The 60948-nt window shown below is 47.0% G+C and overlaps 1 protein-coding gene across 2 annotated transcripts; it reads left to right on the top strand.

Moving 5' to 3' along the window:
• The first annotated feature begins 18163 nt into the window (after positions 1 to 18163).
• Positions 18164 to 36878, top strand: ACKR3 (atypical chemokine receptor 3). 2 transcript variants are annotated; one of them, XM_083154555.1, is made up of 2 exons: positions 18164 to 18248; positions 34219 to 36878. In XM_083154555.1, the coding sequence occupies exon 2, from the start codon at positions 34248 to 34250 to the stop codon at positions 35370 to 35372; it is 1125 nt and encodes a 374-aa protein (XP_083010681.1). In that variant the 5' UTR covers positions 18164 to 18248; positions 34219 to 34247; the 3' UTR covers positions 35373 to 36878. The 2 variants fall into 2 exon arrangements, with proteins under 2 accessions (XP_083010681.1, XP_083010682.1); XM_083154556.1 differs by having other exon boundaries at positions 18178 to 18248; positions 34222 to 36878.
• The last annotated feature ends 24070 nt before the right edge of the window (positions 36879 to 60948 follow it).

Here is a 60948-nt window from a genome sequence, read left to right as displayed (position 1 = left end):
TCCGGGGATGCTGGACACATTGCCGGAGTGATGAAAACAGGGTCCCTGTGAGTCCACGCCCCCTTTTGATTAGGCTACACCCTGTTTTTGGGCAGTCATGCCATTGGCAGGGTTGAGGGTTCAGGTGTCAGTGCAGAGTGCGCACTGGGTGTCATCACCACTGCTTATACTTTTACCTTCATATCGATCAATGATGCCTTTTCCTGGCACTTTAAGTAAAACCAGGGTCCTACTGTATGTTTCAAAAGGTTCAGATATCGGTGAGGTCGCTCATTGATAGTCAGCTTTGGGGGCAATACGGTACAGATGTACATGTAAAAGGTCACTACAGCATCTCTAAAGGCCCCCATACATTAGGCCGACTTGTCCTACCGTAGGGACAAGTCGGACCCAATTTACCTGCGAGCCGCCCGGCAGCTCCCCGGGAGGCTCACATACAATTTGGCACTTGATGTGCCATTTTTTACATGGGATAAATCGCATGCGATTTATCCCATGTAAAAAAAAACCCGGGGAGCTGCAGGGCGGTGAGGAGTAGTGGGGGCGGGCAGCGGCGGCGGTGGTGGGGGCGGGCAGCGGCGGCCAGCGGTGGTGGGGGCGGGTGGCGGGTGCGGTGAGCGCTGCTGACCTGGCCGGGCAGTGTACTTACACATAGCAGCAGCGGGGACGGGACGCGTAGTGGCGGCTATTAGATTTTAAAAATATTTGTCAAATGACCGGCCGCTCTCTGATTGGCCGGAGAGCTCTCAGCCAATCAGAGAGCGGCCGGTCATTTGACAAGTATTTTAAAAATATAATAGCCGCCACTGCGCTGCCCGTCCCCGCTGCTGCTATGTATGAATGGGCAGCCTGTGATTGGCTGAGCGCTCTCTCAGCCAATTGCTGACTGGCTGAGAGAGCGCTCAGCCAATCACAGGCCGCCCATTCATTGTATGGGCTTTTTTTTTTTATTCCGTACTGACAGCTCCCGCCGGCTCCCCCTGCCCGGCTCTATGCCGCCTGTTTCCCCCGCAGCGCCCCCAGCCCCCCCTGCTCCCTCTACCGCTGCGCCGCCCCACTAGGTCCCAAGTCGGGTGGTCGGACGTGCAGCAGGTCCGACCACCCGACGCAGATCCGATGCGCACGGGACCATGCATCGGATCTGAGGGGACATCAAAACTAGCCGATTTTGGTCCGATTTCGGCCAGATCCGACTGATCTGGCTGAAATCTGACCAAAATCGGCTAGTGTATGGGGGCCTTAAGTTAGTGTCCACTCAGTGGCGTAACAACACCACCGCAGGGCAAGCTTTGGGAGAAGATTCCATGTGGTCTGGCCGTTCACATTGATTGTGCAGAACACGGCCCTGCAGAAATGGCCACCATCTTGGATTAGACAGATGCTAGAGGACCTACTGCACCTCCAGTGTCTGTCAGGGGAGTGACTCCTCGTGCACAGCCCTACAGGATTCTGGGAGCACTGGCGAGTTGTGAAAACCTACCCCCTGGCAACAAGCATGTAACCACTGGCAATGGGCAAGAAACCTCTGGCAATGAGCATGAAACCCCTGGCAATGAGCATGAAACCCCTGGCAACAAGCATGTAACCCCCTGGCAACAAGAACATTAGTCTACCTGGCAATGAGCACATAACACCTCTGGCAATGAGCACAACCCCCCTCCACGGCAAGGAGAACATAAACCCACCTGGCAATTAGCAGGTAACCCCCCCTGGCAATGAGCAGGTAAACTCCTTGCAGGCAACAAGCAGGTAAACCCTCCTGGCAATGAGCAGGTAAACCCCCTGCAGGCAACAAGCAGGTAAACCCTCCTGGCAAATGAGCAGGTAAACCCCCTGGCAACGAGCAGGTAAATTCCCCTGGCAATGAGCACGCAACCCATTGGTAATGAGCACTTAAACCTCCTGAATGTAACCTCTGGCAAGGCACAGAAAACCCCTGGCAATGAGCAGGAAACCATTGGCAGCGAAAAAGTAACCCCCTGGCAAAGAGGGAAAGCAGCACTTAAGGGGGTATTATATGTGTAAGAGGCAATACAGGGGGCATTATGTGTGTAAGCGGCACTACAGGGGGCATTATATGAGTAAGTGCTAATACAGGGGGGGCATTATATGTGTAAGCAGCACTTCAGGGGGCATATGTAAAAAAAGCACTAGTGGAGGCATTAAAGTGTGTGACATAAAGTGAATTAAGCATTATGGTGTGTGACTTGTGCAATAAACATTACGTTGTGCGGCATAATGTGCAATGGTTATTACGGTGTGGCATAATGTGTAATGGGCATTCCATTTTCTTGTGGCACAATGTGTTAAAGGCATTACTATAAGAAGGATAAATTACTGGGGAAGGGGGGCAAAACATACCCATGCTCCGGGCACCATGTCACCTAGCTACTCCTTTGGGGGCAGCCAGCTCAGAGCACAGGCAAGCGGTAACACAGGTCTAAAGATCAATGGAAATATAACCCATAACGTTTGCTGCTAATCAGAAACAGGCGCCATGTGCTCACCGTTGCATACTGATAGAGCCAGTGTGTGTTATGTAATGACAGAGTAGGATGTACTGTAATATAGACAAGCTGAACATGAGGCTTAGTAAAATATTAACACATTTGAATTTTTTTTTTTCAAGTACGTTTGTTATAATGATTTCTGCCTTATATATGCAAACCCTTCCTGGTGTAAAAATACGCCATCTCCACCCAGGATCTCCATGCAATTATGTTCTATCTCCGCCGGTACTGAGACACCAAAGACATAATTGTGAATCACCCCCAAGTCTTGATTTTTAAAATTGAGGAAGAAGGAATAACCCCTGGAAATATGTTGGGTAAACCTTGCTGCTCCATCTCCTCCTGCTGGACCAATTGTGGCAGAGAGGTGACCTACAGTCCTTCTGTGATATTTGTTTGTACCTATATTTGGAGCATAAGGGCCTGACGCTGCTCCTTATACATTGGGAACTAGCAGGATTTATCATGCCGTGCTCGCACACAAGCCAATGGGCGCATTTTAGTGTGTTTCCGGATGGATCTAGGCCAGATCTCTCTATGTGCCATGTATAAGTGTATCCAATTAGCCGAGGATGACCCGCATGGGGCTACACTATTAGTCCTGATGCCAGCACTCGGACAGCCGAAATTAAATCCCAGATAGTAAGCAATGTTTCAGCAATCGCAGCAGTGAAAACGAATTCAGTATTGAATCCCGGCGGTCGGGATCCCGGCGTTCAGAATCCCGACGCCGGAATCCCGACAGCCGAAATGCCGACAAGGTGGGGACGTGGATCGCCCCCCCTTGCGGGCTCGCTGCGCTCGCCACGCAGCGGGCCCGGTGCCTCGCTACGCTCGGCACACTAATTTATTCTCCCTCCAGGGGTGTCGTGGACACCCACGGAGGGAGAATGTGTCGGCATTTCGGCGGTCGGGATTCCGGCGTCGGGATTCTGAACGCCGGGATCCCGACCGCCGGGATTGTAACTGCATCCCGTGAAAACACATAGGTACGTGGCTTGTTGCAGATCCAATGTGATTTTACCTAAAAATGGGGAACAATTTCTCGATAAAAAAGACTATAATAAGATAAAGACCATCAGGAAAAAATCTTTTTATTTCGAAAAATGACCATGGCTAAGAAACATAACAGTGGCAGTTATCCCAGTCATACCTGTCATATGTGACATTGGAACACAGGCATCAACAAAACCACAGAAGCCTCACAATCATTTTTTATGTAAAGCTGACTTATGGCCATGACCCACACTAGTGGTGGCCACCTTGCTGGACCATTTGTGGTCAGAGGTTACCTACAGTCCTTATTAGAGCAAGTCCAGCAACAGTCTGGCAAAAGTTCAGCAGAGCTCACTGGAAAGGAGGACTGGCTCTAAAGCCTAATCAGTGTGTTCAGTTTCACCAATGTACTAATATATTTATTCTTCCCTTTTATAGTTTACAGTGATTCAATTGATTACCATGCTAAAGCCATCAAGAACTAACAAGTCACTAATCTCATCAGGAAGTGTGGTCTCCAGGCCGGCTCACCTGCAGGGATAAGCTGGAGTCGTGGCCAGTATTGGTCTCTTCTGTGTGCAAATATTCTGCTTTCAGTGGGATATTAAAACGTACTCACAATAGACAGATACCCAGTCAGAGAGATACAGTCACTGATAACCCATCAGACAGGTATGATGTTGTCCTTGTTTCTGGATAAATAGAATGCACCACTCCTCATACACTACACTGGTTCCCCACTTCTACATCCAATGCACCGCTCCTCATACTCTACACTGGTTCCCCACATCTACATCCGATGCACCGCTCCTCATTCTCTACACTGGTTCCCTACTTCTACATCCGATGCACCGCTCCTCATACTCTACACTGGTTCCCTACTTCTACATCCGATGCACCGCTCCTCATACTCTACACTGGTTCCCTACTTCTACATCCGATGCACCACTCCTCATACCCTATACTGGCTCACCACATCTACATCCGATGCACCGCTCCTCATACCCTACACTGGTTCACCACATCTACATCCGATGCACCACTCCTCATACCCTATACTGGCTCACCACATCTACATCCGATGCACCGCTCCTCATACCCTACACTGGCTCACCACTTCTACATCCGATGCACTGCTCCTCATACCCTACACTGGTTCCCCACATCTACATCCGATGCACCACTCCTCATACCCTACACTGGTTCACCACATCTACATCCGATGCACCACTCCTCATACCCTACACTGGTTCCCCACTTCTACATCCGATGCACCACTCCTCATACCCTATACTGGCTCACCACATCTACACCCGATGCACCGCTCCTCATACCCTACACTGGTTCACCACATCTACATCCGATGCACTGCTCCTCATACCCTACACTAGCTCACTACATCTACATCCGATGCACTGCTCCTCATACCCTACACTGGCTCACCACATCTACATCCGATGCACTGCTCCTCATACCCTACACTGGCTCACCACATCTACATCCGATGCACTGCTCCTCATACCCTACACTGGCTCACTACATCTACATCCGATGCACCGCTGCTCATACCCTATACTGGCTCACCACTTCTACATCCGATGCACCACTCCTCATACACTACACTGGCTCACCACATCTACATCCGATGCCCCGCTCTTCATACCCTACATTTGCTCACCACTTCTTCATCCGATGCACCATTCCTCATAACCTACTCTTGTTCACCACTTAAAGCTTTGCCCACAAAGACTTTATACACTCTTCCCACTCATACATGTTTGGCCTTCTCATGTGATACACCACATTAGCACTATGGATTCTGACCTATGCCTCTCCTCCAGTTTTCAACATTTTTCCAATGCTGCTCCCTACTTAGTACTTTCTATCTTCGCCTGATCAGACCTCTCTAACCACCAACCTTAATGTACTGTCTTAAAACCCAATTCTGCTCAATGGCCTAACCTACTCCCAATCTGATACTACCTCTGCACATTCTTTCATCTCCAGTCCCATGTCCCATCCCTGTACCACTTGACTGTCAGCTCACCCGTGTAGCTACACTTACCCTCAGTCTTTGTCTTGAGTCTGAACCTCCTTTGTCAACCTCATCTGTACTTGTTTCATGTCTGATTGTTTATGGATGATATCTAACACTGCAGAATTGTATGATGCCTTATACATATATATATATACATTTATGGTGATATGTGCTGTGTGCAGGAGAGGGTAATTGAAGGATTAGCTCTGTAGCTCCATGTACCTGCTCCTCTAAGCACATACCCATAAAGATAAGTCACAAATTTTCAGTAGAACATACTGTAAGTAGATAATGATATGGAAAAAAATATTATAATCACATAATGTCCCATTGAGATACTAGCTGAGGACCTTAAAACAGAGGAAAAGCCAAAAGTTTTTTTTCCTTGAACTGAAGTCTCCCTTTGTTTTGAGGGAGAGTCAACACCTTCTCAAAAATGACATAACTGCATCTACATGTGTGTGATGAAAGCTTAAAGGTCTTGGCTTTGGACCATGGAGGTTCAGCAAAAGGGCTTTGGGTTTCTACCGGCATGAAGTCACTAAATATTTCCAGAGCACCAAACATGATGTCAGTAATTCATTAGGCTGAAGGTCTCAGCCCAAACCATACAGAAAGGGGTGATGAAAGGGACTCACTGAGGTGTAATAGGACTTGAGGACTTACAGATGACTTTAAAGATAACATTTCCCTTAGACTGATGAAAACTATGATGATCAATAAGACCTTAAATGGGATTTAGCTTATCATGGAAAAATACACATGTTACTAATTGGTTTATAACTTTCCATTAACCCCTTTCCAAACTCTTAAATACTAAATTAAGCACTTTATAGTAACGCGCTGTAATAGTATATAATCCAATTCATATTGGGGAGGATCATCTCAGCCTATCATAAATCTAAACTGAGGCACTATAATATCGTTACCAAGAGTATAATCATCATAACAAATAAATATGAGGCATAAACAACACAGAAAAAAGTCCCAATGAACAGGACTACGGTATCCGGAAGGCCTTATAGACCACGGTTGCCTACTTTACATGTCTCCTCTCTGGGAGGAGCCAGGAGAGGAGACTCTCTGCAATGTTTCCGGGGGCAGGGCTTGATGTCATCAAGCCCTGCCCTCAGCACAGTAATTGGTGCCATTCTCGGCTCTTCTGGGAGGGCTAAAATTATGCAATTTGCATAATGTTGGCCCCTCCCCCTTTCCGAACAGCCGAGAATACCAGTATTTCACCGTTGGAGGAGGGGACCTGAATAGGAACCGATTTTCTGGAGCCTCCGGGCCATTCCAGGAAGGTAGTCAACCCTGTTATAGACAATGTCTAGGTCGACAGTCATTAGATTCACACCATATGGCCGACATGGTCACCTTATGAAAACAAGCATGGCTATGGTCAACACATGAAAAAGTTGACATGAGTTTTTTTGGGAGGTATTTTTTTTTCTTTTTGAACTTTTTCTTTTTTTACCATTCGCTCAAACTCAGATTGGGTACGGTAAAATGGGAACACCGTAGACTAATTGGGGTCCATGTGTTTAGGTGTTGACATTGACACCAAAAAATGTCAAACTTTTCATGTGTTGATCTTTTATGCGTTGACCTTTTGCTTGTGTTGGTGTTTTTCCAGTGTGGACCTAGCCCATGTAGACCTTTTGGTGTTGATGTAGACATTGTCGATCTAAAGAATGACACCCCAGGACTACTATCCCAACCAGGGCCTGATTAATAGTTCCAACCACCGTAGGCTGATACAGAACTCCCCTCCTCCCCCCACCCCCTCTTCCCCACCACAAATTTTTTTGATCATATTCAGCGAAAAATCTGTAACATTGCCACTTTCCGCCCTAGCAGTGGTGCGCCAATCACAGCACAGCCCCCGCGGCTCTCACCGGATCTCCTCTTCCTGGCGTCTCTGCCTCTGTGACGCGGCCAATCCCAGCAGGCGCCACTGCTCCCACAGCTCACAGATCTCACAAGACCTTGTTAGGCCCAAACTCCAGCAGCACCCGGAAGCGCTACCATCTGAGCTCAATCTATTGTGCCAGCGTTGTGCCTCCCAGAATCCAACTCTCCAGGCTGCAGAATAATCAGCCTATTGGTTAATCCCTGATCCCAACATTGAGTTGATGAAAATAAAAACCAACTTTTCCTTCCTGACACCGGAGAGGAGTGTTACTCAATTTAGGCTGTGGAAGTGCTTCTAGTGGACCTGCCACTTCTGTTATTACTTTTGTATGACTGTAACATCCTGCCCTGTGCGGTCAGCACTTGTATCATTCGGGAAGGCTTAGTAGAGAAGAGCTGACATAATGATGGATAGATGGAACTATTATGTCTTGTTTGGTCCTTATAAAACTGGAAATGTTACACCATGTTTGACCCATCGGAGAACATATAACCTGGGATAGGAGAACCCTCTCTGGGCGAATGGTTTTTTTTTCTGGCGCTGTATAAGGAAACGACTTCCGTTGGGCTTGCAGCCAGCGAGTAGAGATGGGTCGTTCGCGAACGAAGCAGTTCTTTTGGACGGATCCCATAAAAGACTGAGGGAGCCGCCGATCCCAAAAAAGGTGACCCGTCGTTCTTTTACTTTCAGTTTAGTTTTTAATTACAATGCATTTGCCTGAGCTCAGCACTGCCACCTGTGGCAGCTGAGATGTACTAATTCTGGAGACTGAGTACAGTGCTGTGACTGCAAGTAAAAGAAAGAATAACAAGGCTGCTGCTGCCAGGGATGGCCATCGGTGCAGACGCCATCGATGGTTGCCATCGATGGCGATTCTGCACACAGCCGTCGATCAGTTTTATTCGTTTTATTATGTTCTTATTTGTTCAGCTCACTGTTTAAAAAAAAAAAAAAAAAAGTTAAAAATAATGGCAAAAAATGATTGTAAAACAAATTATGCTTCTTTATTATCAATTACCCCTTCTTTCAAAGTGAGTCCAAGATCCGTGCAAAAGATATGTCTCTTTTCACGGACTGATCTACTGGATCCCAGCTCTCGTTAGTGACCCGTTTTGCCTATCTCTACCAGCGAGTGCTACTACTGTACGTGGCTAAGTAGGTGGCTGTGTAGCCTCCTGCTCATCAGAATCTGCCACTGCTTCACAACAGCCTATTATTATAAGGATGTGATGATGGTGTTGACAGTCAGACAGATCTTTTTGTACACGCCACTCATCCACAGACAGGGCCGCTATCAGGGACGCTGGGGCTTATCTGAGAGCCCAGTATGAAAGGAACAAATTACTGCCTGACTATGACTAAACCATCTGTCTGCTAGAGCAGTGGTTCCCAACCGCGGTCTACAAGTACCCCCAACAGTTCCCGTTTTCCAAGGGTCCACACGGAATCACAGGAGAAATAATTAGCTCCACCTGTGGGTCTTTTAAAATGTATCAGAGAATAATGAGTGCACCTGTGCACCCGCCGGATGACTTGGAAAACATGAACTTTCGGAGTGCTTGAGGACCAAGGTTGGGAACCACTGTGCTAGATGCTAATGTCAGATCCTAGGCGGCTATAGTACTGTACCTGTCAGCCTTAAGAAATGTCGACCTGTCATGTCAACTACATAGCGTTGACCTATTGACTGTTGACCTTAACTAGACATTGTCATCATCCTGAACCACTGCTCAGGCGTGACTTGGCATTGGCGGGTCATGCGGGGGCACAGGAAGTGGAAGCTTGGTCTTGGGAGCAGATTCATTGAAAAATATTTAAATACAATAAATTGCTTTATTTGAGCAATGAAGGTTTTTATTTTTTTTACTGCATCCCCCCCCCCCCCCCCCCACGAAATGGCAATAGCATAGGAATTTACTAGTATGGTGTTCTATTTCACAAGGGATGTTGCTATGGGAAACCAATCAGAATCTACTTCTAGAAGATAATAGGTTGTATCTGATTGGTTGCCCCATAGCAACATCTCATCCACACCCCCAGCACAGCTTGGGCAGAGAGGGGCGTGGGGTGGCACCATTAGCATATGGGAATGTCCAGCGTTTTATGGGTGTTCCCATGTTAATGAGGCCGTGACACGGGGGCAGCATCTGCCCGCCCACTTCCTTCAGAATGTGCCCGCCCACTTCCTTCAGAGCGTGCATGCATATGTAAGGTTGCTCTGAGCAACCTTACATATGCGTGCACATTCCCCATCATTGCGAATGGATGTTACTGTGTAACATTCATTTGCACACCCTGAGAGCGAGCCGCGCTTGCGAATGGGTGACGGCAGCGGACCATTCGCAAGGCGGGGTTTCGTTGACTCGCAAGGGTGCGAATTCGCATCCGAGCGAATCAACGAGAATAACCCCCCTAAAATAGAACTCCAACCAGAATAACCCCCCTAAAATAGAACTCCAACCAGAATAACCCCCCTAAAATAGAACTCTACTAAATTTCCCCCAACGCCTCTACCCTTCATAACAAAAACAATCAATTTGATAAATAGTAACATTAGTGCGGCATTAATAAAAAAAAAAAAACTAATCCCGTTTTCACGGTTATAACATTTATACCAGATAAACAAGACAAACGAAATACTCTTATAACAATACCAGAGTTTTTGGTTTATTTAATTGGGAAGGGATAGTGATATTTGTATTTCATTCACATTTGGGGGGTTTAGCATTTGGAATGCAGGCGTGAAAACTAATTGGCTATTTAAAACATTAAAAGAATGTGTTGCCGTACAACGAATAGAATCATAAACCTCATCATAAAATTATATTTCTTTGAAACAGGCTGTGATTTATTGACTTTTCCAAAATGCAAAAAGGCCAATTTGCTATAAAGATATCATATCTGCACAATGCAAGTTCACAAGGAATGTAATCGTTTTGTGAAAGGCAGAGATGACCCCCCCCACCCCCACCCCTTCCGAAATCCTGCAGTCGCCAATGCTCAGCTATTTCTGCCCCCCTCTGTGCTAATTGAAATTTGTCACAGTGCAGTTAATTCCTGAAACTAGAGGGACTGTAATTACCTTGCTTTTTAAAGGACACTAATTGGCTCTTGACTCCTGAAGTCTGCACACAAGTGGCATTGAGTGGCGCACATGTTCTGTTCCGCATTCAGCGCACCAAACACCCGCGTACTGCATTTACCGTCCTGCAAAGAAGTTTTAGTTTGTAGGGTCAATATAATAAAGCTTCTAAAAATGAAAATAGGTTAAGTTGCCCCTAGCAACCAATTGTATTCTGTCTATTATTTTCTAAAATGCAATAGAGAAAGGATAGACAGAATCTGATTGGTTGATGTAAAAAAAAGGGTGTGGTCAGCAGGAGGGGTGTGGCCAAGGAGAGGGGGCATGGCCACACCGCTGTAAAACAAACTGCAGGGAGTGTCGGCTGTGTGCCGGAGGACAGGCTGCTGCAGTCTCTCTCCCCTGCGCAGCACGCGGCACCAAGCAGCCTGTGCTGAGCGGGGGAGAGAGGCTGTGCTGCTGCGGCAGCCTGTCCTCTCTACTCCCACTGCCCGGTCTCTGCAAGGAGGGATGGGGGCGCGGGCCCCTCCATCAGACCCGGGCCTGGGTAAAAAAATACCCCCCACATCAGAACACATCCCCTTGCATGAACATATCCCCCACCATCGAAAACAGGGCTGAATTCGGACCCGTATGAACGGGTCCGAATCGGTCCCCAAGTATTGTAATTCAGTAGAACAGTGAAGATATTGTGCAAAAATGTAAATCTACTCTAAATATCTGGGTTTTCTTTCTGAAGTGACAGGAAAGATTATTATAGTTGCTATCACAGTGTTTAACTCATACTGCTTAGTGCCCAATACCTCTGACATCATATCAAAGCTTTTTCTGGTTTTAATGTTTTGCCCCATGTTAGTGCCCTATTTTATTTTCTGAACCATAATAGTGCCTTAGTTCCCTATGCTGCAGTATATATTATGCCATATACAGTGTCCCCAGTTTATATTATTTCAAACTATAGTGCCTCCACTTCATATTATGCCACATTGTAGGGCCTCCACTCAGGGGCTGGCTGGCAACTTTTAGCCTGGGGGGCAAGTCCAGAGCACTGGCCCATAAGTAACAGCGCATCATTAAAATGGAGGTTTTTCGGTAAAAAAATATGTATTAATAAAAAAAAAGATAACAACAACACCACAGGCTGCTCCCCCTGTATAATAACAGGACACCACAGGCAGTGTTCCCTCTAAGCTGTGCGCGTGTGCGCGCGCACACAACTCGCCGAGCATGCGCACAGACATTACAACAAAGCGCTGTGTTTCACCCATTAACTACATTGTGTGCTGTGTTTTGAATGTTTAATATCATTTTGAAGAAAAGTTAACACAAATGCTGAACGTAATTTTCCAGTTATATATAGAAGTGACGCACAAAAATAAAAATTTCCTTCCAAAGTTGCACAGCCAAAATCTTTTGCCGCACACAGTCTTCATAAAATTAGAGGGAACATTGACCACAGGCTGCTCCCTCTGTATAATAACAGGACACCACAGACTGATGCCCTGTATAATAACAGGACACAACAGGATGCTCCCCTGTACAATATCAGGACACCGCAGGCTGCTCCTCAGTATAATAACAATAACAGGACACCACAGGCTGCCCCCTTGTATTAAAATAACAGAATAGGACACCACAGGCTGCTCCCTCTGTATAATTATACCAGGACACCACAGGCTGCTCCCCCTGTATAATTATACCTTACGCCACAGGGTGCTCCCCCGCATAACAACAAGAAGACACCACAGGCTGCTCCCCTGCATAAAATGAACAGACACCACAGGCTGCCCCCTATCCCCCTATATTAAGAGAACAGGACACCACAGGCTGCTCCCTCTGTATAATTATGTCAGGACACCACAGGATGCTCCCTCTGCATAATTATACCAGGAGACCACAGGCTGCTCCCCGTGTATAATTATGTCAGGACACCACAGGCTGCTCCTCCTGTATAATTACACCAGGACACCACAGGCTGCTCCCTCTGTATAATTATGCCAGGACACCACAGGCTGCTCCCCCTGTATAATTGTAACAAGACTGTCCTGGTATAATTATACAGGGGGAGCAGCCTGTGGGGTCTTGGCAGGACCCCACAGGCTGCTCCCCATGTATAATTACACCAGGACACCACAGGCTGCTACCTCTGTATAATTATGCCAGGACACCACAGGCTGCTCCCCTTGTATAACTGTACCAAGACTGTCCTGGTATAATTATACAGGGGGAGCAGCCTGTGGGGTCTTGGCAGGACACCACAGGCTGCTCCCCATGTATAATTACACCAGGACACCACAGGCTGCTCCCTCTGTATAATTATGTCAGGACTCCACAGGCTGCTCCCCCTGTATAACTCTACCAAGACTGTCCTGGTATAATTATACAGGGAAAGCAGCCTGTGGGGTCTTGGCTGGACACCACAGGCTGCTCCCCCTGTATAACTGTACCAAGACCGTCCTGGTATAATTATACAGGGGGAGCAGCCTGTGGGGTCTTGGCAGGACACCACAGGCTGCTCCCCCTGTATAATTACACCAGGACACCACAGGCTGCTCCCTCTGTATTATTATGCCAGGACACCACAGGCTGCTCCCCCTGTATAACTGTACCAAGACTGTCCTGGTATAATTATACAGGGGGAGCAGCCTGTTGGGTCTTGGCAGGACACCACAGGCTGCTCCCCCTGTATAATTATACCAGGGCACCACAGGCAGCTCCCCCACCCCCATTATAACACCCAGAACATAGTGAAAAGCTCCCCCGCCCCCATTATAACACCCAGAACATAGTGACAGTCACCTGCCTGTCATAGGCGAAGGACAGTGCTCCATTGCTGTGGCTCCCTCTGCCCTGCTTTGCTGAAGTTTCCGGCAGTGGCACCTCGGCTATGAGTATCTGACGCAGCGGTTACGGCATCATGACATCACAAGGCGTCCGCAATGTCCAAGAATCAGGCCGGGACTTGCACAGCCCAGGCTGGTGCGCATGTCCTCAATCCAGGAGGCGGCCATGTTCCTGTAGCCGCGGTGCTGCCTACAGGAGGAGTTCCTGTAGCCGCAGTGCTGCCTACAGGATTTTACATAGGAGGCAGCCCGCGGCCCGCAACAGTGGCTGTTAGAGCGGCCCGGGGGGGCACATGGCACCCTGCCCCCCGGCCCAGCCCGCCCCTGCCTCCACTTCATATTATGCCACATTAAAGTGCCAAGTTCATATTATGCCACATTGTAGGGCCTCCACTTCATATTATGCCACATTAAAGTGCCAAGTTCATATTATGCCACATTGTAGGGCCTCCACTTCATTTTGTGCCACATTACAGTGCCCATTTCATATTATGCCATACTATAGTGCCTCCACTTCATATTATGCCACATTACAGTGACAAGTTCATATTATGCCACATTGTAGGGCCTCCACTTCATATTGTGCCACATTACAGTGCCCATTTCATATTATGCCACATTGTAGGGCCTTCACTTCTTATTGTGCCACATTACAGTGCCCAGTTCATATTATGCTGTACTATAGTGCCTCCACTTCATATTGTGCCACATTACAGTGCCCAGTTCATATTATGCCGTGCTATAGTGTCTCCACTTCATATTATGCCACATTACAGTGCCCAATTGGGATAAGTTTCAGTGTGGCAAAAAAAACACAAGATTTGGTGTCATCAAATATGGTTTAATAAGAGAAGGAAACGCACATGAGGGAAGATGGCCCTGCTTGTGAGAGCTTATATTCTAAAGGGAAGGGGCAGATAAACAGGGGTGACACAGAGGGGTTAAACAGTGAGTACAGAACAGAGAGTTAAGTTGATATTATGCTACATTACAGTTCCCTAGTTCTCAATATGCCACACTATAGTGTCTTCTTCATATTGTGCCATATTATATTGCCCCCAGTTCATATAATGTCACACTATAGTGCCTCTATTTCATATTGTGCCACATTACAGTGCCCCAGTTCATATTATGTATTCTACACATTACAATGAGCAGTTACAGGGATATAACTAGATATATTGTAGACCCCAAGCAAAAGTTTGTAATGGTTACCCCCCAATGGGTACCTGCACCTTACCATCTGATTACTGGCAGCTATACCTTTCACTCCCCTTACCTTTTCCTCCGAGTACCTCACCTATTCGCAGATTAGTGGAAGCCTCAGCGCTACTCACATTTACACAGACTGCATAAACCTTTTGATGATTTGAGAATTGCGTACACATTTGTGAGTCGTTAGTGATTAGCGATACACTCACAGAATTGCACGGGGCATATTCTCTTTCTGTCTGGGTGGCGGCTATCTACTCGCAGTGACCTGCAATTTTGAAGATTAAGGATCCATGCTGAATGAGTCTCCTTATCTTCTGAGCACATCACTCCTTTTCCTCTCATAACCCTTTTTCACTAGCCTAAATATCCCGGGTTTTTGCAGAGGAAGCACCCAAAAGCTGGGAATTTAGGCAGGTGGAAACGCCCCCAGTTGAAATAACCCGGGTCGTGAGACCTGGCATTTCAAACCAGGTAGCGACCAGGGTTTAACACGGGTTCAACCTGGGTCACTGTGCAGTGTAAACGGGGTACCTTGGGTCAATGTGACCCGGAATCCCGTTCACTGCATTGCAAAATCCAGCCCTGGGAGATGCTCTCATCTCCCAGGGCCTCCCCGACCCCACCTCCCGATGACATCACCTGCCCGGCATTATGCCAAGTGGAGACTCTAGTGTAAAAGGGTTTACAAGGAGACGGGTAGAAAATCCCATGTGCGACCCAGCTTGTAGATACCGAGTAACTCACACCTTATCCTCTAAGTAAAACACTTGGTACTTGTGTAGTATCACGGCTCCCACGATGGGCATCGTATAGTAAAAAATCGCATGCGATGCGATCGCATGCGATTTTGATCACAAATGCATCCAAATGCATTTAAATTAGTAGGAAACATGTTAAATGCACCCCAAATGTCATTTTTCACCCTGTACCACCCCCACTATCAACGCCAACCCGAAGCATGGCGAGCGCAGCGAGCCTGCGAGGGGCGGCGGTACGTGTCCTACGACCTTTTCATACCCCCACTATCCACGTCGGCGTGGAGTTGAGAATAGAAAGTGTGGCGAGCGCAGCGAGCCACCGAGCCCAAAGCGTGGCAAGCGCAGCGAGCCCCGCGAGGGAACGCGGATACCTTCCCCGGTATTCGCGTCCCCTCGCATGCTTCACAGGTGTCCGCATCCGCTCGCCACGCTTCGGGCACGGTGGCTCGCTGCGCTCGCCATACTTTCTATTCTCAACTACACGCCGACGTGGATAGTGGGGGTATCAAAAGGTCGTAGGACGCGATGACATGCGATGGGAGCCGTGATACTACACAAGTACCAAACACTTTTTCTTCTGAGTACCTCACATCTTTTCCTCTGAGTACCCATAGGGGCGAATTTAGGGGTCAGGTCACACCTAAGTGAGTATGTACTGGCACCTTAATTTCTGAGCCCCTCACATCTTTTCCTCTGCACCTTTATCACTGACTCCCTGCACCTTTACCTCTGATTATCTGCGCCTTTACATCTGAGCCCCCGCATCTTTACCTCTGAGTCTCTGTACCTTTACATCTGACTCCCTGCACCATTACCTGAGTCTCTGCCTTTACATCTGACTCCCCCTACCATTACCTCTGAGTCTCTATGCCTTTACATCTGACTCCCCGCACCTTTACCTCTGAGTCTCTGTGCCTTTACATCTGACTCCCTGTACCTTTACCTCTGATTATCTGCATCTTTACATCTGACTCCCCGCACCTTTACATCTGAGACTCTGTGCCTTTACATCTGACTCCTCGCACCATTACCTCTGAGTCCCTGTGCCTTTACATCTGAGCCCCCGCACCTTTACCTCTGAGTCTCTGTGCCTTTACATCTGACTCCCTGCACCATTACCTGAGTCTCTGCCTTTACATCTGACTCCCCCACCATTACCTCTGAGTCTCTATGCCTTTACATCTGACTCCCCGCACCTTTACCTCTGAGTCTCTGTGCATTTACATCTGACTCCCCGCACCATTACCTCTGAGTCTCTGTGCCTTTACATCTGACTCCCTGTACCTTTACCTCTGATTATCTGCATCTTTACATCTGACTCCCCGCACCTTTACATCCGAGTCTCTGTGCCTTTACATCTGACTCCCCGCACCATTACCTCTGAGTCTCTGTGCCTTTACGACTGACTCCCTGCACCATTACCTGAGTCTCTGCCTTTACATCTGACTCCCCCTACCATTACCTCTGAGTCTCTATGCCTTTACATCTGAGCCCCCGCACCTTTACCACTGAGCCCCCACACCTTTACCTCTGAGCCCCTGTACCTTTACCTCTGAGACCCCGCACCTTTACCTTTGAGCCACTGCACCTTTACCACTGAGCCCCCGCACCTTTACCTCTGAGCCCCCCGCACCTTTAACACTGAGCCCCCGCACCTTTACTTCTGAGCCCCCGCACCTTTACCTCTGAGCCCCCGCACCTTTAACACTGAGCCCCCGCACCTTTACCTCTGAGCCCCCACACTTTTACCTCTGAGCCCCGGCATCTTTACCTCTGAGCCTCCGCATCTTTACGACTGAGCCCCCGCACCTTTACCACTGAGCCCCCGCACCTTTACCTCTGAGCCCCCGCACCTTTACCACTGAGCCAATGTTCCCTCTAATTTTACGAAGGCTGTGTGCGGCAAAAGATTTTGGCTGTGCAACTTTGGAAGGAAATGTAAATTTTTGTGCGTCACTTATATATAACTGGAAAATGACGTTCAGCATTTGTGTTAACTTTACTTCAAAATAATATTAAACATTTAAACGTTCAAAACACAGCACACAATGTAGTTAATGGGTGAAACACACATTAATTGAGTCCACAACTGCAAAAAGGGACCACTGCTGCTTTGTGCACTCTATTGTAATGTCTGTGCGCATGCTCGACGAGTTGTGTGCACGCGCACGCGCGCACAACTTAGAAGGAACACTGCTCTGAGCCCCCGCACCTTTACCACTGAGCCCCCAGCACCTTTACCACCCAGCCGCCCGCACCTTTACCTCTGAGCCCCTGTACCTTTACCACTGAGCCCCCGCACCTTAACCACTGAGCCTCCAGCACCTTTACCACTGAGCCCCTGCACCTTTTACCATAAAAATGAAGCAGTGATGATAATTGTGTTCTACATTTTTGTTCCAGAACTTTGTGTGTGTGTCATATTATTGTATCTGTAGTATGTAATGTCCTACACTCACCACAATGCCCTGTCACAAGAAATAGTCACATGTTAAATGACAAATTTTTCTTTGGGGGGGAAAAACTCATCCAAAACTTTGCTGCTGCCCCCAACCTGTATATACAGCACCCGGGGAGCATCCTCCTGTCCGATCTCTCACTCTGTAGGGATGATCCCTATGCACTGTCTGCCCGCTGTCACTGTGATCTCCCTCCATAACATCAGTACTCTTGTGCCGGACTGGCCGAGCCCCCAGCGCAGCCAGACACAGACCTGTCCTCCGTCCTAATCCCTGTCCCGGACCTGCAGGACGGGAGAGCTCCCCCTGGCGGCGCTGTGCGGCGCACTTATATATACAGCTCAGAGAGCCGGCGAGCTCACAGTCAGTGACTCGGGACAGAAGGAGAGAGACTTGTGCGGTGATCTGTGCCCCCCCCACTCCACGGTCACGGTAAGCAGAGGGGTGACATTTACCTGGGTGGCGATAAGTGACTCCCTCCAGCCTCATGTCACTATCTGTCACTTTACTTTTGACACTGAAGAAGTTGTTTCTATTCCTTGTCACTAAAATGATCAATGAAACTTTTAAAGTTGGGGAGTAATGTTACTGGGTGGTCAAATCAAACGTGACAGTTATGGGCACTTATAGGCAGTCTGCCTTATGGCTGTTATTATTTGTATAATTATCTTTATGTTGGTGATGATTATTATTACTATTATTATTATTCTTATTACACTGTATTGTGGTATCTGGTTACATGAGCACCCCCCCGCAGTGTGTATGCCCTGCTCCCTACCTAACTCTCTGCACCTAACTCCCCGAGTCTGAGCTGACAGCAGTCTGATGTCTCCCAGCAGTGACCCCAAGTAATGTGTCATTAGTCGACCTCTCTGGCTGAAGTCACAATGCAGACCCCTGTATTACTGGATATACTTACTGCTCTACACGGCTGTAAGCACGTTTGCAGAACTTATATATGTCACATTATAATATAGATGTAGGGGGGTTTGTCACCAAGTACAGCAATGGGAAATCATACACTGTAGAAGTATAGTTTACAAATAACTATGCATGCAACAGTATAGATAGATGGATAGATAGATAGATAGATAGATAGATAGATAATTATTATCATTTATTTATATGGCACCACAAGGGTTCCGCAGCGCCTGACAATACATAGATGAGCAAAAGAACAAAACAAGAAAATAGTGATTTACAGTACAAATGCCAATTACTGTAGGACAAGTACATGGTAAATAAAAGACAGTTGCAGGAGCGGACACTGATGCAATTATAACAGTGGCAGAGATATATCCTAAGGAAAGCAGATGAGGAGAGAGGGCCCTGCTCGTTAGAGCTTCATTCTAAAGGGGAGGGGCAGACTAACTGGGGTGACACAGCAGGGATAGACGTGAGCATAAACATAGGGTTAGGATGGATAGATAGATAGATAGATAGATAGATACAGTATTACTACATCTCTCTTTCTGTGTGTGTGTGTGTGTGTGTGTGTTGCAGCTTGTGCTGTCATACTTGTATCAGTTAACAATTTGCACGCTCACAACTGTGTATCACCATTACAAGCCTTTATTTATAGCACCAACATAGTGACATAGGGGGACATTTTATTAAGCTGCAAGTTCTAATTTAGCACCTTCTAGAAGGTAATAGATAGTATCGGATCGGTTGCCATTAGCAACATCCAATGTAAAATAGAACTTCTGTCTTAGTACATGTTTCCCATAGGGGTAAATAAGATGTGAGTTCTATTGAAGATGGGATGTAGAAACCAATCAGAATCGACTTATTTATTTAGCACCTTCTAGAAGATAATAGATAGAATCTCATTGGTTGCTACGGGCAACATCCCATCTATCATAGAATTCCCCACAGAATCTGATGGCGGATAAGAAGCGCTTGGCCTATCTAGTCTATCTTTAGGAATTCTTTGTGATGGTCACTTCACGGCTGCAGGGATTCGTGGCCATCACTTAGAATTGAACTCGTACCATAAAGAGAGAGAGAACATACAAACTCCACACAGACTGTGTTGTCGGGAATGTAACCATGGTCTCCGTGTGCGCCGCTCTGAGGATGGAGCTGTGTGTTTCCGCTGGCAGCGATGGGCGTGCGTTGTGGCTGATGTTACTACAGATAAAGGATAATGCCGCCTCTGATGACACCGTGGTGCCATATAGCGCATTTGTGCATGACCCCTGCACGGTGAAATTAACTTCCGTCACCCCTGAGCCATTTGTCTGTGCGGGGTCTTTCTTGTTGGTACCCCCAGCCTGAACTCTGCCACTCTTGTAGTAAATGGGTTAATTATAACACGCATAAAAAAGATAATGGCCTCACAGACAGCCCATCGCCCCTCGGCATTACCCTCTCTCCCGGGGAGAATGCAGCCACACAATCCCTCGCTCATTAAATCGCCTTCCCCATTGTCTCAGCTGATTGGCCCCTTTTATTTCTAAGGATGTTTTTCACACAACACTACTTTGTGGTGCAAATTTGCTGTTAGTGTTATAGTAATTATCTATCACACACAATGGTGTGTTCTGGCATTTTTCCCCTTCGCCTGGAGGAAAAGCACAATTTGCATATACACAACATTGGCTGTGATCACAACCATCAGCACATAATGCCTTTATGTACCTAACACGAACGCTGTGCCACTACTCCATTCACGTAGACAGGTGTTGTGAGTGGTCTCAGCACCGTGTTATGTGTGTCATAGTGACAACTTGTTTGTCTGTGGCTTTCGGGGCACGTATGCCAGAGAATTCAGGGCAGTGGGGACTGACAGCTGACATACCGATCAATTAAAGGTCTGACACACAGGAAACAGAGACGTCTGAGCAAATAAAAAAGGGGGTTTTAACCCTGGAATGTCTGTATTTGACCCCTTAACTGATGCACTTGCTAGTTTGTTACTGGCTGGCATGGTAGGGGAAGATTTATAATGAGCTGACTTGTCATTGGCTTAGCATTGCTATTTTATACCGCTGCATCTTCTCTAATGATAAATGGGCAGCACAGATGGTGTAATGGTTAGCATTACCGCCTCACAGCGCTGAGGTCATGGGTTCTATCCCCACCATGTGTTATATATACGGGCAGTACGGATGGTGTAATGGTTAGCATTACTGCCTCACAGCACTGAGGTCATGGGTTCTATCCCCACCATGTGTTATATATACGGGGCAGTACAGATGGTGTAATGGTTAGTATTACTGCCTCACAGCGCTGAGGTCATGGGTTCTATTCCCACCATGTGTTATATATACACGGGGCAGTACGAATGGTGTAATGGTTAGCATTACTGCCTCACAGCGCTGAGGTCATGGGTTCTATCCCCACCATGTGTTATATATACGGGGCAGTACGGATGGTGTAATGGTTAGCATGGTTAGTAATGGTTAGCATTACTGCCTCACAGCACTGAGGTCATGGGTTCTATCCCCACCATGTGTTATATATACGGGGCAGTACGGATGGTGTAATGGTTAGCATTACTGCCTCACAGCACTGAGGTCATGGGTTCCAGTCCCACCATGTGTTATATATACGGGGCAGTACGGATGGTGTAATGGTTAGCATTACTGCCTCACAGCACTGAGGTCATGGGTTCCAGTCCCACCATGTGTTATATATACGGGGCAGTACGGATGGTGTAATGGTTACATTACTGCCTCACAGCGCTGAGGTCATGGGTTATATCCCCACCATGTGTTATATATACGGGGCAGTACGGATGGTGTAATGGTTACATTACTGCCACACAGCGCTGAGGTCATGGGTTCTATCCCCACCATGTGTTATATATACGGGGCAGTACGGATGGTGTAATGGTTATATTACTGCCTCACAGCACTGAGGTCATGGGTTCTATCCCCACCATGTGTTATATATACGGGGCAGTACGGATGGTGTAATGGTTAGCATTACTGCCTCACAGCACTGAGGTCATGGGTTCTATCCCCACCATGTGTTATATATACGGGGCAGTACGGATGGTGTAATGGTTAGCATTACTGCCTCACAGCACTGAGGTCATGGGTTCTATCCCCACCATGTGTTATATATACAGGGCAGTACGGACGGTGTAATGGTTATATTACTGCCTCACAGCACTGAGGTCATGGGTTCTATCCCCACCATGTGTTATATATACGGGGCAGTACGGATGGTGTAATGGTTAGCATTACTGCCTCACAGCACTGAGGTCATGGGTTCTATCCCCACCATGTGTTATATATACGGGGCAGCACGGATGGTGTAATGGTTAGTATTACTGCCACACAGCACTGAGGTCATGGGTTCCAGTCCCAACTGTGCTGAGTTTGTATATTCTCCCCGTGCTTGTGTGGGATTACTCCGGGTACTCCGGTTTCCTCCCACAATCCAAAAACATACTGGTAGGGTAATTGGCTTCCAACAAATGAACCCTAGAATGTCTGTGTGCGCGCATGTACATGTGGTAGGGAATATAGATTGTAAGTTCTATACAGGGACAGATGTGAATATTCTCTGTACAGCGCTGCGGAATTTGTGTGCGCTATATAAGAAACTGTTAATAAATAAAATAAATTGGGGAGCAATGTGACTTCTGGCCACATGAAGGGCGCTGACCCACCTCCACCCCATCCCCATCCGTGCTGCGCACTCCTTTACAGCGCTGTTCTGGGAACAGAACCTTTCCAGACGGTCAATGCATTCGCAATCGGGAAGGTGGGATCCAGCCTGCGCATCGGGACTGTCCTGTCTAAAGTAGTTGATAAGTACATTATTAGCTTATAGTACTTTGGTACGTTATCTCTTTCCACTTTATCTCTCTTTAAGGCTTAGTGCATAGGGCCTAATTCTGGTTACCGTGCGCTGAAATGATGCCCCCGCCAAATCCAAAGAATCTACCAGTTTATTTTTGGATTTCTGGAGGAATTCAGAGTCCCCGGATGAAACGAATGCAAACATACAAACTCCACACAAATGGAGCCTTAGGGGTACATTTACTAAGATGGGGCAGGGGCGTAACTATAGCACCGCAGCCCCCGCCACCGCGGGGGGGCGATGTGCATGTGGGGGCGCCGGGGGCTGCGGTGCTATAGTTAAACCCCCCCTCAATCCCCCGCAGACTTACCTATCGCGCTGGTCCCGGCGGCTCCGTTCTTCTGCTGAGGACCACCACAAAATGGCCGCCCCCATATAGCAGACAGTTCTCTGAAACTGTCTGCTGTATGGGGGCGGCCATTTTCTGGTGGTCCTCAGCAGAAGAACGGAGCCGCCGGGACCAGCGCGATAGGTAAGGCTGTGGGGGATTGAGGGGGGGTTTGCATGGGCGGTGGGGCGGCGGGGTAGGGGTGCTCGGCGGGGCGGCGACGGGGGGGGGGGGGGGCGCCAAAACGTAGCTACGCCACTGAGATGGGGGTTCCATTGAAGATGGGATGTGGCCATAGCAACCAATCAGATTATATCTATTATCTGATTGGATGCCAGAGGCCCTGTTTTGTAGACTCACAATAGATATATGTATTACACAATATGCACCGTAATGACCATTGTTACCCATGTTTTGTACATTTTCACTGTAATGCTGGTTACACATTATGCGATATATACTCACAGCGCGATATCAGCAGCGCTGGGATTCGGGGTAGCCGGCATCGGCGAGTGGTGGGAGCGGCTTTATCCTCCGCCATCCTGCATGACTACGGAGGACGTCACTAACAAAATGCTGGAGCATCGTCACTGATATACAAATGGAGCCAGGTTTATCTATCCGGCCAGTGCGCCGGAGCTTTCCGTCTCGCGCTCGTGCGTCCGATTACTGCGAATGGGGCGCACGAGAGTCTCACACTCGATGAACGGCGGATACATGAATCCATCTGTATATCAGTGACGACGCTCCAGCATTTTGTTAGTGATGTCCTCCGTAGACTGTACATTTATTTATTATTTATATAGCGCACACATATTCCGCAGCGCTGTACAGAGAATAGTGGAACATTCACATCAGTCCCTCCCCCATTGGAGCTTACAATCTGTATTCCCTACCACATGTACACGCACACACAGACATTCTAGGGTTAATTTAAAAAAATTTTTTTTTAGCAGAAGCCAATTGACCTACCCGTTTATTTTTGGATTGTGGGAGGAAACCGGAGTACCCGTAGTAAACCCACGCAAGCACGGGGAGATATACAAACTATAGGGCCATGGTGGGTATCAAACCCATGACCTCCGCGCTGTGAGGCAGTAATGCTAACCATTACACCGTCCATGAGGCCACTCGCCGATGCCGGCTACCCCGCCTAATCCCATCGCTGCTGATATCGCGCGGTGTACATATCGTCTTACATGTAACCAGCATTACAGTGAATAGGTATGTCCGTACGCTCAGTTATCATTGAGTAAAGTTGATCCTTAGACTGAATACAGATCTTTCCGGCGAGTACAGAGAGTTTTTATCCCACGTAACAATGGGTAATATTTTGAGGTCCGCTTTGCAGTGTAAGTACCTGCAGGCAGAACAAGGCGCCGGTGCTCGCTTTGTGCAGTATGAGCAAGAATAAAACTTAGTTAACTACTTAATAATTCCATACGGATCAGACACCCAGCCAGCTCCTGTGGAGGCACAGAAAGAACCTGCGCTGGGAAGTATATAATAGCGGTGGATGTAACAAGGGCAGTGAGTGCGCAGTAGTAGCAGCATTAAGTACTGCACCGAACAATATAGCCATTTCAATAAAAAAAAAAAAAAGGAATAATAAAAAAAAAATCAATATCCAAAAGCCATTTTTATTAAAATGAAAACTGTTCTAAATTCACAAGTGAACTCCGAGCCCTGAAACAAACTCCCGGCTTAATCAATTTGACAAGGTCAATTTCCACCTTCAAAGAACACAGAGATTTATGAAAAATGAGAAAGGAGATTGAGTTTGGCTTTAAAAGCTAGAAGGAAACTAACAAGGAAAAAAGGAATGTGAGAGGGGAGCGTCAGGGATGACAACTGATGAAATGAGAGGGTGTGTGAGAGGGAGACAGCAGGGGGCAGAACAGAGAATAGCTGCTGGGTTTCTGTGAGCTGGATGGAAGAAAGGACTCACCAGGGAGCCTTATTACCCCAGTTTCGGAAGGATCATTTCTAAAGGGCATTTTCTGACATTTCAGAATGAGCCAACACTGGGGAAGTGTGATGAGAAGGGGGCCGCGCAGCGCTGCGGAGAACGTACGCTTACATGGGATATTGGAAACAAGACATTTGTCAGTTATTGGGGGGAGGGGTTCTAAACTATATGACATACTATGCTGTAAATATTATTACCAGTTATTTATAGAGCGCACCAATGTTCCGCAGTTTCACAGAGGATTTCACTAGCTCGGTGGAGCTTACAATCTATATTCAGTACTCTGTGTATATACACACACAAATACACCAGATGACTACAACCAAGGCCGTCCTGCATGCCCCAAGGCCTGCCGCACAGTGTGCACAGAAAAACTTGTAAATGCTGCGCTACACAGTGAAGCGCTGGCACATCACCGGCTGCAAATCCAGGCGCAGGCCTGCCATGTTCCGTAGTGTTCATTCTAGCACCCGCCATCTTTGAAAACCCATGCAGTTCTTGTTCCCTGCCTGGGGTGTCGCTGTCTGCTGTGGTGTTTCTAGCACAGGTCTGGTTTGCATATCAGTGCTGATATACAAACCACGCTGTTCTAGAAGCACTGCTGCAGACAGCGACACCCCAGGCAGTGAAGAGGAACTGCATGGGTTTTCAAAGATGGCGGGTGCTAGAATGAACACTATTCCGGGTTTGGAATCAACGTCCGTTGCTCAAACAGTTTACCTACCGGTGTGATTTTGGATTGCGGGAGGAGACCCAAACCCCCAGAGGAAACCAATGCAAACACAAAGAGAACATCAAAACTCTGTACAGTAAACATACATTTTAATGTAGTTTTGTGCAGAGAATATACTTGGTGTTAAGTGAGGGGTGCATTATAATGGGAGTGGTATAAGCAGGGTGTACAATGTTGTAATTTTATCAGTCCACCATTTGCAAGCGTGAAATCACATTATAAATAAAAAATGTAAATGCAGTATGTAGTATACTAGCAGGTGTCAGGTTTTCCCGGCAGAATATAGCCGCGATAGAACAGGTCCCCAATTGTGCACAAACAAATTAAAATCCACCTCACCCGCATTACTCACCGCTTCCTACTGTGATAAACTGCCAGCATCCTTTGTGATTTCCAAGGCGACAGTAATCCGACAAAACAATAATCTTCACTTAATCTAATTTGTATAAACCTGTTTATCTGGTGCTCATTTGTAGGGAAATCACACAATTTGATCATACTGTACCTTGCTGCTTCATTCAGATCCGCTTTCTTTTGTCCCTGAAATTTATCATAATCCCGGTGTCATTGTCCCGAAGCGCTAAGGAGTTGGGTTACCGGAGAACCTGGTAACCCTGCTGCAAATCCCCATTGTCAGTGCTGGCCCGTGGGACAAGGTAATTAATAGTGTAACTATTTATTTAAAGTTGTTTTGTACACAGGTGTTGGCTTTGTAGAGATGGGGATTGGTAGAATCAGGTACAAAGGGCCAGTGACAGATCCTGCTCACTCTCATCCCTGTGTATTGCATTGTTATAGTTCTGTAACGCTAGAACGTCCACAGTAGGCTTCAGTGTTACACACCCTCCCTCTCATTCTGTCCTATAGGCCGAGCGTTCGTTGTGATATTTGGGGGTCTGAATAGACGCAAGACCCGCTCTTGCACAGGTGCAGAATGGGTCCTGCTATGTCATTTGCAGCCATAGAATGATTGACATGCCTCGTGTTTCAGGGGTGGCGGTTCTTTAAACGGGGGGGGGGGGTCACTCCTGTTTTATCGCTTACTCTCCCATCAGACTTAGGGGCCTGATTCTCTGAACCACCGCCGACTCGGATCCACCGGCCGGATGTGCAGATCCAACTATGGGTCAGTCTTTTGACTGGTAGGCTGCAGGTTACTGCTGGCCTTTAAACCTTACATTAATGTTTCCTCCCACTTATTATATTACCAGTTTCTTATATAGCGCACACATGTTCCGCAGCGCTTTACAAAGAATATTTGACCATTCACATCAGTCCCTGCCCCAGTGGAGCTTACAATCTATATTCCCTACCACATGTACACGCACACACAGACATTCTAGGGTTAATTTGTTGAGAGTTAATTAGCCTACCAGTATATTTTTTATTGTGGGAGGAAACCGGAGTACCCGGAGGAAACCCACGCAAGCACGGGGAGAATATACAAACTCCACACAGTTAGGGTCATGGTGGGAATCAAACCCATGACCTCAGCAGTAATGCTAACCATTACACCGTCCGAACTGCCCCGTATATACATAACACATGGTGGGGATAGAACCCATGACCTCAGCGCTGTGAGGCAGTAATGCTAACCATTACACCATCCGTACTGCCCTGTATATATAACACATGGTGGGGATAGAACCCATGACCTCAGCGCTGTGAGGCAGTAATGTAACCATTACACCATCCGTACTGCCCCGTATATATAACACATGGTGGGGATAGAACCCATGACCTCAGCGCTGTGAGGCAGTAATGCTAACCATTACACCGTCCGCACTGCCCCGTATATATATAACACATGGTGGGGATAGAACCCATGACCTCAGCCCTGTGAGGCAGTAACGCTAACCGTTACACCATCCGTGCTGCCCACTTACCCTTAAAGACACATCTTGCTGCCTAATCCAGACTTCGCCCTCACTTCCGACCTAGTGTCCCTACCTAACCCTAAACCAACTGCTTACTAAATCCTTAATAAACATCTAACCTTCTTTTGTCCTCCCCTGATGTAGTTAAATGCATTTTGCATCCCAAATGGGACTTTCTTAGTGAATCAAATATCTTATCTTATACTGATGCTTACAGGGACTCAGGATGCCCTATTCCTGCTTCCCTGCCCCAATGCACATAGAGATTTGCCCCCGATCCTAATATAACAGCTATGGAGCCCAGCACATTTATGTATAGAGCAGAGGGGTCATTTCGGAGACACGGAACCAGCCTGTAGTCACACAAAGCTGTCAGCAGTCCTTCATTGCCTCAGGATGCAGCGCTAGAAGAGACCCCTGACAGTGAGTTCACAGCAGAAGCTGCTAGCTTTGCCACGGTCTCTGCTTGTAAGTAGATGTATCAGCAGGCAGCGTGGTAGGTAACAGACTTAGAAGGGTAGTGTGAAAACCTGTCCTCTGCTTTTAACCTTTCTGAACCCACCTCGCATCCCACCCAGTCCCATATGTTGCGTGTTTTGTCTGGAGAGGGTAATGTCTATATCATTGTCTGGGGAAACATTCGGGGCTTTTACTGCAGATTCTCCAAATACTATCAGCCATCGTTACCATTTATAACAAATACACATTTACATCAAGCACAATTATAATAGCTTGTACTCGTTGCCAGCCCATCGCAATGATAGAAAAATCGGTACAGTAATTTCAGCGCCGGCACCTGTGCACGCCTCAGTGCAGCAACACTTCATGTGCGCCATCTAGTGGCTATCAGTTTGCAAAGCACTTGAATTCCCCCCCATAGTGGTGAGGAGCAGTGTTGGCCTTTTCTTATATGGGATTGTTCTTTTATTACTGGGAAGTGTCCGTCTCTATAGAAAGCACAAGGATTTGTGGGCCCATATATAAAGTGTCTTGAAGTTTATGTTTATAGAGTAAGGAGTGGTTGGGGGGAGGGGGCACCTTGTAGGACACAGGCCAGGTGCATGCTTGTGCCCCACATGAAAACCAATTTTGGATAATGCGTACCAAAGTGCATCACAGCATTTTGATACGCCCCCTGCGTACCAAAGTGCTCCACTTTACGCAGTACAGTATATATGGAAAAGTACATATAAGGACCATTTCAACTAAAATCCCACCAATGTAGCACATGCAGAAACGTGCGGGACTGCGCATCGCTATCGCTGTGCCCTTACACACAGAGCGATGTGGGGGCATTTTCTAATGATCTAGTGAGATCGCTTACAAATGCCCTGAAATTGCCCCAGATGTAGGCCCCATAAAACAGAGAAGATGCAGTGAACGAATGGGGTGGTTCAAGTGGTGAAAGGATAGAGAATAAAGTCACTTTTCCACTCTCCACCGTGTGCATTTCCAGTCAGACCGGAAGTCCCACTAAGCATGGGCTGACTTTCCTCAGGCAGTGTAATCACCAGGATGTTAGTAACTAGGAGGTAAGTTTACTAATAGGCATTTTGCTTCTTGGCGTTTTTGCCCTGAAATGTAAAAATGCAAAAGCCGCCGTTGAAGAAATGTATTCGCTAGACGAACAATGAGACAATTCTGTGCAGGGTGCATTAGCCAAACCACACTTATATTTATACACTTTAGTAAATGACTTTACGGGGCAGATTTTATGTAATGTGTGGAACAGAGACATAAGGGGAGATGTATTGATTTGTAAAGATAAAGTGGAGATGTTTTCCCTAGCAACATATCAGCTCCTAACTTTCCTCTAGTAGGGTCTAGAAAATTACAGATATCTGTCCAAATTTGCCGCAATATACTGGAATATGTGTAATGTCGCACTTGCTGATATAACCATATCGTGTACAATGACACATATTCGGCATGTAGTAGGTATCTACCGTTACTATGTGTCCACAAGCTTTTCTTGTGGTCTTTGATACAATATAATTAGCCCCCCAGACAATGGGCTTTAATTAGAAGAATCCACTTTCATGGGCTTGCTCCTAATAGCCAATTGTGTGCATGTTAGGATGAGGGGGGTGTCTGCTCCCATTGTATGTGTACAGAGAGGTGATGCTGATATAATCGCTGCCTCTCCTAATCTGTCACTTTTGGGATTTCACATCCACTTTCATGTCCTAATCCTCTGCCCACTTGTATCTGATCATCAGGGAGATGAGTGGCTGAATTAGAGATACAGGGCCTGGTATTAGTGTACCGCGTGCAACTCAGATCGGGTTCCCCCAGATGCTGGAAATTGCATTTACATTGCAGTACGATTTGCCCCGGTGCAGATTCGCAGCGTTTTGCGCAGTTTGGTTCTACAAATAAGGGCAATAATTTGTATTTTATTATTGTTTTGTTTATTTACTTACTAAAGTGTGTTTCCATGTTCCCTGATAATATTTACCTATACACAACATGAACATTGGGGGATTTCATTTTCACTGAAGAAACATGGGGGGTTATTGCTGTTGTGCAAATTCGCAATCCTATTGTATTATGGAATGACTGAGCATGGGTACGAATCGTAGTGCGCATGCAAAAGGCGGTGACAAAAATCCGCGATTACTCTATTCGCAACTTGACTGTCAGGAAGTCGGGGCTTGTGCAGGGCCGGCGCCACCACTAGGCAAATGCCACTGCGGCTGTGTATATAAAGCTTGCGGCGGCGGCAGCGGGGGGTCCCTGCAATCAAGAAATAACGAGCGCTATCCGCCTGGCTATGCGGAAGCGCTTCTGTTGTGGAAACACTGGCCGCACGCTGATTGGCTGAGATTCAGCCAATCAGCGTGCGCTGTGCGGCCAGTGTTTTCACAACAGAAGCACTTCCGCGTAGCCAGGCGGATAGCGCTCGTTATTTCTTGACTGCAGGGACCCCCGCTGCCGCCGCCGCCGCAAGCTTTATATACACAGCCGCAGGACAGGTACACCCCCCCGGCACCGGGGCGCCCCCACCCCGACTCACCTGGGGCGCTCCGGTGCCTTGCACCGGCCCTGGGCTTGTGGGTGGAAACCGGACGTTTCTGGGAGTGTCCGTAAAAATGCAGGCGTGTCCAAGCGTTTTCAAAGAGGGTGTGTGACGTCAGCTCCGGCCTCCATTGGCCTGATTGTGTCCCACACTTGTTGATGGTGAGTGAGTTGCGAATGGATTTGTATATAGTGGCCGATCAGTGATTTTTTTCACAAGTCATTCACAGACCTGCACAGGGTGGGCATTCACTCTGTCCGGGCGGCGACTATCTGATCGCAGGACTTCGCACAGCAGCAATCAGCTCTGAATCAGGCCCGGGGAGATGTAAATCATTTCCTTACATATCCCTGATGCGTCAGGACCCCTGGTACTGTATGTAAAGCCATTATACAGCAGCATTTATTATGATCCGTGCTGGGGTTGGCTGACTGAGGAAACCAGGTCAGTGTGACAGCTAGAACAGGTATATGGGGCCAGTGCCACAGCCTGCTGGGTGACAACTGCATGGCTTGTGTGTCTTTTAGCACTTAAAGGATAGTGCAGACATTAACCCATTCATCACTACACGGCAGTCCCCTACCTCACTCGCTGAGTGTCACATGTGTTTCTTGTTAGGGGAGGGGCACGAGCCGATCCACATGCGGTTATAGAAGCCCATTTATTCATCAAAGAGCGCGTGTAAAGAGAAAAACAGATCCGGGGCTATTTTAGTCTGATTTCCAGTCGCTGTTCCCTATTTAAGTCTTCAAATTTAAAAGGAAATAGCGTAGGAGTATTCCGCCTTATACAAGCGAAGGCATAGGGGGAAGTCGGCGGTTATTTCCACTTCAGTGATAAAGGGGCACATGTACTAAGCCTTAAAAAAGTGATAAAATGGAGAGTGATAAATCACCAACCAACTGCCATTTTTCAAACACAGCCTGTAACATGACATTTAGCTGCTGATTGGCTGGTGGTTTATCACTCTCTATTTTATCAATTGTTAAGCTTATTACATCTGGCCCAGTGAATGTAGAAATATATATATAGGGGGAGATGTATCAGAGATCTCTAAATTTACTAAGATGGGAGTTCTATTCAAGATGGGATGTTGGCCGTAGCAACCAATCATATCCTATATATTATCTTCTAGAAGGTGTCAAATAAATAAGAAGTACAATCTTATTGGTTATTTTGCAGAGTGTAGGAAATGACATCTAGGAGCTGGTTGGTTGCTATGTGAAACATCTCCCCACATAGAATCCTGTTATTTGAAATGTTTTCCTGCAGTAAAACAAGGGTCTTCTTTCCTAATTGCTTATTGTTGAGATAAAATGGGATCAGTGGACAGGAGATCTCAGCTAATCCTCAGTCTCACTGTAGATCCCTTTGTTACTGAGCCATGCTGTGTACAGAGTGCACTCTCCTAGCTGTGTCCTATTTAATGCTTAGCACATGTACGCAGGGACTGATGCTAGCTGGCATCCTACCTGTATATCCCCAGTGTGCAGAGGAGGGGGACGGTAACTGTATCCCACCCATAGTGGTACTGTGTGATCCCAGCACTGGGCCTCTGGCGTGTAAGTATTGCAGAGAGCCTGCATTTCCGTGTGTTTGTATATATCTATAAATACAGTAATAATAAGCTGGTTTGCATATATATATATATATATATATATATATATATATATATATATATATATATATACATACACACAGTTTATATTTGCAAACCAGTTTGTTAGTACTGTAGTTAAGCATTGTGTGCAGATGGAGTGGAATTAAGTGAATTTCCCAGAGGTACAGGGCTAGTTTGGACTGACACTGTGCCTTCTTAAGGGGTCTGCACACAGGGAGATTTGCTGACAGCTATATGTCAGGAACAGAGTTCTCAGGTGAGACCGCTGATTCAGTAGATTTATCCTGCATTGTGGATATAAATCGCAGAGCGCCAGCGAAGCGTGGGGTCGCGCATCGTTATCGCCCCTACTTACGGAGAGATGTAGGGCAATTTTCGAAGCGATCTAGTAAGATCACTTAAAACAGTGACGGCTAACCTTGACACTCCAGCTGTAGTTGAACTACACATCCCAGCAAGCCCTGCTACAGTTTTACTATTTGGCCATGCTAAAACTGATGCAGGGCATGCTGGGATGTGTAGTTCAACAACAGCTGGAGTTAGGTTATCACTTGCTTAGAAAATGCCTTAAAATCCCTTGTGTGTGGGCCCCATTACCTACATTACACACAATAACTTTTTGATTACTGTTAAGACCTCCATCACAGATTACATATATTTAAGTGGTTTCCCATAAAAATGATGGCAAGAAGCTTTTTCATTCATGCTGCATTGTCATTGTGTTATTGTTACATAGCTTTCCTGTTATTGGAATGTGTCCGTTTGATTTGCTGGTTAGCTGTTGAGTGCCTGCGATGTAAAGGATATTGTCAGAGGCCTGTTATATAGGCCCTTATTCTGGTTGGTGCGGCCAGAGCCGCACACGGGGCTCCGGCCGCACAAACCAATCCCCGCCCACCCTACGGATCGCCACGGCCGTCCGTACACGGGCGGCTGGCGATCCGCATAAAAATGGTGGAGGCGTACGCCTCCACCATGGTGGGAGCTGCCCCCTGCATTCAATGGTCGTCGACCATCGAAGGCAGGTCCGCACGCCCCGGCAGCTCCCGCAAGCTGAGACCACACGGACAATCGTCCGTGTGGTAGCTTGTATGGGGGCTGAAAGCTGACATCCGGCGACGTCAGCTTTCCGCCCCCATGAGTTGCGTCATGCCCTCATTACCATGCATACGCCCCGCGTTTGCATGGGAACGCCCATGAAACGCGGGGCGTACACATAGGGAAATGAGGGCATGAAGCCTCTCACGCCCCTATACGCCCCCTTTGCGGCGGACGAAATACGTCTGCGGCGAAGGGGGCTGCACATGCGCAGATTGACCTCTGCGCATGTGCAGAGTAAAAACATCGGCGGTACGGCCGCACGCGGGCCGTACCGCTCGAATCTGAATAAGGGCCATAGTCAGGATGTTAGGAACTGGTTTTTAAGGATTAAAAGAACTATGTGTAAAAGTAGACAAACTAACCCAGGCTTGTGTAACCCGTATCTCTGGCTGCTTTACGACTGCCATCTATAGCTTCTTACTGGCAAGGCTGGCTGAGGGCTTGTAGCACCATCACATCTGGAGTGGCACATTTTGCCAATCTCAGTACAGCTGTGGGAGTCATTTCTTTATTTGTGAGTGTGTGGATTATTTCTATTATTATTGCTGCCCATTTCAGTATAGATAAAGAAATTGATTTTATATAACAAATGAATGGTAATACACTTGTCTGTAATATCAGAAAATCGTCATTGTTGGTACAGTGGGGGGTATCCTATTAGAAAAGGCAGCTGCTAATAGGTTTGCCAGGGGCTGTTCTATTATTCTATATTATTATATAGTGACTATTGGTCATTAATTGCGATATCCGTCCATTATAATGAGCAGAAATGCATCGGAGCTAATAGGGTACTCCCCATGCCTGGAAATACAGGATATGACTTATTAGTTTAATAGCATATGGATAATAATATGATTTTAGTCCAGTTCATTTATGTTGCCTTCATGCTTGAAGATACCATTTATCTCATTGACTTGTGTCATTTTGTTTCGCCAGCAGGTTGTTTCCTACTTACCCTCCGCACAATGAGTGCCGCAGATTTTGCCGCTGCTATGGACTACATGGAGAGCATCAACTCCTCCGATCTAAACATCAGCTGCTCATCGGGAGACTGTATTATCCTGGAGTCCATTTCATGCTCCAGCACTTTGAACAAAAGTGCCCTGTTATACACTCTTGCTATCGTCTACATCTTCATCTTCGTGATGGGACTTTTGGCCAATTCCGTAGTCATTTGGCTCAACCTACAATCCAAGTCTACTGGCTACGAGACCCACCTGTACATCTTCAATTTGGCCATTGCTGACCTCTGTGTGCTTCTCACTCTGCCGGTATGGGTAGTGTCATTAGTCCAGCATAACCAGTGGCCGATGGGCGAGATGACCTGCAAAGTGACCCATTTGGTCTTCTCCATCAACCTCTACAGCAGCATCTTCTTCCTCACCTGCATGAGTGTTGATCGCTATTTGTCGGTGTCGCTGCGTGGAGCTGTTGGCAAACAGAAGAGAAAGATAATACGCCGTTTGGTTTGCATACTTGTTTGGCTTGTTGCTTTTGCAGTCTCACTCCCAGATACGTACTACTTAAAAACAGTGTCTTCCCCAGTCACCAATGAGACCTACTGTCGATCCATGTACCCAGAGGACACCTTCAAAGAGTGGCTGTTAGGAATGGAGATTCTTTCCATCGTCTTGGGATTCATCGTTCCGTTCATAGTCATTGCAATCTTCTATTGCCTGTTAGCTTGGACCTTGTCATCTTCATCGTCCTCCTCCACATCTTCAGCGGGAGACCAAGAGCGGAGAATCAGCGGAAGACTGATTGTGTCTTATGTGGTGGTATTTATGGTCTGTTGGTTGCCATACCATACCATGGTGTTGGTGGACGTCCTGTCCTTCCTTCAGTTGCTGCCCTTCAGCTGCCTACTTGATAATTTCCTATATGCCGGTCTTCATATTACTCAGTGTTACTCACTCCTCCACTGCTGCATCAACCCAATCTTATACAGTTTCATCCACCGGAACTACCGCTATGAGATAATGAAGGCTTTTATATTCCGGTACTCTTCAAAGACTGGTCTTACCAAGCTGATTGACTCCTCAAAGGTCTCAGAAGCAGAATATTCAGCCGTGGAGCAAACCCCGAAGTGAGGCACTTAAGCGTCTGCCGCCTTCACTCACCATAGTATAGACTGACGAATCTGTGACCAAACTGATTCATTACAATTCCTGCCAGTGCTGGCAGGAGAGACGAGTCTTCAGCCCATGAGTACAGACTAATTATTAAAGCTGGCGGTCCACCAAGCTACACTTTAATCACCGGGAGAGCACAAGCAAATGAAGACTCGAGAGCAATAACTGCTGTGGCCACGGATGTCTCCAAACATCTGTCACGGAACTGTACTCGAAATAGGGCTTTAATGGCACTAAAGGGTATGGGCACTTAGTCATGTCTCGCTTAATGTTCTAGTAGGAAGTGCATGGCACTTCTGTCACTTAATGGCCATAAAATGGTGTAAGGAAAGATGTTGCTGGGGAGGCAGCACACAGATATATCGTTACGTTAGTTAGAGGGGCGTATTATAATAGACGCCGTCTAGCTTAACTCAAATGTCCAAATAGATAAAGTGGTAACGCAAACCCACCCAATAAAAAAAACAAACCAATGTGCATTCAATGGTAAACATGTACAGTATCAGTATGTATGTACATATAAATGCAATGTGCTATTACTTAGCAAGAGTGTACTGCGCACTGTGGGACTTATTCCGTGTCGCATATAGTTGGATGCATTTATGCAGAAGCTCCGCCCCCAGCACTTGGCCGCGAGAACAGCTGACATCACTACAGCTACCGCATACTTGGTGCAGAAGATAATCGTATTGTAGTCAACCTAAGGCTGATTATACATCTGACAAACTTGCCGATGGTCAGTGCAATTTACCTTAGCCCCATATCATGCAAGATTGCCGGTACACAGCAGGAACATTTAATGAACGACTGAACAGTCAATGTTCTGTCCTTCATTAATATGCATGGTACCGGATGCGATATCGTCCGGTTGGCTGATCGGAAGATTTTGCATGCGGATAACTATTGTTAACCAACTGCACGTTGCAATTCTATGTACATGTTGCATGTTTAATATTGATTTTTTTTTGGAGTTGGCTGCCTCACTGAATACATATATAATTTTTTAATCATTGCTAATACAAATCTGTTTTGTGTATTTTTATGATGTGAGTGTCCTGATCCAACTATTCTATTTGCATAACATTCCTGTGTCTGCCGGGCATAGCACTCCCATACAAACAAAACCTCCAGCCAAACATTTCATAACTGGCAACCTCCCAACCAATGAGGTAACCAGAACCCACAGGGTAAACCCTAGCCTGGTTATTATACCAGTTATGTCAGCCGCTGCGTATGTATATATGTAATATAAAACGTTTCCTGTAAAGCACGTATATATATTTTTCTATAGCTTATTGTATTTAAAAGCCATTTTTTAAACTGGCAGTTCTTTTGTATTTGAAATTCAAACAGACCTTTATAAATATATATCTATATAAGTATTATCTATATTTTTTAATTATGTTATGTGACAATTTGAAATGTTACCTTTTTTTTTATATATTTTCCCTTCGGTGGTTTTGCTAATACACAAAAAGCCTTTTTTTAAACTATTAAAGCTTTGTACAAACCTTCCCCGGTTATAGCTTTGTGAATATTGATGTGAGCTGTGTCTTGTGAGTTTATCAAAGGGAACCTGTCGCTGTCAGGCAGCCCACTCTATAGGCCAGTGAGCAGCGGTCAACTGGAGCGTCTCCGGTAACAAACAAATGAGATTGGGGGGGGCTTAACACCGCAATTTAGATTTTTTGTTTGAACACACCCAACCCAAATCTAAAGGTGCGTACACACTGGCTGATATATCAGCTGTTCAATTGAATGTCCGATATATCGATGCACCATCGGCCAGTGTGTTGAGTGATATATCTGCGGTGTCCTTCACAGATATATCGTGTCACCTCTGCAACACGGCCAATGCCTGATATATCTAGAGATATATCAGCGCATCGTGCTGTGTGTACGGGCGATACGTACAGCCGCGCCGGGAGCCGCCGGTGATTGACAGCTCAGTGGGCGGGTGCATGCAATTGCACCTGCCCATTTGTGATGTCAGTTTTGACGGATCGGGCAGTGTGAATGGAGAACACGCAGCATGATCCGTCTGTAGATATATTTATTAGTGTGTACTCGGCTTTACTCTCTGTGCACGTTACATCTGCCCCACCTGCAGCGCAACATGATTCTGCGCAATTGCCTGCTGAATCAGTCCCTAAATCTGATCCGAGACTAATGAGAGGATGTCTACTACTTGTCTTCGGGCATTTGTGAAAGGAAATAAAGTCACCTTAACGAGAGAACACAGACCTGGCTTTAATTGCTGCAGCCATTTATCAGATCCCTATCTCTGACTTATGTTCCACATGATGCTGAGCCAGAGGTCAGAAGTCCTCAGAAGTTCTGTGTGATCTCAGCAGATCCTTCATTACGCTGCCAAGAGACGTGAAAGCTCTCAGTACATAAGGAACGCGCTGTCTACCAACTTGACTTTATTTATTTTGATCCCTTTATTTAGTCAATTCCATTATTCATTTACAACCCGAGCACGTTTGAATCCACTTGCTGCGTGACCCTTTATCACCCCCGCTGGGATTAGAGCCCCAGAACCAGGGAATATTTTGAAATGTACTTTTAAGAAAACAGACTTTAGGTGAATAAACAAGCTTGGAGTGACAGAGAGGGGAGAAGAATGTAGGGGAGGCTGAGTGCATAGGCTCCCAGTGTGTACACATACAGTAATACATACACAAGTTCACACTAAGCTCTCACAAAACAGACCCTGCCTGTAATGTCTGGTTTGCCTGTGACCTCAGAGCACCTTGCTCATTACTGGACTTGTTGGAACAAGGCCCTTTACTCAGACCTGCTCCCCTACCCCCCTACACTGTAATGAATTCCAGACAGAGACAGAAAGGGTGGATAGATCAAGCACCTTTACCCCCTAGGCTGTGAGGGCCGTGTCCTGCAGGGTGACAGCTACAGACGTCTTGACAGGCCCATTGATGGGGCAAGTTGCAAATTCGTGCTGTGAGCTTGGCACTGTGTCTTCCTGCAAGCAGTGGGAAGCAAAGCCATATCTACAGAATATACATCACCCATAGGTGCAGGGGGTGCAGCTGCTATGGGGCCAGAGCTGAGAGGGGCCACCTTCCCTGTCACAGTTATATGTGTTATATACAGGGGTGTAGCTACCATAGGTGCAGCTACTATGGGGCCCAGAGCTGAGAGGGGCCACCTTCCCTGTCACAGTTATATGTGTTATATATACAGGGGTGTAGGTACCATGGGTGCAGGGAGCGCAGCTTCTGTGGGGCCCAGAGCTGAGAGGGGCCACATTCCTTGTCACAGTTACATGTGTTATATACAGGTAGGGATGCCAATCCCGGGGCATTTTTTCAATCTCGGTATTGAAAAATGCTCAATCCCGGGATTTCCAGGATCCCGGGATTGGCCTCCCTAATAAAAAAAAAGGCCCCTCCACCAGAAGTCACTATAAAGGACTTCTAAGCCTGCACCCCCCCATCCCCACACATCGTCCCGGTGCCCATCCTCTCTGCCCTGTCACTTACGACGGCGGTGGTGGTGACAGGTCACAGGCAGCAGCTGGTCTGTCAATCTCCGGCGGGTGGGCGGGAGGCTGGCAGCACAGCGTGCATCTGTGAGGGTTTGGGACTGTGTGCTGTTTCGACAGGCATAGCAACGGCTAGGCTGCGCAGAGTGACGTGATGTCAGGGTCACGGGACGCTGCGCCGCCATGCCTGTCAGACTCAACACAGCCACAGCACACTGTCCGGAGTCGACTCCCGAACAGCAGCACCGGAGGTTAGGAGCAGTCAGCTGGGCAGCATCTGAGCCATATTCTAAGGTGCTCAGCGCTGCCCGGCTTTAAACAAAAAGTACATTTTTGCATGGGGGTACTAATCCCGGAATCCCGGGATTGGAAGCTTCAATCCCGGGATTCAAATCCTGACGATTTTAGGCCAAAATCCCGGGATCCCGCCAATCCCGGGATTAGCCTCCCTATATACAGGGGTGTAGCTACCATAGGTGCAGGGAGTGCAGCTGCTATGGGGCCCAGAGCTGAGAGGGGCCACCTTCCCTTTCACAGTTACATGTGTTATATACAGGGTGTAACTACCATAGGTGCAGGGGGTGCAGCTGCTATGGGGCCCAGAGCTGAGAGGGGCCACCTTCCCTGTCACAGTTACATGTGTTATATACAGAGTGTAGCTACCATAGGTACAGGGAGTGCAGCTGCTATGGGGCCCAGAGCTGAGAGAGGCCACCTTCCCTGTCACAGTTACATGTGTTATATACAGGGGTGTAGCTACCATAGGTACAGGGAGTGCAGCTGCTATGAGGCCAGAGATGAGAGGGGCCACCTTCCCTGTCACAGTTACATGTCTTATATACATGGGTGTAGCTACCATAGGTGCAGGGGGTGCAGCTGCTATGGGCCCAGAGCTGAGAGAGGCCACCTTCCCTGTCACAGTTACATGTGTTATATACAGGGGTGTAACTACCATAGGTGCAGGGGGTGCAGCTGCTATGGGGCCCAGAGCTGAGAGGGGCTACCTTCCCTGTCACAGTTACATGTGTTATATACAGGGGTGTAACTACCATAGGTGCAGGGGGTGCAGCTGCTATGGGGCCAGAGCTGAGAGGGGCCACATTCCTGTCACAGTTACATGTGTTATATACAGGATGTAGCTACCATAGGTGCAGGGAGTGCAGCTGCTATAGCATACCTCCCGATATTTGGGGACGTTCCCGCATCCCGCCCGGGGCCGCCATTGTCCCGCAGTGGGGGGGACAGTTGGGAGCCCCCCCAGCTTGCCGAGAATAGACGCTGTGCACATGCGCACAGCATCTATTCAGCGCCGACGAGCGGCGAAAACGGGGGCGTGGCCGGAGTTTGCGTCACCCCGTGAGGCCACGCCCCCTTTCATCGAGGCCACGCCCCCTTTTCGGGAGCGCGCGCGACTTCGCCGCGCGAACGTCCCGACCTCCCAACTTCAAAAGTTGGGAGGTATGGCTATAGGGCCCAGAGCTGAGAGGGGCCACCTTCCCTGTCACAGTTACATGTGTTATATACAGGGGTGTAGCTACCATAGGTGCAGGGAGTGCAGCTGCTATGGGGCCCAGAGCTGAGAGGGGCCACCTTCCCTGTCACAGTTACACGTGTTATATACAGGGGTGTAGCTACCATAGGTGCAGGGGGTACAGCTGCTATGGGGCCCAGAGCTGAGAGAGGCCACCTTCCCTGTCACAGTTACATGTGTTATATACAGGGTGTAGCTACCATAGGTACAGGGAGTGCAGCTGCTATGGGGCCTAGAGCTGAGAGGGGCCACATTCCCTGTAACAGTTACATGTGTTATATACAGGGGTGTAACTACCATAGGTGCAGGGAGTGCAGCTGCTATGGGGCCCAGAGCTGAGAGGGGCCTACTTAACCTGTCAAAGTATCATGTATACATTTTTTCAGCATTAGGTGATAAATAGGGGCCCTTACAAACTTTTCTATGGGGCCCACATGTATCTAGTTAAGCCACTGACATCACCTCAAGCGAATCTGCTCACTTCTCTTGTCTGCCTCTGTTTGGGGTGCGAGGGAAATGAGTAATGATAAGCCGCCACAGAGCACCATCACGCCTATTTAGGAAGCACCCCCAGCATGTTGGCTAGAATAGAACGGTCCACTAATATACAGTGACCATGAAGAGCATTCAAGCCTATCATCCGCAAATCATGAGATCTCGTTGACGCTCCGTCACGGCCCCAAACTTTCAGTTCAATGTCGCCTTAAGGGACTTAAGGTGACTTTGAACTGAAAGTTGCTCAGTTTTGTCTTTTGAGCTGCTTTCAGCTGCAGTGTGTACTGGGCAGTGGTGTGTACTGGGCAGCGGTGTGTACTGGGCAGCGGTGTGTACTGGGCAGCGGTGTGTACAGAGCAGGGGTGTGTACTGGGCAGCGGTGTGTACTGGGCAGCGGTGTGTACTGGGCAGCGGTGTGCACTGGGCAGCGGTGTGCACTGGGCAGCGGTGTGTACTGGGCAGCGGTGTGTACAGGGCAGCGGTGTGTACTGGGCAGCGGTGTGTACAGGGCAGCGGTGTGTACTGGGCAGCGGTGAGTACTTGGCAGCGGTGTGTACTGGGCAGCGGTGTGTACTGGGCAGCGGTGTGTACTGGACAGCGGTGTGTACTGGGCAGTGGTGTGTACTGGGCAGCGGTGTGTACAGGGCAGCGGTGTGTACTGGGCAGCGGTGTGTACTGGGCAGCGGTGTGTACTGGGCAGCGGTGTGTACTGGGCAGCGGTGTGTACAGGGCAGCGGTGTGTACTGGGCAGCGGTGTGTACTGGGCAACGGTGTGTACTGGGCAGCGGGGTGTACTGGGCAGCGGGGTGTACTGGGCAGCGGTGTGTACAGGGCAGTGGTGTGTACTGGGCAGCGGTGTGTACAGGGCAGTGGTGTGTACAGGGCAGTGGTGTTTACAGGGCAGCGGTGTGTACTGGGCAGCGGTGTGTACTGGGCAGCGGTGTGTACTGGGCAGCGGTGTGTACAGGGCAGTGGTGTGTACTGGGCAGCGGTGTGTACTGGGCAGAGGTGTGTACAGGGCAGCGGTGTGTACTGGGCAGCGGTGTGTACAGGGCAGTGGTGTGTATTGGGCAGCGATGTGTACAGGGCAGCGGTGTGTACAGGGCAGCTGATGGGGTAAAGGTCTGACAGTTGGAGCACCTGATGCTGCAATTGCACATTACAGTAAAAGCCGCAGGACGCCTCTGACCCGCACTAACCTGGGGAGAGGCTTCTCAATGCGCTTTATCTTCTACAACATTTATGTTGTTTACGGACACACAAGAAGACTGGGGACCGGACAAAAGGCAACCACCTGTTATTTACAGATTTAGGACCCGTACCACGTTCTTGGCTCCTAGGATGTCTTCTTACCAGGTGTGTAAATTCCACACTTATGTGTATATTGCTGCGCAAACAGTGCTGCAAAAGTTGTGTGTTCGAGCCTCATTCAGGCAGCCAATGGTGCGTATTTGTACCGAGCAGTGGTTTGGAGACACAGCCGGTAGCCTCTTTACAGATTCACAGTACTGCTGCGTACAAAAGCGCAGCCTCAATGGATTTGCACCCACCTCTAAATCAGACTCTGGCACTGGCGCATCTACGAAATGGGAGCCACGTTCCCCTGTCTTGGAAAACGCTGCCTGGCACCATCCGCAAAAAATTAAAAAATGTACAAGAATATAAAAAAAAAACAGCAACATGAAATACAACTGCTGGCTGTAAGCTATGCTGAGCAATAAATGATTATAACACTACAGAGCTGTAATGAGCCCCACTCTGGAGAACGGTCGCGGCGTGTACCGGAGAGGTAGGCCATGGCTGGCTGCACATTACTCAGTGCTGCATCACGGTAAGAGGAGTTAAACCAAACGGCGCTGTACAACTTCAGTCATCGCCCTCCTGACTGTGGCTAATGGACCCTCATGAAGCAGCCCTTGGATTATTCATTTCCGGGCCTGGTAATGAGGGCTGTGCTAGCACTGGCTGCAGGAAATCAGTCATTACTGTAGGAGAATAGGTGGCCGCGGCTGCAACAAGGGAGCTGTGTGCAGATGGGGGCTCCCATAGCCTGGTATTGTGAGAGCTATTCTGCAGATTGAACTGTGACATGAAATAATAGTGAAGGAGCCTGATTGGTGAATCAGGTTTAGTAGGTAATAGGTTGCTAAGTGACCTTTATTCTATAAGTGCACTTCTGGTGGGTTACGGTGTCACAGAGGCACAAGAAGAAAAACACCCACTTAGGAGCAGATACAGTGCACCCGGAAAGTATTCACAGCGCTTCACATTTTGTTATGATACAGCCTTATTCCAGAATGCAATTAGTTAATTTTCCCCCTCAAAATTCTACGCACAATACCCCATAATGACAACCTGAAAAAAGTTTTTGGGGAGATTTTTGCCAATTTATTAAAACAAGAAATCACATGTACATAAGTGCCATTTGCCATGAAGCTCAAAATTAAGGCCAGGTGCATCCTGTTTCCACTGATCGTCCCTGAGACGTTCCTACAGCTTAATTGGAGTCCACCTGTGGTAAATTCAGTTGATTGGACATGATTTGGAAAGGCGCGCACCTGTCAATATACAGATGGGGCCACTCTCGTTGTTGCTGCCAGATCGTCATCGGCAGGTTTCTGGTGGATGACAATCCGGCGGAAGAGGACAGAACATGGACATGTGAGCATCTCACATGTTCGTTCGTCCATTTCCGAGAATGGGGCGCAGGAGCGTCACGACGTCCGTGCCCCATTCTGGCGCAGGGTGTCAGACGGCGGACCCGTCTGTAAGGTCCCACACTTGAAAATACATGTCAGAGCACAAACCCAGCACGAAGTCAAAGGAATTGTCTGTAGACCTCCAAGACAGGATGGTCTTGAGGCACAAATCTGGGGAAGGGTACAGAAAAATATTTGCTGCTTTGAAAGCCCCAATGAGCACAGTGGCCTCCATCATCCGTAAATGGAAGAAGTTCGGAACAACCAGGACTCTTCCTAGAGCTGGCCATCTGTCTAAACTGGAAGGGCTCTAGTCAAGGAGGTGACCAAGAACCCGATGTCAGAGCTACAGCATTCCTCTGCGGAGAGAAGAGACCCTACCAGAAGGACAACCATCTCTACAGCAATCCACCAATCAGGCCTGCATGGTAGAGTGGCCAGATTGAAGCCATTCCTTCGTAAAAAAAAGCACATGGCAGCCCGCCTGGAGTTTGCCAAAATACACCATCTGATCTGATGAGACAAAGATTGAACTCTACGGTGTGCATGGCAGGCATCATGTTTGGCGGAAACCAGGCACCGCTCATCACCAGGCTAATACTATCCCTACAGTGCAGCTTGGTGGTGGCAGCATCATAATGTGGGGATATATTTCAGCATCAGGAACTGGGAGACTAGTCAGGACAGAGGGAAAGATGAATGCAGCAATGTACAAAGACATGTGGCCTCATGGAAAGGGGGCGTGGTCTATACTTGTGATGCTGCTGCGAAGCCATACCCCCCGTTCTCCATGAGCTGCTGGTTATGCCCCCAGCCCCTCCAGCTGAAGGAATAGTCTATTCACGTATGACAGGGGGGACTTCCAACTGCCCCCCCCCCCTGCTGCGGGACACTGCCGGTCCTGGGAGGGACGCGGGAACGTCCCAAAATACTGGGATGTTCCTGCGATTAGCGGGACAGTTGGGAGGTATGACAAAGTATTGAGCAAAGGCTGTCAATACTTCTGCACATGTGATTTCTTATTTTGGTGGTGGGACTGCGCTTGTAATACAGCAGCTTTCATAAACAAAGGTAATAATGAAAACGGCGCTAGATAAAATTACATTAAAATTGAAGCTACAGTATATAAAACAAGTGGTACCTATAAAAGTTAAAAGGTTAAAAAGTGTTTACACCCTTTTGGAGGTCAGATGGCCGCTAGCCCTAGTTTACTCTCTTATCTGCATCCGCCCAGTCCGTGGGTATTAGGGGCTGTTGGTGGTATGATACCAACAGCCCCTGTTGTTTGCCGTTGCTAAGCAGCAGAGGATGAATGCAGCAGCACCATGCATGGTATGTACATACAGTTACTGTGAATGACCTGCATCTGTGCTCATGCCCCTATTACCCCAGGCCTCGCTTCTCTCTGTTCCCCGATTGTGCTTTATAAGTACAGGATAGCAATAATATACTAATCAAGACTAACAGAATTCTCCTTCATTCTCCTGTATATAGGGTCATATTTTATGATCCTGCAGGAAACCCCTTCCCTCCTGGGGGGGTCCCCAGTGTATGCGTTTTTCTATGGGAAGCGGCATTGGGCTGAACAGAAGAATGAAGGTGAGGTCTCAATGGACAATTTAATTCCTGCTCAGAACCCCCCTGCCCCATGGCCAACATTCATAAGACAAATAGTCCAATTATTATATAGGTGCCGCCCGGACCAGGCGAGGAGAGAAAGAGGCCATTGTGTAACATAAAGTAACATTCCAAACATATTACCAACAAGAAAGAGAAAACATTGCTCAGGAAACATAATGAGCCTGGGGACAGAGACACAAAGCTCATGTACTAACAGTCCATTTAGGTGTAATTAATGTTGTCCAATCAGGTTTGATCAACCTTCTGTAATGCAGGAAGTGAAAGCAAGTTTCTGATAGGTTGCTTTGGTCTATTGCAGTTCTGCAGTGCTAGTAAATTAGGGGTAGATTTATTAAGCTCGGTGAAGTGATAAAGTGTCTGGTTTTTATCACCGGCCAATCAGCTCCTAACTGTGAAGTTACAGGCTTGGTTTGAAAAATGACAGGTAGGAGTCGATTGGCCGGTGATAGGGGTCGAGATAGGTTTCACAGAGTGAGGAACAAGAGAGTAGAGATAGAAAAGGAAATAAAAATAAAATAAAGATAAAAATAAATAAATAAAAATAATAATAAATATAAAAATAAAATAATAAAAAATGGCGTTAATGTTTTACAGCCCCTTTGAGGTGTTTTAGAATGTCCCAGAGGTTGACCTGTACTGTGCTAACTCTATCTAAAGTAGCAGCCAAGCGATACAGCGGCAATGCGCTGTTTGCTGGTTTCAGCGTGTCGGAGCTCCGGCGGGTGACGTCACCGTCTCTTCGGCAGCTTGTAGAAGTAGCGAGAAAGCGTCTGACAAGTCTTCTTCTTCCCTGGGGGTTCTTTTTAAAACGATCCAATGCGTTTCACATCACTAGGACGCTTTTTCAAGCGTCCTAGTGACGTGAAACGCGTTGAAAAAGCGTCCTAGTGATGTGAAACGCGTTGGATCGTTTTAAAAAGAACCCCCAGGGAAGAAGACTTGTCAGATGCTTTCTCGCTACTTCTACAAGCTGCCGAAAAGATGGTGACGTCACCCGCCGGAGCTCCGACACGCTGAAACCAGCAAACAGCGCATTGCCGCTGTATCGCTTGGCTGCACACGGGAGCTCCAATAACGGACTCCAGGTACTTGAGATAGAGTTAGCACAGTACAGGTCAACCTCTGGGACATTCTAAAACACCTCAAAGGGGCTGTAAAACATTAACGCCATTTTTTATTATTTTTATATTTATTATTATTTTTATTTATTTATTTTTATCTTTATTATATTATATTTTTATTTCCTTTTCTATCTCTACTCTCTTGTTCCTCACTCTGTGAAACCTATCTCGACCCCACCCCTCCTTGCCTCCCCATTATCCCCCAATCAAGCGCTATTTCTTGCCCCTCCATAAGCAAATCCCCATACAGTCAAAGAAAATGGATGAACATCGATAGGTAAAAACATCAATGGTCATCCATAGTATGCCACTATCGATGGCCAGTTGCACTATTACAATTGATAGAGACCATCGATGGCAATGATGGCCATCCCTCCTTAAGGCAGGGACAAATGCTTATGACTGACATATTCTCTGTAAAGCGCTGCGTATTATGTGAATATCTCAAAGCTCTGACCTTCCTGTATTGTTATCATTTCTCCACATTCTGTTTGTCTCTATATAAACTTATTCCACCAAATATTTGTCATTCAAAAATAAGCCGCACTTTCCACGTGTCTAGGGGAGCTTAGGAGAAGCCCGGAAAGGGGACCTAAAGGAAAGTTAGGGGGGGGGGACCAGACCTCTGACATGCTGAATAGAGGAAGGAGGCTGGCTGGGGAGACACTGAGTGGCCGGAGACTCAAAAGAAGGTTGGGTGGGGAGACACACTGTGTGGGACTGGAAATAGAGGATGATACTGACTGGAGAGACAGAAGTATGCTGACTAGGAAGTTACTGCATGACTGAAGAGTCAGAAGGAGGCTGGTCAGGGAAACAGTGGGTGACTGGAGAGACAGAAGTGGATGCTTGGGGGGCAAGGAGTGGTTGGAGACAGAAGGGGGTTGGCTGGAGAGACACTGAGTGACTGAAAAGACTAACAGAAGATGGCTGGGAAACACTGAGTGGCTGGAGAGACAAGGGGGCTGGCTAGGGAAACACTGAGTGGCTGGAGAGACAAGGTGGCTGGCTAGGGAAACACTAAGTGGCTGGAGAGACAAGGGGCTTGGTTAAAGAGACAGTGGGGGGGCTGGAGAGACAAGGGGTCTGGCTAGGGAAACACTAAGTGGCTGGAGAGACAAGGGGCTTGGCTAAAGAGACAGTGGGGGGCTGGAGAGACAAGGGGTCTGGCTAGGGAAACACTGAGTGGCTGGAGAGACAAGGGGCTTGGCTAAAGAGACAGTGGGGGGCTGGAGAGACAAGGGGTCTGGCTAGGGAAACACTGAGTGGCTGGAGAGACAAAAGGAGGCTGGTTCGGGAGACACTGGGTGGCTGGAGAGACAGAACTAGGCTGGCTGAGGGGGCAACAGGGGTGGGGGGCACCACTATCTATTTTGCCTCTGGGTGCTGGTATGAATTTACACCCCTGTCTAACACTGTATATTACTGCAGCAAAGATGCAGTATAACGAATAAAAATATTATCATCTAAATATATAAGTGCTCAATACAGAGCTAGGGGGGGAAAGGTCCCTCTCTGCTATTAACTCTAAGAGGTTACAGGAAGCTGGAGTAGAGTGTTTGCCTGCTAGATTTAATGCCCTCTTCAGTCACCGTTGAGCTTGTTAGTTTTAAACCAATGTTGAAACAGGGAAACAGTAAAACCTAATTAATGGCCGACCCTGTTTTCAGATATTCCAGTACACACAGCAAACCTAGTAAAGTGAAGTGACCTGTCTCCCCGATTATGACATACTTCACATGAGACAGGCTGCCCTAATATGGTTTGGTAGTGAATACACAGGCGATAGTGAAGTGGCAGAGGAACAGCCTGGGTTACAGAGGTAATTAAACTTGGATTATTTTCCTTTCGGTCCTGGAGTAGATGTTTACTGCCTCATAATTGTACGGAACAGGTCTTTCAGCAAACTCCCCTCTGCCTGTTATATGGGGGCCCCTATCTCTCATTTCCCCAAACCCTGACACTTGCCTGGGGGCTCATTTATCTCTCAGTTACTCAGTAACTCCCAGATAACTGGATGTCTCTGCAAGAAGCTCAGTTCTTGCTCATTTTAGGTTATAATCAAAAGCACATGTGTAGCTGCCGTCGCATTGTACTTCATCCCATAGGTGCACTTATAAGATAGAGTGAGGGCCGCATAGGCTGGAGGGAATTTAAGAGCCAGTGAATTTGTTGTCCATAAGCAAAGGTACAGAAGCATCAGTGTAAAGCCCAAGGGAAATAGCAGTTGAGTGGCAGTTAGAACTGCCAATCAGGTAGCATGGGGGCGTCAGCATAGAGAGGGATATATTAGGGATCAGAGCCAGGAAGTAAGCCTCTTGGAGTCTGGATCCCCACCCTCCCTACCCTTTTCCTCTGTGCTACCTGGCCTAAGGCCATCCACCAAATGTGGACATTTATTCTATATCTTTAGTTAATAATCGGCGAGAAGGCGCTCTTGACTAGCAGTCAGGTGGGGTGTCAGGTGGTCTCTGTGCGGTATTGCCCCCCTTTGCCAGGACGGCGGGCGAGTCCCCATGCTCCGGCTGGGGGCATTGGACACTTCATGGAAGGTCCGCGCCATGCAATAGAAGGGGTGGTATGTCCGTCACAGCACGGGCTGTACCCCACAAGAAGGGGTGTTGTCAGATTGGGGCGCTCCGGTCGCTACCATGTGACTGGTGCTGGTCTCAAGTGCTTTCTTTGCCATCCTTTATACAAATAGGGGTCATACCATTTCAATAAATAATTATGACCTTTTTAAACTTACGCAGTTGGTGTCCGTGTCGTTATTTTTAGATAAGGTGTTTATGTCGGTTATTTCTAGGCATAAGAGTTAAGGAATGGTATAGGTTAACAACAACAACATAATTCATTAGGCGCCTTAAGAGTTCATGGGGACCCTTCACCCCCATTATACTTACCTTGTGCCGGCAAGAGCACCCTGCATCTCCCGTGGCGCCATCTTCCCAGTGACATATTTTTGAAGGTGAAAGACGACTGGAGTGGGGGGTGGGCTGCTGCTCAGAGGGACTATGGTATAAAGTCTTGTGACAGTGTCTAGGTCAACACTTTAAATGATCAACATGGACAAGGTCGACATAGACCAGGGGTTCTCAATTTTGGTCCTCAGGGCCCCACACGGTTCACGTTTTCCAGGACACCTGGCAGGTGCACAGGTGCGTTCATTACTCACTGATACATTTTAAAAGATCCGCAGGTGGAGCTAAAGATTTCACTTGTGATTCTGTGAGGAGACCTGCAAAACATGCACCGTGGGGGGTCCTGAGGATCGAGTTTGAGAACCTGTGACATACTATAGACAAAATGTTGACACATGAAAAAAGGTCACATTTTTTGGGGGGGTGTTTATTTGTGGTCATCACATGGACCCCAAATTAGTGTACCGCGCCCCCTCGTATGGCTCACATAGCTCGTGTTGACCCTTTCTCTGTGCTGACCATATTGGGTGGACCTGTCAACATATACACTGTATTAAAGCCCGAGGGGGCCTATGTGCAGTGAGCCTGACATATCCTGACACTACGCAATCTATATTCCCTATCACATGTCACATGTGCAAAAAAGATACGTGTAGTGGAATGTCCCAAGCAGTCGGCATATGTCAGCCGCTAACTTCAGGCATGGATCCAAAAAATGTGTTTTTTGGTGAAAATAAGCACACGTGTGCGCCAAAGTTATACATTTACCTTATGGATAGACTCCGTCTGCCATTGGCTTACAGAGGGCCAGATGTATCAAGTTACAAAAAGTTACAAAAAGTGATAGTAGAGAGTGATAAACAAGCAGCCAATCAGCTCCTATTTGTTATTTTCCAACCCAGCCTGTAACATGACAGGTAGGAGCTGTTTGGCTGGCTGTTTATCAATCTCCATCTTATCACTTTTTATCACTTTTTGAAGCTTGATACATCGGTCCCTAAGGGGGTATGTTTATTATTAATCACATATTCAATGTGGTCTGGGTGCAATATTAGTGAGATCCACAAGGCGCTGTCTTGAACTATTGGGTCGTTAATGTTTCTATGGGACCAAACTGACCTTGATATTGGTCCCCATGTGCATATCAAGGTTTCTTTATATCCAATATGTAGAACACACTTTATGGTTTTACTTACCTTGGGATAAATCGCTATTTTCACATAAAGGTATCTTTACACTTAAAATATATTCACACATCACAAATGGCTCACATCAAAGAATGCACTGACCTGGGAATGCATCCCTATGTTCACATAAAGGTATCTTTGGGCCTGCTCCGTTGTTTGTATGAAGAAATCAACACCTCCAATTCTCCATAAGATAGGGGTTTATTATTCTGAATTTTGTCTTTGATTCTGCTTTTCTCTCTCCCCTTACCTTTAATTGGGTTCTTCACCTGCTTTTCCCCTACTTTTTTTCTCTCCACTTCCTTTCAGTTTCTGGGTGCAGAGGAGAGAGAGAAGCAGGGTAAAAGAAGAAATCCAGAATAATAAACCTGAGGCTCTATTTAAAAAGGAAAGCGAAAGGAAAGAGAAAAATGGCATAATACCATCGCTACTTTCACTTCCCTTTTATTTTTATACTAGTTAAAACCCGTAAAAATGGCGGCTTCTGCAATGTACTTTTACTTTGAGCTGTGACAGTTTTCACTTTCACTTTGAGCTGTGACCCTTTTTAGCCCATAAACTCCCCCCCCACACACACCCCCAGTCCCTATCTGCTCTGCCTACCTCCAGTCTCTGTCTTCACCGCTCTCTTTCTCCATATCCTTCATGTTTTAAACAGATCAGTGTCAGTGCAGAAATTGCTTTCACTTTCTGTTATGACATCTTTGAGCACACAAAGGAGTCACTTATGCTGCTTTCAGACCGCATAACTCGCTTTGACCCTGTATACCCCCCCCCCCCAGGGTTAACATCACACCCCCCCCACCCCCCCCCCCCAGGGCTAACACTGCCCCCCCTGTCTTTCGGAAAATGTCTGCCCCCATACGAAAGACAGTTTTTTAAATAGTTTTTCCTATGGGGCAGCCATTTTCCGAAAGTCACTCTTTTTTATAAGCGCATCCATCCATAGTACTGCTGCCGGAATCTGCAACGCAGAAGGTACCGGCCGCACGGAGGGAGGAGGTGGTTTTTTTTTTTCTTAAACACATGGGGGGGGGGGGGGGGGTTCTTAAACACATGGGGGGGTTTCTTAAACACATTGGGGGGGTTGTTAGCCCTGGGAGGGTGTTAACCCACGCGCAGGGGGGGGGGGTGGGCAGGGGGGTGAAGTGCATATGAATATTTAATGAGTGCTCATTAAATATTCACTGTGCTGCGTCCGCTCATTGGCTGGGTCCTAAATATCGTTTCAGACCCGATTTTGATGCCAAAATACCGGGTCTGAAACGGGTAGGACCCTCCATTTTAACCATTTTTTTTAAAACTGCTTTTTTAAAACGGTAAAGTGGTTCTGCACCTTTCAGACCGCACAGATTACCGTTTTAAAATGGTTAAAAATCGGCAGAATACCGGTTTTTATGTGCGGTCTCAAAGGGGCATCAGTCTGTCAAGTGGCCTCTAGTGGTCACTGGGGGTACTTCACCTCATAGAAGTGCGGAGTAGTTATCCTTTTATACAGTATGTATAGATTGACATTTTTGGGTGCCGGGACAGTCCCGGCAAGGGGATAATGGAGCCCAGTGCCACTGTAAAGCGCTATTGGTGGGGATAGGAAGGGTTAATGTCACAGTGCCCAGTGGATTCTGGCTTCAGGTATGCTGTTATTCCAGAGCGCTCCGTATGTTTATTGTACTTTGTAATTTTTCATTTTACTGGATCTTTTTCTTCTGTTTCATCACCATTTTATTGCCTGCCAATTGTTTCCAGGAAAATAAAATCCATATTTTTTTAAGCAGAATCTGGTCCTGGTCAGGGCTGCTGGTAGCCTCATTGGAACCAGCTGAATGGATACATAAGTAGCTCCTTCTGAGCTGGTGAAAGTTTACTGGTCTTGAGCCATCCGCATCTCAGGGATAACAGAACCACAAGTGTTCTGCATTCAGATGAAAGGGAGCAATGTAAGCTTAGTGGCTGCCTCAGGTATCCTGCAAGTTTCCTATGGAAGCCCGTCTCTCAGAGGTGCCCTATATACTGTATACAGTATGTACTGTATTTGGCTGCGCTCCAGTGAGACCATTTTCATACCACTGCGTATAATATGCTGCAGTCATCAGAGTAAGGGAAAAAGAGTTTTAAGGATAAAATAAAAAGTGTCAAAAATCTTAACATATTAACACATACAACTAACATATTAATCACTATACAGGATGAGTATTATCCCTTATCCAGAATTCCCAGGAGCGGAAGCATTTTGGATAACGGATTATTCTGTATTTCTGAATTTGTCCCCAGTAGTGCCAGTTACATATCATGTCCCCAGTAGTGCCAGTTACATATCATGTCCCCAGTAGTGCCAGTTACATATCATGTCCCCAGTAGTGCCAGTTACATATCATGTCCCCAGTAGTGCCAGTTACATATCATGTCCCCAGTAGTGCCAGTTACATATCATGTCCCCAGTAGTGCCAGTTACATATCATGTCCCCAGTAGTGCCAGTTACAGATCATGTCCCCAGTAGTTCCAGTTACATATCATGTCCCCAGTAGTGCCAGTTACAGATGTCCCCAGTGGTGCCTGTTACATATCATGTCCCCAGTAGTGCCTGTTACATATCATTTCCCCAGTAGTGCCAGTTTCATATCATGTCCCCAGTAGTGCCAGTTACTGATGTCCCCAGTAGTGCCAGTTTCATATCATTTCCCCAGTAGTGCCAGTTTCATATCATGTCCCCAGTAGTGCCAGTTACTGATGTCCCCAGTAGTGCCAGTTTCATATCATGTCCCCAGTAGTGCCAGTTTCATATCATGTCCCCAGTAGTGCCAGTTTCATATCATGTCCCCAGTAGTGCCAGTTACATTTCATGTCCCCATTAGTGCCAGTTACATATCATGTCCCCAGTAGTGCCAGTTACATATCATGTCCCCAATAGTGCCAGTTACAGATCATGTCCCCAGTAGTTCCAGTTACATATCATGTCCCCAGTAGTGCCAGTTACAGATGTCCCCAGTGGTGCCTGTTACATATCATGTCCCCAGTAGTGCCTGTTACATATCATTTCCCCAGTAGTGCCAGTTTCATATCATGTCCCCAGTAGTGCCAGTTACTGATGTCCCCAGTAGTGCCAGTTTCATATCATGTCCCCAGTAGTGCCAGTTTCATATCATTTCCCCAGTAGTGCCAGTTTCATATCATGTCCCCAGTAGTGCCAGTTACTGATGTCCCCAGTAGTGCCAGTTTCATATCATGTCCCCAGTAGTGCCAGTGTCATATCATGTCCCCAGTAGTACCAGTTTCATATCATGTCCCCAGTAGTGCCAGTTACATTTCATGTCCCCAGTAGTCAAACAAAAAAGAGAAATAAGTCCCAAGGCGCAACCGCCTTTCTTCAGCCGAGGCCACAAAAAAGGGTCACCACTCAACCCTTATGTCGGGAAAGCTTGTTTGGAGAAATGGACCAGGGGCGATGAAAGGTTTGTAGACACAATTTTCCGGTGTTTCTCAGAAGTATAAAATATACAAAACAAATGAAAGCATGTAGAAGTGACTATTCCGTATGTGTAACAGAATCTTAGTAAAATTCAGGGGATGGGTAACTACAAGCGTACCCTCACTCACGATTGGAAAAAGCAGATGGTGCACATAAAGGTATCTTTTTGTAGATATTATGGGTTCACCACAGGTGCAACTTCAAAGGTAGAGGATGCGTACCATACTCACAAATAAATGTGCAATTACAGACGCATCTCGGTATCTTTTATTTGGGAGGGGGTCTCGTCTCATGGAAGGTGTCAACTCCCGTATCTCCAGCCCCCATGCTTGTCTGTTCTTCCTCAACTTCCCAGTAGTGCCAGTTACATATGATGTCCCCAGTAGTGCCAGTTACATATCATGTCCCCAGTAGTGCCAGTTAAAGATGTCCCCAGTAGTGCCAGTTACATATCAAGTCCCCAGTAGTGCCAGTTACATATCAAGTCCCCAGTAGTGCCAGTTACATATAATGTCCCCAGTAGTGCCAGTTACATATAATGTCCCCAGTAGTGCCAGTTACATATAATGTCCCCAGTAGTGCCAGTTACATATCATCTCCTCAGTAGTGCCAGTTACATATAATGTCCACAGTAGTGCCAGTTACATGTCATGTCCCCAGTAGTGCCAGTTACATATCATGTCCCCAGTAGTGCCAGTTACATATCATGTCCCCAGTAGTGCCAGTTACATATCATGTCCCCAGCAGTGCCAGTTAGGGATGCCCCAGTAGTGGCCAGTTACATATCACATCCCCAGTAGTGCCAGTTACATATCATGTCCCCAGTAGTGCCAGTTACATATCACATCCCCAGTAGTGCCAGTTACATATCATATCCCCAGTAGTGCCAGTTACATATCATGTCCCCAGTAGTGCCAGTTAGAGATGCCCCAGTAGTGCCAGTTACAGATGTCCAGAGCTGTGCTTTTAGCAACGAAAAGTACATTCCGGAAACTATGGTTTTCGGAATAATCTGGATAACATCTCTGGATAAGGGTCACTCAACCTGTATTCACATTGTGACACAAGTTTAGGGTTCGGTTTTATATTGTGACATCACACATCAAATTGCATAAACTATACCTCCCAATTCTCCTGACTGCAGCCAATTGGACAATGTCCTGCTGTCCCACCCATGGGGAGCAGTTAAGAGATAACTCTAAGGGGTTAATCCAATTCCAGGCGATGATTTCATGGATGTGAGTCACCGTGGCATCAAATGCACTTTATGGGGGCCCAGTCTAGCTGCCCCATAGGGTCGGAACACTTTTGTGCAACCCCAGGTGGATTTCAGCACACAAAGGCTGCAAGTTCAGGTGCCATGGCTGGCGTTAAAACACTGCAGCAATGACACAACGCAGACTAAGCGTATAATAGGATTGCCCTCGTAGTGTACCTTTAATCTTGTTTTTAGCATCTGTGGGTGTCTGCCTGTCCCCAGGGCTCAGCACCATTTATTAAAGCTGCTGGACTCAGTGCTGAGGTGTTTCTGGGCATGTGCGGAAGTAATTAGCATAATTTGATGTGAATCCATCTCAGTAGCGGTCTCTTACCATACCTCCCAACTTTGAGGAGGGACGATCGCGCTTCGAAAATAGGGGTGTGAGCTAGCGGAGAGGGGGCGTAACCTATACTCGCGACGCTCCCGCGAGGCCACACCCACATTTTCCGCTGCTGTGGCGGCATGAATACACGCGTCTATTCACGGGTGACAGAGGGGACACTGCTGGCCCCAGCGGGACTCAGGAACGTCCCCAAAAAACGTGACGTTCCCGCGGAAAGCGGGACAGTTGGGAGGTATGCTGTTACTGACGCTATAACAGCACATGTCCAGACATGCTGGTGCTAAGGCTTTAGTACGGAGATATGGAAAGGCGGAAGACAAACTGAAAACATCAACAAATACACTTACAACCCTAATTGTGACGTAAATATGAATGGACACAACGTTCCCAGAGCCGCAGTCATTGTTTATGCATAAACATCCCTCCGACATCATGACAAATGCATTAAAAACACAAATGAAGTTAAAGAGGCACAAGTAAGAATAACAGGGGACATGTATTGTCGGTGTAACAATGCTTATGTAAACCAGCAGGTTACTATACATAACACTGTATTGTGGGGTTTCCTGCACTTGTTGTGGACAACGCGTATCTGCAATAACATGGTAATTGGCTAAAGAGAAATGTGGATTTGCTTCTTTATACATTATACAGCAATAGCTATTGTGCTTCATGGCTGTAATCTACTATAATAACGACAACACATCTGGCTGAGAAAACCTGTGATTTCTAACAGCGAATTTTGTATGGAACAAAATGACCTCTAGATAAATACATTGCTATTGTTGTGTTGTTACAGAAGCAAATTACAACTGTGTATATTATTATGTGTATATTTATCTTTTCATTATGTGTACTCACAATGGGCCTTATTCTGGTTGGTGCGGCCGGGCCGTACGCGTACGTTCCGGGGTTTTTCATGATCTGCGCATGCGTACATTCGCTAATGCGCAGGCGCGAACACTCCACAACGCTTACGGACGGGTCTCTCCGTGCGAAAAAACCTGTACGCGAGAGTACGGGCATTGGGGGCGGCATAGGGGCGTGTTGAGGGGAGCGGCCGAAATAATGAGGGAAAATGGGCGTAAATATGGGCGTACACGGGGGTGTGCACCAAAAATGAGCGGTGCTACTACCGCACGATCGCCTAAAGCACCGTTCATTTCGGACACAAAACAGGCGGCCGCCAACCGCCTGCTCAGACCACCCCTACAGATACCGCATGCCTGCGTGCGCCTGGGTTTGCTAATTTACGCTGATTACTACTCAAACACATACACCTGAATGTAATAAGCAATGCTGCAGTCTATTAAGTCCAAACCATGATTTCACTACCTGCAAGCCACACACAGCACTCAAACACATTGGAAGCTTATCTTTCTATACTTCTCTACATTTAAAGGTTTGTTTAATTTAAGGTAAGAATCTTTTTAAGACCTGCTTATATATGCTAAGGTACTGTAGGTATTTGTTAAACAGTTAGACACATTCACTACGTGCTTTCATAGACTTTACACAGTAGCACACTCAATCTACACAAGTCGACATGTGTCAACGTGTTCACTCTAATACAAACATAGGTTTTGTATTTATGATACAATAACATAAACCACATCTAACACCTACAAAGTATGTTTCAGCAATGTTTTAAGCCCATGCCCACTATTTTGCACACAATCTTTGTATAGTACCCAAAATACAGAACTGTACCACTATCTGATCTGCTATGAATTGGATTTTACTACACTCTGGATGTAAGATGCCACCAATCACATTATTGCACTCACATCTCTCTAACAAAGGATTCCTACATCTGCTTATGACACTGTAAAATCATATATATTTAAAAAGTTATACATGTTTGTTCACAAGCAATTTTCTCATGTTTGGCCGATTCACACATCTTTTTTTAGGGAGGACACATATGCATTCCTACACAAATGTACCTTTTGACCCTTGTTTGTCTGCCTCACCCACTCCATGAGGAAAGCATTGTTCTGGACCTGCTTTTACCTACTACTGTAGGAGCTACCTCACCTGCACACAAACTGCTTTCTCACCTATTAAGTTGCTCTGCACATGTGCTGACACAAACTAATTAGCAGGGAAAAGTTGGATAGGAACATGGGAATGGCCATGGAGAGGGTTACACATGGGAAACTTCTACCACACTTCAACAAATGTTCAAAAATACCCTGGTCAGTAAGTACACATAAATGTAGTATTTGTTTCACACAAGAAATTACACATACAACAATTTTGTTTTAATTGGTAAAATAAATTTATTTGCTGTTCAGCATCACAGCTTATTTGACACTTTAATGTCATAAATCAAATAAACAAATAAAATAGACACAAAAATAAAAAAACAGCCAGAACAAGAGGTTGCATATCTCCAAACATGTGTTACCCTGCAAATGCAATGGTGAAAGAAATGGGGACACCAGAATACGTACTGCAACAACCAGGGTGAATACTAAGCAAGATACACACCACCAAAAATTTATCCTGCATTTGTAGAGGTCAAAATAAGAACTTTAATGCCCATGGCACGAAAATGGATCGATGGCCAACTCAGGAAGTGAATGTCCAGTGCAATTTAAACATTTGGGGTCCAACCACAGAGGAAGTGAACCAGGTCTCATTATTTGGGCCCTTTTTTCCCCCTTTTAGATGGGGCCTTGGGGACAGGGGCCTTTGGCTCAGATGGCTTGCGGCGTCTTCCGCTAGTGGACACAGGAGGGTCAGCAGAGGTGGAAGGTTGGGGAGCAGCTTGGGGTGGGCCAGCAGATGGGGGATTGTCCCTTAGGGACCTGGCGGTGGTCAGCAGCTCCGCAAGAATTTCATTCTGGCGGCTGAGGTGTTGGCCAATGCTTTGCATGCCAGCCGCCAGAGTGTCATTCATGCGGTTGAAGGCCTCACACTGCTGCCTGTTTGTGGCCTTCCAATCCGCCAGAAATTCCCCAACCTGCTGCTGACGGATCGCAGCATCCACCCCTTGCTGCTCGATCCTCTCCAGCATCACCATCACGCTCTCATCCCATGTCTCCTGTGGCTGGGGGTGTCGTCTTGGTGGAGGCTGGACCACTTGCTCCACCTGTGGCTCTGCAGAGGAAGATGCTGCCGGTTCATCCTGGGTTTCTGCTTCTTCTAGGATAATAATTGAAAACAATGTCACCATCACATACGCACAAAAAAATATCTTTCAAAATACAATGCATTACTGTGACTTACCATCAAAAGCAGCAGCAAAGACCTCCGCCGGGAGCTCACTATCCATATTGGATATCCCCCTGACCTCGGCCACATCAATGACGTCCAAGGCGTCCTGCTCCAGGGGGGTATACTCCAAATTATCTGGCATAGGCCCTCTCCCAGTGGACATGCTGTGGTTGTACCGGTCAGTCATCTTCCTCTTCAGTGTCGTTTTGAAGTCTGTCCACCTACAAGTTTAAAAATACAAATATCACCATGAGATATGTGCACCACTGTGCTACGTGACATTTCCTAGTGTGGGTGATCTTATGTTTTTTAGCCATATGTGTCCCACACACACATTAATGTCTCCATTAGGAGGCATTTCAGTGTCTCATCTCATTCATTAGGCCACTAAATGCACATACATAGATCACTATGCAGAAATGACATCATCCATGGCCAAATTATGCACCTCCACCTGTTGTGAAACTACACATTCCACCATAGCTTGACAGTGTGGTTATTATGGAGTCATTTAACTATGGGATGGCATACTGGGATGTGTAGTTTCTCACCAGCTACATGTGCACAGTTTGGTCATTCTTGTTTCAGTAGCATCATATGGAACATGTTACAACAACTCTTTCAAAAACACACTTTCTCTTGTCCCATCACATACTTCACATACTTCACATGAGCAGAACTGTGCCCATAACCTCACATCACACCAATGGTGCATGTTTCATATATCAATGTGGGTTATTAGACATGGTTGTGTTCACATGTGACATTGAAGTGTAGCACTATCTACAAACACACCTTTCTATTATTCTCAAAACATACATGTAACATATGTACACACATATGACATTATCAGGGGGACAAACACACTTGCCTTTTCTTCACCGCTTGCCAATCTCTGACCACTGGTGACACCTGGTTCACTTCCTCTGTGATCTTGTCCCAAAGGTTTCTCCTTGCACTGGCACCCGGCTTCCTGGTTGGCAATTCGATCCATTCGCGTGCTCTGGGCACTAAAATTCTTAATTCTGCCTCTACAAATGCAGGGTTTCTCTTTTTGGTGGTGGTATCCTGCTCAGTCCTCACCCTAGATGTTGCAGCTCGTTTTCTGGTGGCCCCAGTTCTCTCACCATGCACCTGCTGGGTCACACCTGTTTGGAGAGATGCAACCTCTTGTTCTGGCTGGTTGCTTGGCCCTTGTGGAGCTGGTGGAGGTTGAACAGGGCCTGTTAGTGAGGGGCCCGCTTGGTCTTGCAGGCTACTTCTCTCTTGAGCCCTCCTTCTCCGCTCCTGTTCCCTCTTCTGCAAAGCTTCAAGCAGGGATTCTGCTGTAGCTCTCTGTAGAGCGTCCTCAGCTGCGGAATCGTCTGAGCTAGACATGTTTGCAGCAATTCTGGCCTGCATCTGACTGAATATTTATATGTTAATCTCCCGCCATGAACAAGGGGGCGTATATTTTTCCCCGCAATGTAGTTGCTAATTTACGCCGATATTTCCCGCCGATAATTGCCGCTTAAATTACGCAGGTCTCAACGCACCTGATCAATCACCTGTATATGCACATACACAGGTTGTGGAGCATTGTGTGCTACATCGTGAAATGTGTGCACCTGTCATTCCAATGATGAGTGTTGTCAGCTGGTATCTGTTGGAGTTCGTGTATGCTTTGTGAGTCACATTTCAAAACATCACGTTATAATGCTTTCCCTACATATGTAATGAGTATGAAATTGTCATACACCAACATGTTGCATTGTGCCCCTTTTAGCAGCGTATTTATTAGTAGACGGTTGCGTGTATTCTTTTCCGCACACTGTATATACAGTACGTCTCTCCATGGAAATCGGTGTATTGTGCCCCTTTTAGCAGCGTATTTATTAGTAGACGGTTGCGTGTATTCTTTTACGCACACTGTATATACAGTTCCTCTCTATACATTGAATGCATGCTGTTGGTTATGGTGTGTGTATATCGGAACGGTCCGCGTAAGTTTCTATTCGCATCCAGTTTGTTAATGTAAGAAGGATTAATAAAGTTAATACTAAACAAACAATTTTTTACACCAATCAGCAAGCACCAAAAGTGATATATGTACCTGCAATTAATAACTGCGCCATTGCCACTATGACTTCAACCAGGGC

The sequence above is a fragment of the Crinia signifera genome, chromosome 7 (assembly GCF_055691185.1).
Source record: "Crinia signifera chromosome 7, ASM5569118v1, whole genome shotgun sequence".
In the NCBI taxonomy this organism is placed as follows: Eukaryota; Metazoa; Chordata; class Amphibia; order Anura; family Myobatrachidae; genus Crinia; species Crinia signifera.
The sequence above is the reverse complement of the archived record's forward strand: the minus strand, read 5'-3'. Positions and strand labels throughout refer to the sequence as shown.

Excerpts from the sequence above, each read along its gene's own strand:
- ACKR3 (XM_083154555.1), top strand. The coding sequence starts at position 34,248 with ATGAGTGCCGCAGATTTTGCCGCTGCTATGGACTACATGGAGAGCATC.